A 72,089-nucleotide genomic window follows, 5' to 3' on the forward strand; every position below is an offset into this window, starting at 1 on the left:
GAGGGAGGGGGAGGAAGAGAGAGAAAATGAGAGAGGGAGAGGGAGAGGGAATGAGAGAGGGAGAGGGAGAGGGGGGAGAGACGAAAACATAATAGGGAAATGAGAGAGGGAGAGGGAGGGAGAAGAAATGAGAGAAGGAGAGGAAGAGAGCAAAAGGAAATGAGAGAGGGAGAGGAGAGAGAAAAAAAAGAGAGAATGAGAGGAGAGAGAAAAAGAGATAAGATGTTAAACATAATAGGCAAATAGAGCAAGAGAGGCTATGGGTGAGGGTGAGGGCGAGGGAGGGAGAGAAAATGAGAGAGGGAGAGGAAGAGAAAAAAATGAGAGAGGGAGAGGAGAGAGAAAAAGAGAAAAAATTATTAAAAATAATAGAGAAAGAGAAAAAGAGAGGGTCAGGGTGAAGAAGGGACAAGAAATGAGGGAGGGAGAGAAAGAGAGAAAGATAAATAAGAGAGGGAGAGGAGAGAGAAAAAAATGAGAGAGAGAGAGAGAGGAGAGAGAAAAAAAGAGAAAAATCATTAAACCTAATAGGGAAATAGAGATAGAAAGAGAGGGTGAGGGCGAGAGAGGGAGAGGAAATGAGAGAGGGAGAGGAAGAGACACTACAACAAAAAGGGTTCATAGACGCACTTGTAGACGCAATATTTGAATTGTGAAAAAAAATGTCGCGCGCGTCTACAAAATCGCGTCTAACAGCGCGCTTATGATCAGCATTACACGCACACTTAGATGCGCCTTTAGATGCGCGTATAAACACACTACGTAAATATATAATCATATTTTTAAAAAAGTGGACATATTCATATTGTGCGTCTATACACGCATGTATCTACCCGTCTAAAACCATGTTTACTCTGAAAGTTTTTGACGAAAATAGGCACGCATTTATCTTGCAATTTAGACGCGCAAAACAGAGGTATGAAAAAAAAACCAGGGAGCATGTGCCTTGCAAAGCCACATGCTCTCTGGTTTTTTTTCCCCCATCAACAACAAATTGTATGCTTAGGGATAACAAAGAAAGATTATTTCAAAGATTGGATACTGAAAACAAAACAATGTATGTAGCACACGAAATTTCATATATATAGATGAAACGTTTTTACATTATGAGTTCTAGTGCTTGTGACGTCATGTCCGCAAGCACTAGCTGAAAGTAATACATATCAAAAATGAAAATTACAAGCCAAGGGGAGGCATGCATGCATGGGGCTCCTCTATATCTCCTCAAAAGAGGCATCATCATCGCTACCACCACTCCTACCTGTGCCGTTGCTGTTGCCGCCACCGCTACTGCTAGTCCCCCCCTTCGCTATCCTCAACTGCATCAGGGTTCACCTACACAAAGGATTAAGGTATATAAATACCATTACAAACAATAAATTAGAGTTATCTATACTTTTCATGTAAAAAATAAAACATACATCTTCTGGTGGTGGAATCCTCATGGCGCAATTATATTGCTCCTCCGTGATGAGTCCCTCCTCGTAGAAATGCTGCCAAGTGGACGCCCGGTTATGACCTCCATGGTAGCCTACCTCTCTAGGAGTAGGCATCCTACCAACGATATGATACTACAAAACAATTTGAACATACAACGTATTAAAACACACTACATAATGAAGTGAAACAAATTACAAAATTTAATTTTTCTTTTAAAAAATCAAATAATACTTACAAACTCAGCCTCCCATGACTCCCTGCCACCCAATCCATAATGCGACGATCCCATGGTTGCCATCTGGACACAATGCGCCTCTGCATGCTGGCGATTTTCTCCGCTGCTCTCTTCTTGGCCTCTTTCCACTCCTTGCGGTGGCAATTGGGTGGTTGGCCATATCCAGGGTGCCCCTGCTCTTGTCACCGCAATGACTTCTTAGCGCGTGTCATAAGGTGAGACCTCTTGTTATGAAGCGCGTCCCTCACCTTTGACCATCCCCAATCATCTAAGAGTCGTGAATTCTCGGGATTAGGGTACCTTTTATGTACTTCTCGCAGCACCTCTTGCCACAAACCATTTTTCTGGTGCTTGAAGGGAATCATGCAATCTTTGTATGTGGCATGCACGACACTCCTCAAGTAGGCTATCACTTCCCTCCCCTCAAAGTCATGCAAGATACCACCAACATCAGTGATAGAGTAGTACATTTGTGGAGGCTCACCTCTCTCATTTTTCGGTGAGGGTGATCGAGAGCCACCACCTAGGCAACCCCCACAAAGCCCTCGACCTCCTCGTCCTCCCGCACCACTCTCCCTCCTCCCTCGACGTGCACTACCCTCTACCTCACTCGATACACGTGCTTCTGCAGATGCACGTGCTTTGGCCGATCCATGTACCTCAGTTGATCCCTGTGTGGGCAAAGATGTGATAGGTGTCCCAGACATCACACTGAAAACCTCATCTGCAGAGTGGAAGGGCGACCAAGATAATTGGTCATCTCCCCCATGAATTGCTCCTTGTTGAATGGGGTGTTGGAGGATCCAGGATTCCACATCTACACAAGAAAAATCATATTACCATGTGTAGATAAAACATATTACATACAACGTCTATACCTGCGTCTCTGTCAGCATCTGTCAGCGCGTCTCTGTGGGCATCTGTTAGTACATCTATTTTCGTGTCTATAGCCACGTCTACACTGTCATCTGGACGCGCTGACAGACGCGCACAGTCGCACCATTTCTTCTTAAACTTGCTTAAAAAACAAAGCTAAAAAACCTCCATAGATGACAAGATCCAGCATGTGAAGAGAGAGAAAAACAAACAGAGAAACCAAACAAGATTGAGAGAGAGAAGAAGAACTCACCTTCTTTACTTGTTCCAACGGGTGGCGGCGGCTAGGTTGCAAGCTCCTTGTCCTCCTTCTCCCTTCCCTTGGTAAGTTGCTTCAATCTTGTTCTCTTCCTTGCTGTTTGGCTCTTCTTCTTTACTCTTTGGCTCTTCTTTCCTCCTGTCCTCTTTTTACTCTTATTTCCTTGCCTCATTGTCTTCATGAAGTGATAGATAGACGCGAGTAGTGATGTCGAGCTCGAACTGCAGAAAACGCACAAAAAACACATGAAAGCACAGGTTTGAAAAGAAAGCCACAACTTTTTTTTAATTTTTCTATGCTGGCGCGTCTATCAGCGCGTGTAATAACGCGTGTATATGCGCAGATAATTCCTGTTACACGCGCATACAGACGCGCAACAACAATTTAAGAAATCAATGCATGCATTAAGGGAATCAATTGACCTATGTGGTGACATATATAACAAAGCTTGAGGACAAGAGATAACACATTGGCAAGTCAATTGGCACATATATATGTAGTGACTTACTAGACCATCCCACTTACAATTGCATATTATCCCACTTACATATCAATAGGTGGATAAAGCACGAATGGTTTTTAGCAAGAGAAAGATAATGCAATGAAGGTGTACACGAAAGAGATAGAGAAAGGCATATTATCCATCAATCAATCAAAGATATGTGAGCTATAAGTGCACCTTGACATGATTGGAATAGCTTGCATATGCACAAGCCAACTGATTTACATCAATCTACTCATGCTATAAATTGGCATGCATGGCTAGGTTAAGTGCACAACATTAAATGAGACATGTGAGTGTATTGATCAGTTCTCTCTCTCTCTCTCTCTCTCTCTCTATATATATATATATATATATATATATATATATATATTGCAAATACACAAGTCAACCTTTGATCTATATATACATCTAATATCCCGTCGTGGATGCAGCTTTACAACTCCTTTTTGAAATTCCACCGTGTCTCCCTTTTGCAATAACTTGCACCGTCCGTCGAAAGCAGCTTTAGAAGGCTTCCTCCTTGAAGTAGGAATTTCGAAAGGGGGTGTTTCAAAATCTTTCGCGAATAAGACCCATTAAAGCCATGGGAAAGGCTTAATGGCCTTATAGAGACTCGCACGAACGGGGAATAAAAGGTGTAGAATCCCTTACGAGGGCTTTTGAGTGGGAAAGGAAGGTGTCAAAAGACCCTCAACACTCTCCTTTCTTTTACGTGTGGGGGAAAAAAACAAGGTATGGGAGAGCTAGATGGGTTATTTTTGCATGGCCTAAGTGCCCTATCCAATCACATTTGTATAGGGGATGATTGGATGTATATAGGGCATGAAATCACATATATGTAATTAGCTTTGAATGATTGGATGTATAATTATAATACTTAGAAAGAAGTAAAGTTGGTAATGTATATCATGTCCTATGCATGTATATTCCCTATACTTGTATATCATGCCGTATATACATGTATATCATGTCCTAGCGTATGATCTAGGTGTAATTATGTTGTATATACATCCAATCATGCCCTATTCAAAAAAATACTAGCTATTAAGAGATTTGGTCATGTTCAGGTAACCTCTTGCTTGCATGATATGTTTTAAACTACTCAGAATCTTGGAAAATTTAAAGAAAAGATAGGATTCTTTGCCACTCAAGCCTACCCTGCTTACTCTATTGTTGCCTGAGAGATTGTTGCAGGGGCTTCCCCCAATTATGAGGTCAATCTTTCCCACTGCATCCACAATCTCAGCCAACTTATCATCAATAAGATCTCTAACATCATCCTCCATTTGAAATCGGCCTATTTGGAAGGTTTTGTTCCACTAGCTGGCTATTATGTTTTTACATTTATCATTGATCTCCACAATAACAACAGCCTTCAAAATTATACCCAATTTGTGCACTGCCACTTCTTTCCCATCAAGGCTCGAGAATAAGGACAGAACTGTTAAACCTTGCGGATATAATTCTTTCAGTGGTGAAAGATTGTACGCAATAGTATTGACCTGAAATGAGTTGCCCAATGCATCATACCGATCTGAAAGGGTAGAGCAACCTCAAGTGTGGTCACGATCATATCCAAGCACCAGCTCAATCTCATGGGGTTCATGTGGGGCAGCTTGGCTTGGGCTGACCCAAACCAAGTTCCATATTTTGCATGCCAGGACAATCTCATGTTGAAGATAAGAAGGTATCTTGCTTTCTTATGGGAAGAAAATATTTTTCTGATCAATCCACATATAGTGCTAGGGGCACCCCGTGTGTTTATGCAATTCAGCTTCTCTCTCGGATCCCATGGGGGCCAATACTTCTTTGTTTTCAGAAGCACCTCAAAGATTGTCATGGGAGCAGGGGGAAGGATCAACCTTCTTCCATCTACTGGAAGGTTATAAACATAACCACCTCAGCCTAAAGCATGCTGAAAAATATCTAGAGTCTGTGAACTCTGGATCTATGCCATTAAAATGCCGTTTGATGGTCTCCCACTCTGAATTGGAAACGTTCTCAACATTTTCAAAATAGAAAAAGGGAGGGCCTTCCATCAAACTATTCAATGGTTTTGGCTTGCCTTTAAAAAAGCCAGGAATTCCAAACCCCATGCCCTTTTTGAACTTGAAGGGTGGGATAGAACCTAGATGTGGACGTGATGTTTTTCCATTCATAGATTGAGCCTTGAGCCATAAAACACTCGAGTCTTCACTGGCACTTTTATCCAAGTCTAGAGTAGGAGTAATGTTGATCTTTGTTTTAAGGCCCAAGTAAGTGTACCATAGCTTAAGGGCTCTTTCATCTACCTAGTATATTTTGCTACAGACACCTCGTGAGGGTCCAGCATGTCTAGTTATTTGAACACCTCGTGAGGGTCCAGCATGTCTAGTTTGATCTTTTATCTTTTACGACGAGTGCACATTATTCAATGCACTTTGGTGTGAGGGTAAACATCTTCGAACTCAATGTAAAGATGAAAAGATAAATACCCAAGATTGTGGTGTCCTTGCTCACTTCGAGGATGCCAATGGTACTTCAAGTAATTATTAACTCTATTTTTTTAATTCAATGATTCAATGTGTATATTTCTTAATTCTATGGTTTTTATCATGCGCACACGTGCATGCTCAAGAATCAATTTCAGGTGGTTAAATAATTATTAAATTTGGTTTTTTAATTATGTGAATTGCAATTTTAGGTGGTTAAATAATTGTGTGTTTGCTGGTGCATCTATATTAGCGTCTATTTGCGCGGATATATAGACGCATAATTCGCGTCTATTTACACGCACGTTTACACGCAGTTATAGATGCTATGATAGACGCGCCTGACTTTGCACGTCTAACATGCGCATCTATGTCTTGTTTCTGTTGTAGTGAGAGAAAATGAAATTAGAGAGGGAGAGGAAGAGAGTAAACGAAATGAGAGAGGGAGAGGAGAGAGAAAAAAATGAGAGAGAGACTGAGAGGAGAGAGAAAAAGAGAGAAAAACCATTAAACCTAATAGGGAAAGAGAGAAAGAGAGGGCGAGGGCGAGGGAGGGAGAGGAAATGAGAGGGAGAGGAGAGAGAAAAAGGAAATGAGAGGAGAGAGAAAAGAACATGAGAGAGAGAGGAGAGAGAAAAAGAGAAATATCATTAAACCTAATAGGGAAAGAGAGAAAGAGAGCATGAGGGCGAGGGAGGGAGAGGAAATGAGAGAGGGAGAGGAGAGAGAAAAAGGAAATGAAAGAGAGAGAGAGAGGAGAGATAAAAAGAGAAATATCATTAAACCTAATAGGGAAAGAGAGAAAGAGAGGGTGAGGGCAAGGGAGGGAGAGGAAATGAGAGAGGGAGAGGAACAGAGAAAACGACATATTATGTGCGAGGTACTGAGTACTAGGTACTAAATACTAGTGTTCTACAATACTATATGCTAGGTCATAGAAAAAGAGAGAGATGGAAGGAGAGGATAACAATCTAAGAAAAGAAAAGAATGATAACAAAAATAAATTGTTTGTTGTAACATAGACAAAATGGAAAACGAAGAAGGTCCTATTGTTCAAGATCGCGAGGCGTATCTTAAACAGCGTGTCCCATGTTCTTGCTCTCAATGCAAGTTAGCAATTAGACAAAAACGTCGATTGTCTATAGAACATGTACAACGATTTGGCGAGTTTCAATCTGAGATCATTGATTAGGCGATTGTGGATTTTTAGCAAATGGTAATTTAAAGTTAATATCAATCATGCATTGTACTCGCAAGCTAATTGAATACCATATACAATAAGATTGGGTCTTGCTGGCAAATTTTCTATCCAGGGAGGTGATGTCTCATCACAAGGGTGAGTGCACCCTTTGTAGCCAATTAGAAGAGTACGTGGGCGTGCGATGGATAGAGTGTAGGAGCCAATCCACCACTCGCAAGGCCAATCTATACCGTCAATGCCAGAGGAGACAGGCAACCTTCCAGACCTCCCTTTAATCTTGGAGCCTAAGATGGAGGCAATGATCAATGCATTGATTTCCATGGATGTCGAGACTTCTGATCCGCTTAGAGAGGAAGCATCCATACCTGATGGGTGCCGAGTATCTCGACTGAAGACACTGCTTGTACTCTTAAGTGTGCAAGCAAAATACAGGTGGAGCGATACGAGTGTGACTGAGTTGTTCATGTATCTTGTACATACACTTCATTGATTTTTTTTTCAGCACTATTATTACAAACTTTTGTGCTTTTTCAAGGTGTTTTATGATTCTTTTCAAATTATTTTAATATCATATACTACCATCTGCAAATACCATGCCTGAGTCTCATGATGATGCACGACATGTTTTACGGAAGCTTGGCATGGACTACAATAACATCCATGCATGTATCAACGATTGCATATTGTTTCGAGGAGAATACGAGACTATGGAAACATGTCCAAAGTGTGGTGCTCACAGGTATCGACAGGACTTGCAAGGGAAAACCATCCCTCAAAAATTTCTCAGACACTTTTTGCTCATCCCCTACATAAACCACATGTTTCGTACGTCTGGAATGGCGAGCTTGAAAATGTGGCATGCACAGAATAGGTCCATGGATGGAGTTCAACGAATATCAGAGGATTCGCATACATGGAGCCACATTGACTCAACCTTCCCAGGCTTTGCCCGAGAGCCAAGGAATCTTCGGCTCGGTCTTGCAATGGATGGCGTGAACCCATTCGGTCTGCGCTCAACTTCTTACAGTGTGTGGCCTATAGTCCTTGTCAACTACAATATCCCTCCATGGCTTTCTACGAAGAAAGGACATCTCATCCTTAGCTTGCTCGTCCCAGGCCGCTACAAAGTAAAAAATATGGACGTGTATCTTCGTCCATTAGTTGATGAGCTTAAGATTTTGTGGGAGGAGGGGGTCACCGTGCAAGATATGAGCAGGCGCGATGGTCGGTGGTCAGTCAATATTCGAGCCATTCTCATGTGGATGATCCATGACTTTCCGGGATTGGGAGAGTGCTCAGGTGAGCAGGCCTCCGTTCTCGTCGCTGGTAATATCTATATTTTATCTCGTTCAACCAAGCATACACTAGGTCATGGTGTTGGAACAGGTCTGGTTACCTCAGGTTATCATTCTTGTCCATTGTGCGGGCCACAGTTAGACTCCCGAAGGTCACGAACCATGAAGAAGATGGTATATCAAGGACACGCTACTTTCTTACCGGAGGATCATGATCTCATGGAAGGTTTCCTTGGACGAACTCCAACACGTATGAACGCCGCAAGCTGGTATGAGATGAAAATGGTCCACTTGGAATCACATCCAAATGGAATGCGACGGTTCTCAGTTTTCTACGAGTTGCCATATTGGACCCACTTACAGGTCAACCACTTGTTGGATCCCATGCATATTTTCAAGAATGTGGGCAGCTTGTTATGGGACCACATCATAGGAAAGAGAGACACTATAGGGGCACGAATGGATTTGAAGGAGGTAGGTAAGATGGAGGCGCTTTGGCTGCAGTCGAGTGCTGATGGTCGCGTGCAGCTTCCTCACGCTCCTTGGGTTTTGTCCACTAAAGAAGAGCGCATTGTGAAGCAAGTAATCAAGTCTATCTGCACTCCAACGGGTATGATGCGTTCTCTCAGGTCTGTATTTTCTAAAGACGACCAATTATTAGGGCTTAAATCCCATGACTGGCATAAGATATGTTAGGTTTGTACTAGGAATGGATTGTAATTAGTGTGGGAATTTTGCTATTTGGAATGTAGCCATTATTCATAATGCTTTCTCATTTGTGGCAGTTTGTACTACCGATCGCGATCGCAGGATGTCTTACTCCAGAAATACGCAGGACCATTTACAGGTTGTCGTCTTTGGTGCAATGGATCTCACAAAAGGAGATTAAGATGTCCTCTATTGAATCTGCGAGGCGGGGAGCAGTGGAGACGGTCTGTCTCTTTGAGAAATACTTGTCGACCAGCATGCTCACGATACAAATCCACCTTCTTGTGCATCTTGTGGATGAAGTGGAGATTGTTGGACCTGTCCATACAAGATGGATGTTCTTCTTTGAGCGCTTCATGAAAATCCTGAAAGGCTTTGTGCCACAACGAGCTCGGCTAGAAGGTAGCATGGCCGAAGGGTGGTTGGTGTCTGAGGTGCTAGTGCATATTTCACAATGGCTACCAACGGTGAAACCAAACAATGAAATGCTATGGTCGCTGAAGGACGATGATAGACTGACTGGAGATGTGGTGGTTGAAAATGGGGTAGGAAAAAGAATGGATGTCTCAATGGAAGAGAAGGTGAATCACTTTTGTATGTTGCACCATGCCTCTATGGAGACGTGGCTCGCCAAGTACCAGATCGCTAGGCAAGATCGAGGGGAAGCGCGAGCTGAATTCCGACGTAGTACGCGTCATCAACCAATTCAATATCCCGAAGGCATGGAGGAGATGCCGGGGTTTATGTCAACGCGATGGTTGCATGGAGCCTTGACCGCAGCATCTCGCAAAGGGATAGAGATCTCAATGGAGGAATGGGAATTCTTGAGGCGATGTAGTCCAAAGGTGATGAGGGGTTTAGAATCTCTCGTATCTAAATTTTATATGCAACATCTAATTTGAGTGTTTCAATGTATAATACAAAATATATAGTGTAGTGTGGTCATGCGGATGGCATTTTCGCGTGGAGCGTATTGACAAAATGCGCTCCACAATGGACTGTGGTATCATGGCAAGGTTCGAACAAGAGAGCCGACAACGAGCAACAGATCCAAACACGGTTGTGGATGAGATGGAGTATTTTGGGAATTTGCAAAGTATTGTTACAGTGGATTATCGTACTTCTCCATGATACTATTCGATGTGCAATGGTTCAAAGTGGTACTTGGAGGAGCTGGAGCAACAGTTCGACGAGGTCCATCTGGATTTCTCGAAATAGATTTCGAAAAAAATGAACAGATTTGCATGACACCTTTGTGTTGCCGGCCCATTGTAAACAGGTGCATGGACTCATTTGCTTGCTAATTGTATTACGAAATGGTTTATGTCACAATGGTTTGAACTCTCTTGTACATGTTTGTGAACAGGTAATCTTCTAACCAAACCCCCGACAACCTCAATGGTGGTATGTTATACCTTCAACTCCCCGAAGTGCAAGAGTATATGATCAAAGCGATGTTCCGAGCATAGATGAAGATAATATGCAAATAGAGGGGTCGATATTGCAAGGGGTGGAGGATGTCGAAAGCTTGGAGCCAGCATCGGCTAACAATGATGGAAATACAAGAGTCCAAGAATTCTTTGAGAATGAGGCGGACTCATTCTTTTGTGGTGACATGTCTATCGACCTTCCAGTGTACGCAGAGTTGTGTTAGGAGATTAACATGGGACCATAGGATACTTCATACTTGGAGCATCCACTTACTCAATTCATTGACCAATCGCTTATAAGGGTATATAAGACATGCATTTTAAGTGAGTTTTTTTTTTAATGATTAATATTACTGTGCTTTGTATGATTTAAATTGATTATTCTAACATCATTTTTTATCTGTGCAGATGACATTTTCAGGTTGAGTCAAGGGATGAGCGATGAGGAGTTACAGGACATCTTCGCATGCATGTCTCTAGACCAGATCGCCAAATTCAGAGAGATGGCAGACCACGAGCTGTCTTAGTCTTCGTCAGGGCGCTCTGCTAGATTTGATTCAACGCGATCAGATGCTTCGGCTTCAAGCAGACGAGCTCGATGCTCACGACTTGGGCCAAAGGAAGGGAGTCCATCGGGATTAGGGGGATGCTACAGAGATAGAGAGGTAATGAGCCCGTGGTTGACACGGGATACAGGTGTGACTCCTCGCTCTCGTGGCCCTTCCAGGGAGTGTATCTCAGGCTCAGGTGGATGCTCTGGAGACACGGAAGCGGTGTCTCCGTCTCGTCATTTAGTTGGAGCTACGTCACCTTTAGGATTTGTCACATCTGTGGGGACGTCTACTCCAGTTACTCCAGCTTTTGCACAGTCGTCAACACAGGTGGCACCCTTGTGGGTGCCACTCCGAGAGATATTACCCTCGTCGGTACACCGGATGCACAGGGGTCGCGTGGATATGCCCAGGAGTGTGGACGAGATGGGAGAGGACCCATCTTAGGCAGACTCCAGGGGGTTATGGATATCTAGTCGATAGTAGGTCAGGAGCCATCACCATGAATGATGAGGGGAGGAGGGTGATGGCTCGCATGAGAGAGTTGTGCCAACAAGTTTTTCGGCACAACTTCTTGGATCATTGGAAGAACATACCGGAGGGGAGCAAGGACTACATAGTAGCATCCTTGCACGAGGAGTTTTCGGTGCCAGCCGCAGTAGATAAATTCTTTACGGGCTAGATGATGGATTGCATACGTGCATACATGTCACATAGACGATCCGACGCATGCAAGGCAATCAAGAGTGGGGCTACAAAGCCCGAGTGGTTAGATGTAGACGACTGGCACCGATTGAGGGAGGAGGCTACAGATTCTCCAGGTCGTTGGAGTCAGCAGCGTGAGGCGGCGAGGGCACAACTTGAGGATGGAGTGGTCTATCATCTTGGGAGTGGCGGCCACAGGACATATTTGGAGGACTTTGTAAGTTTTTCTTTTGTTTTGCTTGTTTATTTTTTTGAAATATTCTTTGTACTGACAATCATGTTTCTAACTGTTAGCATTTTGTTTTCTTTGCAGCACTCCATTATAAATCGCGATCCGACTGGCCTTGAGACTCGATATGCAGAGAGGCACAGTCTCACAGCATTGATCGACCGATTGTATAGAGATGGCGGCCCTTTAATTCACTCATCTTTCTTGTCCATGGTTACCATGAGATATTTGAATGCATTATTGTATGGTGGACTGATGTGTTGTTTCTTTTTCTGCAGAGTCCGTTCAATGCTCCTTGTGGCGGGACGAGCTTTCTGGGGATGAGGATTTGTAGCTCGCTCTTGGATCCCTGGAGCTCACACACCTTTATTTTTGAGTCGCCTGATCTATGTAGACATTTTCTATGTATTAGTGATATCCTGTCATGATTGTACCAATCACTTTTTATGCGATCATGTATCAGTTTAATGATTTCAGTATACATTATTTTTGTTTGCAAGTGCATTGTACACAGTAGTGTAGAAACTATTTTGTATGGCTCTCATAAAGCACACAGTGCTATATGTGGTAGGGCAACAAGTCGCTATTAGCGTCGCAAATTTTATTGCTCGCATCGTTATTGGCGTCATTATGTACGTCCCAAACCGTCGCTATCAGCGTTGCATATACCGACGCCAATACCAACAAATGTGATGCTGATACCGACGCTGATAGCGACGGTAATACCGACTATTCTATGGCGTCGCCAATAACGACGCTTTTTGCGATGACGGGGGTAATTTTTGTTATTTGCATTTTCGTCGCTTTAAATGTTGGTATAAGGCCTATATCTTGTAGTGTTTGTAACGGCTGGTTCATTTTTATTAACAATTAAGGTGCCTCTTAAGCGCACGTAGCACGTGCAAAGTGAACGGCTAGTTGATTTTTAAATTAAAAATTGTGTGTTTAGCGCGAATGCACGTGGAAAAGGTGGGTGAATATAGTCCATTTTAGCAATTAATTGAAGTTAAGGGGTAATGAAAATAAATAACAATCACAAAATAAATACCTGGTAGGAATGTGTCTGCAATGGATTGAAGGCACATGAAGTAGTCCCCCAAATGCAAGGAATCCAGTCAAACAAAAACAAACACCATTGACTGAAAAAAATACAACACCTTAGTATTTTTGTTGATTGTTATTTTATTTTATTATTATTATTTTGGTTTTTTAATTTGTATTTTAGGTGTGTTTGTTTTGTGTATATTGTTTGGTTTGGTTTATTTGTTTTTTTTTTATTTTTTTAAATTAATAAATCATGATATATGACACATGAATATGTTATGAAGTATAAGAGTGAATTTTCAGCCATCTAGCAAGTGTTAACAATGTATGTTAATTCATCCATGATTTTCAGCTGATTTGTACATTTTAAAATCAATTTCTATAAAGTGAACTATTAAAATTAGGGATTTTTTACTTCAAATAATATTTTTTCATTTTATGGAAATATTTTTTATTGAGAATTTATTGACAAAAGGGGCGAGGGGATTTGTGGAATTTTCTAGATTTTTTTTGAATCTATTTTTGTATTTTTACTAATTTTTAATGAGTTTTACTCATTTTACATGTAATTTTTGAAGTAATTTTCAGATTTTAAATTTTCTGTAATTTATTTTTCTTAAATTACACCTTAAAAGTATTCCAAATAATTTCAATAATATTGGTTTAAAAATTTTAAAATACAATTTTTTGAATTTTAAATGATTTTTTTGGAATTTTTAATGTGTTTTCTGTTTATTTTTATGTATTTGCAGGTTGGAAAATAAAAGGCGGTACCCGGGCTGCGTGTGAACATCGAAGGATGAGTGCGTGTGAACGGCTGACTGCAATACGCCATCGCACGGACAAGTCAGAAGCGTGTCCTCACGCGTGAACGCCCGCTAGCACACCCGTACACAACAGGAAAATAATGAAAGAGAAAGGGCAAGAACGAGGGCTAACTGAGTAGGTTAAGTGAACTAGGTTAGCTTAGTCTGAGAAAGTTGATTAAGTTAGTTTAGTGAGGTAAATCAATTAGGTTAGTTAGGTTAGTCTAGTTAGTCAGGTTAAGTCTGGTAAATTATGTTAAGTTGAGTAAATTAGGTTAGTCTAGTTAGTCATGTTAACTAGGGTTAGTCTAGTTGGATAGGCTAAGTCTAGTAAGTCTGGTTAGTTAGGTTAAGTCCAGTTAAGTTTAGTAAGTCTAACTAGGGTTAGGGGCTAACTAAAGGTAAGTTAATCTAACTAGGGTTAGGGAGGCTAACTGTGATTAGGTCAGACTAACTAGTGTGAAGTTAAGCTAACTAGGGGTTAGGTTAATTAACTGTGGGTTAGTCAATGTAGTGAATTTAACCAAGGGTGAGTCAGCTAACTAGGGTTAATGTGGACTAACTAAGGGTGAGTTAGACTAATTAGGGTTAGGGGTCAATTAACTAGGGTTAGTGGGGGACTAACTAGGGTTAGTTGAGCTTGGGTTAGGGGTAACTAACTAGGGTTAATTGAGCTTGGGTTAGGGGTAACTAACTAGGGTTAGTTTAACTAACTAATGGTTAGTTTAACTTAACTTAACTTAGGTTAGTTATGACTAAGGTGAGGTTAGATTGTTACTATGGTTAGGGTAGATGGTTACCAGTGGGTGCGAGGAGGACGGGAGGTGGAGAGGGAGAATGGCGGGTGCGGCGTCGAGGAGCAGCTGACGACATCGAGGAGCAGTAGACGACGGGCGTCAAGGAGTAGCAGATGACGGGCGGCCTCAACAGAGGCGACCGAAGGGCGAGGAGGGCAGGAGGTGGTGAGGGAGAAGAAGGTGGGGGAGGAGGAGGGAGAAGGAGGAAGATGAGGAGGAAGAAGGGAGGGGAAGGGGGAGGAAGAAGGGGAAGGAGAAGGGAAGGAGGAAGAAGAAGGGAGTAGGGGAGGAGGAGGAAAAAGGGAGGGCCGATGGCCACGACAAGTAAGGAGGTAGTTTTGTTTTGTTTTTTTTTTAATAATGTTATTTGTGTTTTAAAGTAAATTAATTATGATATATATGGTTTTTAATAATTAAAATACTGTGATGTGTGTGTTTTTTTTTCTTTTTTCTGTTTTCTCTTTGGTTGTCTCTTCTTCTTTTTTTCTTTTGTGTTTTGCTTTTTTTTTCCTTTTTTCGATTAATTATTATTAGGATTAGTTTTGGATTTTTTTTTCTTTTGTGGGTCCTTGTTTGTTTTTTTTAATTTTTTTGGGGTGGTTTTTTTTTTGTGTTGTGTTTGTTTTTTAATGGAAAAAGAAAAATGAAATAAATAAAAAAATGGAAAATAGAGGGGCTAGAAACACACCCCCGTCCTGTGCACATACGCAGGCAGGGGTAAAAAATTTTGCCGTGACGGGGTCAAACGGGGCAGGGACGATGATGCGTGAGCCACAGACGCCATGAGGGCATCCCGAGGCACGTAAAACCAAAAACAGGCGCATTCACGCGCGACACGAGAAATATGATCACACGGGAAAAAGGAAAAAAATTTAATAAAATCCAAACCATTCATCGAATCGAAAAACCATAAAAAGGAAAAATATGCGGGGAGACGAGAGGAAATTGGTAAAAACATGCAACACCGGGTCCAAGGCAAAATCAGGGTGTTCACATGGGAAAAACACAAAAAAAACAAGAAAACACATTCGTGTTTTAATATGAAAAAATCCGTGCATCGGAACGAAGTGTGGAAAGAAGGAAAATTGTGCAGAACAAGGTTTCCAACAACCCTATCATGGCAAAACACATGTCCGATTGAGATAGGACACGTTCACATGGAAAAAACCCCAAAAAGGGGCCTGAAAATGGACTTGGAAATTAATACAGGAAAAACTATGCACCGGAAGAGAGAACAATAAAAAGAAAAAATGTTCGAAAAGAAAGGGATTCACAGGACTAGCGTATCAAAACTTAGTTGGAAAGGAATTAGGAGGGGTTCACGTGGAAAAAACACGAAAAACACATCCGAAAACACTTGGAAAAATAAATAACTAAAAATCCGGCAATCAGAAGAGGGGGGGAGAAAAAAGAAAAAAGGGGGGGAAAGGCTGGCAGGCAGGACACAACTGTCAAATCAAACTGGAATTCCGGTGAAAATAGGGCAGGTTCACATGAAAAAATGTGTAAAATAAGCACAAGAAGGCCTGAAAACCCGTAAAAATTCATAACGGATCAACTGTGCATAGAAAGGACACGGACCAAGAAGGAAAAAGGTTAGGGGGAAGGGGTAGGACAAGGCTGGCATATTAGACGAGGGTTCTGAAGCAATAAAGACACATTCACATGGAAAACCGTCCAATTTACGGGAATTGCTTCAAAAATTAATAACTTGAGAACCGTCTATCGGAACAGGGGTCGGTAAAAGGAAAAATAAGCAGTTCGAAGGGATGAACAAGAGTGTAAGGTTGGATTGGGATTTCAGTGGATGTAGGGTGCGTTTGTATGAAAAAGTCACTAAACAAAGGATGAAGGAAAACAGTCAAGAAACAACACCGGCGACAGGGTAAAATAGAACAGAAGAGTGGGAAAGGGACCCCATCAGGGCAAAACGAAGTCACGGCATGGATGCATGATTAGAACAGGGTATATGCATGGGGGTATATAACATAGATGCACATGGAAGCATCCCCACACTAAGAACCTTAGCAGGAAGGGTAAATTGAACATCAAGAACCTGGTACTACAGGTACCACACATCAGACCAACCACGACGTCCCCACACTTAAGACATAACCATCACTGAGAAGCAGAAGGTGTAGGTTTAGAAAACTTGGCCCATATTGCCGAGGAGGAATGTCGTCACTGAAAAACTTGGCCCATATTGCCGAGGAGGAATGTCGATTGTCGAGGTTACGTCTAGTGTCACTGTCGGCTTCATGAGGTACCCATGTGTTGTCACAGTACACGTCCAACGTCCTTTGTGGCAGGGACCACGCGGCAGCACCCAGGGAGGTAGCTGGTTAAAGGAATCACAGGAAATTTGTCGATGACAAGGGATATTGCACTCAACTCACGATCACTCAAATGGATTGAAAGAGCAGTCACTCACCCCATTACTAACTTCACTCAAAGAAAATAATGATGAAAACCCATAGCTCACACCTGGTTTAGGAATTGACAAGGGGATGGTGTGAAGAGAGTATGCCAGGGTGCACAATTGATGGTGCATTAGTGCATCCTACCCATCTGGCATAGGTGCAAGGAGGAAGGCCAGGGAGCCTTGTAGTGCAGTGTACAGAACAGAGTGACGTGTCTTGTGCTGATGGCAGAAATCCAGCCCGTGGGTGCATAGGGAAACGAGAACGTACCCGACTCCAATGGTCGCAACGTCCCTCAATCCTCACCTCTCGATAATTGATTGAAGAAATATCAGTCACACTCAACCCACCCTCTGTCTCATGCTCTGTTGATAGATATAGAGGGCAACCCATTTCTAAAACCCATTGATGTAATCCTTACCGTCACTTGTGCAAAGGTTGTATGCCTTGTGCACTTTTGATGGTGCAACTGTACATCCCACCCTGTGCTGGCATACAGTGCAAGAAGGAAGGCCAAGGAGCCTTATGGTACAATGCACAGAAACAAATCGTGCTTTGTGCATTGAGAGGCCCATCCCGTGCATGCAAAACTCTGTTCACACATCTCACCTCTCATTTGATTTGAAGGGAAAGACTGGTCACTCACCCCACTCTCTATCTCACTCTCTGATAGATACAGAGGGCAGCTCATACTCACATCCCTATCCTATTAGGATGAAAGCTCACATTACTCAAGGGGTTGATGATGAAGATCTTGTTAGCTATTGTTGTCATCAAGATCTTGAGTAGGAGGCATACGCAGGGAAGCAGCCAGCAAGTCTCGTACTTCAATGATTTGTAAGAAAGGTCGTCTGTTAAGAAAGGTAGACGAACTGATATTGCAGAGACAGTGCACCAAGGGAGGTGGCTTCAAATTACTTTTGCTGGAAAGGTTTTGCTAGTGATGAGTCAGCTATCCTGAAGTGCGGGGTATCAACACCTTTTCGACAGTCAGCTTCCCACCCAAGCGTGTTTCCACCTTTTCTTGGAACGAGGCTTGTTATGACAGGGAATTTCTTTCTTTTCTCCCATAACAGTTTGTTTGTTTTGTTTTTGTTTTGGTTTTCTTTTTCTTTAAGAAAGAGAATGGTAGAAATACCATGTGTCAGGACCAACCTCACCACCTTTGTTGGATCAGACGAGAAGATAATAAGGTCAGATTGAGATGTTTTTGAGAGGGGTTAGCCGAACGAGACCATCTCATGAGGAGAATTATAAGGGCTGCGACGCCCAAAAGGAAAAGGATAGGTCGACTGTGATTATCAAGATCCCCAGGGAGGAAAGTACATCTTCGAAAGTGATAGCCATTGATGAGGAAAAGATCATGGGAGGCATCAATGGCCTGCACCTGAACAGAGCCGTTAGGATTGACAGCAAGTACCTTGTATGGACCCATCCACCGTTATTGAAGCTTGCTAGGAAACTTGCCAAATCTCGAATCATAAGCTAGGACAAGATCACCTTCTTTGAACTCCTTGTGCCGGATGAAACTGTCATGATAGGCCTTCCATCACACTTGAATGGTTTCCATGCACTGTAGGGCCATCCAGCGTACCTCATCCAAGCATTCCAAGTGCTAGAGACGGCATTGTAGTGACTCATTATCTCCCAAGCATTCTTTGATTGCCACTCGCAAAGAGGACGATTCCAGCTCAAGAGGGAAGACGGATTCTGTACCATACACTAGCTAGAAAGGGATTTGTCTTGTAACTGCCTTATGGGAGGTTCTGTATGCCCAGAGGGCCTCTGTAATTTGATCATCCTAGTTGTGACGATATGCGGCAATCATTCTTGTCAGAATCGAGCAAAGGATGCGATTGGTGACTTCAACTTGGCCATTGGCTCTAGGGTAATAAGGAGTGGACTTGCGATGGCGGATCTTATACAGCTCAGTCAACTCCTCCATGATTTTGTTAAGGAAATGAGTGCCTCTGTCACTTATCAACTCAAGGGGACTACCAAAATGGGTGATAATATTCTCGTACACGAACAAGGCTACGCTGTTACCATCGTCCTGCTTCAAGGCTTTAGCTTCACACCACTTTGTGATATAATCCGTACATACTAAGATCTATATGTTTTGCTTTCGTCTGGTAGGTGGATCAATGGGACCCATGAAATCAATCCCCCACTTCTCAAATGGATTTAGGGGAAGAATGGGTTGCAATGTCATGGCACTTGTTTTTGTGGGTTTCCCCATTCGCTGACAGGTATCACATCTCTTACAGTAATCATATGCATCCTTGTGGAGGGTCGGCCAACCACCAGTATCCTACTATCAGAGCCTTCCTGGTTGTCGTTTCTCCTGCGAAGTGTCTACCACATGGTTCGTCATGGCATGCTGTCAATACTATGCCAATTTCATCCCCTGCAACACATCTTTGTAGCACTTCATCTTTGCCTCTTTTGTATAGTACACCACCTAATAAGGTGTAGGGGGATGATTCTAACTGAAGCTTCTTCTTCTCACACCTTGAGATGCCAGGAAGATACTGTTGAGTTGCTAGGAGGTTGGCTATGTCTGCATACCAGGGAGCAACTGTTTCAACTAGAAACAAGGAAGCATCAGGAAGGTATGGATCATCATGTTCCTCTTCTTCTGTTTGAGGAATTCGTGATAGATGATCGGCTAGGACATGGGAACGGCCAGGCTTAGTGACTACTTTGAAGTCAAACTCCTAGAATAGTAACAACCATCTCATCAGCCGTCCTTTAACATCTGCTTTGTTCATCAGGAAGGACACGACTTCATGATCCACGTAGAAATGCGTTGACAATAAATAGTATCGAAACTTCTCTAGTGCAAACACCATTGCCAAGCATTCAAGCTCTGTCACTATGTAGTTCTGTTCCCTATCAGTGACCTTTTGGCTTGCATAATATATCGGTTGATCTAATTTAGAGGGGGCCTTTTGACATAGGACATCACCTAGCCCTTTAACTGATGCATCTGTGTGCACATGGAACTCCTTCATCCAATCAGGAGGCTGTAAGATAGGTGCTTGGATAAGGCATTTTTTAAGGGTATTAAAGGCTTCTTCACAGTCTTCAGTTCAAAGGAAATCCACATCTTTCCTTAGGAGCTTGTACAGAGGGGCTTCCTTGATTGCAAAATGTGCAATAAATCTTCTGTAGTAGCCCATATGGCCACGAAATCCTCTCAATTTCTTGAGGTTTGTTGGTGCTATCAAGGTGGCAATCTTTTCAATATTCACCAGGTCTGTTGCAATCCATTGTGCAGAAACAATATGGCCTAGAAGAACTCCTGATGAGACACCAAAGACACATTTGTCGGGGTTGAGAGAAATCCCATACTCGCAGCATCTGTCAAAACATTGCTATAGGTGTCCCCAGTGCTCATGGATCAAACTATAGACACAAAAGTCATCAAGATACACCTCAATGAAATCATGCAGATGATTTTGGAAGGTAGTCATCATTACTTGTTGAAAGGTGCAGGAGCATTATAGAGCCCAAATGGCATCACTCTATAGGCATAGGTCCCCCATTCTGTGGTGAATATTGTTTTGGATTGGTCCTCTTCTGCAATTTGGACTTGGTTATATCCGTTGAATCCATCCAAGAGGGAGTACAACTCATGGCCTGCTACTATGTCCAACAGTTGGTCTATAAAAGGGATAGGGAAATAATCATTCTTCGTCTTCAAATTGAGCTTCCGAAAGTCCACACATATTTGAAGTTTCCCGTTCTTTTTGGGTACTACCACAATGGGCGAAACCCATTCACTGTTAGCCACATGATAAATGAACTCTGCTTCAAGAAGTTTCAATAATTCAGCCTTCACCAGAGCAGAATAATTAGGGTTCATACATCTTTGTCTTTGCCTTACAGGTTTGGCATTAGGCTCTAGGTCAATGTGATGTTGGCATACTATGGGGTCAATCCCCTTTAGATCTTTATATGACCAAGCAAACACATCTAAGTTCTCCTTGAGTAGGTCTCGCAGGACCACTAATTCTTCTTCTGGAAGATTGAGACCCACTTTCAGGTGACGTTCGGTACCGTCAGTATCCAAGAATGTTACTTGTCTTTCACCTTCCACTTCGCGGATGAATTTCCCATGGATTGCATCTGGATAGAGGTCTGACTCTTTCAAGAGAGTAGTATCCTCATCTGATGTTCCATTAGAGCCGGTGTCCTCCTTCTGAACAGATGACTCATTCGTCTGTTGAGGATGCTAGAAGAGTATCAGAGCTTTGTTTGCTTTTGTGTGAGTGGTAATTTCTTCTGGACTTAGGGATTCATCTTTCGAAGATGTGTCTAGTAATGTCACATAGCACGGACCTTCTAGAGGCCCGGGCTCTGAGGGCTTTGACTTCTGTTGACAAGGGGCATCATCATCATCTTTTCTCTGGATTGAACAGTTAGGGTGACATGAGCCACTAGTGAACTTAATTTTTATGCTTTTAATCCATTTCTTATACAGATTCTGCATACTTTGTGGTCCATTTGCCAACCCAAATGGAACTATGGTCATTCCATACAGCACCCTGAGATCTTTAGTCTCTGAGGTCTCTGTAGGGACAACAACAAGATCATTTGCTATCAGAGGAAATTCTTCATCTGCACTTTCATAACCTGCTTCATTTTCTTCCTTATCATTTTCATCCTCTTCCTCTGGAGGCTCTGTCTCTGCTTCTGTAGAGGCTCTGTAAGAGAAGAACAAATCTTCTACCTCTACATCTGCTTCTACTTCTATCACAGCTTCTGACTCTGCTTCAATCTCTGGCTCTGGCTCTGGCTCTATGTCTGTTACTATCTTTGTGATTGTCTTTGTATCCACTCTATCTCTGTTCTGTATCTTCTCTATATCTGTACTATATCCGCTGTCTTTATTCTACCTCTGTATTGTCTCTGGTCTATCTCTACTCTGTGAGTGTTTGGCCTCTATACTATCTCTGCGATTGTCATGTAACAGGGAGAATAGTACATCCATGCTTCTATTTCACTGTCAGATGTGATTTCAGAAGTTAATTCTAGTTGAGGCAGGAGGTATTCACCCATGGACAAGGATTTTGCTTCCCGTGGCAGTTGGCTTATAATGCCCACTGTTAGGGACTGTGCCTCTGTTTTCTTAGGAAAGATTTTCTTAACAGCCTCTTCATCTCCTGATGTACCATCTATTACCTCGTTGGAGGAGTCAGTTATGACTTTGATGGATGTGGATCCATTGCCTTTTTGCAATCCATACAGCTTTAACACCGCTTTGTTGGGTCCTCTGCCTAGGGTTAGGGTTCCTTTGAACCAGTCCGTCCTGGCTCTTGCTTCAAAAAGCCAAGGTCTTCCCAACAGCAGAGGGTATGAGGTCCCATAAGAATTTTGTTTGACCACTAGATATGTCAGCCAATAATCTCTTCCTGCAAGGGTTTTTTTTTACGTATGGGAAGATGCCCAATGGTTTGATTCTGCTTTGGTCCACCAATCTGATAAGTCACTATGTAGGTTGAATTCCTTACAATCCTTAAGTCCTTCATTGTCACATTTGTCATTATGTTTACTGATGAGCCTCCATCAATCAATGCATCTGAAATAAAGCATCCTTCTATCGACACACTAATCTCTGGGGTTCCAGGATCTAGGAAAGCATTAGCCACATCTACTTTCTTTACAGGCTCCGGGGACTTATTAGTCTTGGTCATTGTTGAAGGAGCAATCCTTAGTCCACATCTTCTTGTCAAGATGCTTTTGAATTTCTTTCGGCAGCTGGGAGACAACATCAGACTGTCGAAATGTTAAGTTTGGTTTAAAAGTGTCTAAGTCTTTGACCAAGTCATACTCTTTGATAGGATCCACAGGCTTCTCCAGCCTACTGGGGAATGGGGCTACACCCATTTTCATCTTTCCTTTTTCTTCTAATAGTTGCAGCATCAGCACTTCTTCTATTTTTGGAGGTGCTTCTGTATCATCTATCTCCTGGGCCTCTGGTCCTGTCTTTGGGACTATCTTTGTAACTTTCTGTAGCACTACAATGCTCTGTATTTCACTGTTCTGTTCTGTACTGCTCTGTCCCTCTGTGGGTAGGTTAAACTTCACAGTCTTGGCAGGAGAGTTATTTTCATTCTGAACAACTGGTTCCTTCTTCTTAGTGTGCGTAACAGCAGAAACTTCCAACTCTACCAAATTGGAGGCAGGCTCTTGTACCTTGTGTTGGCTATCAATGCCATTGGCCTTTACAGCGGCTAGACTTGGACAGAGTCCTTTGCAATGTGGCCTTATCCTTTGCATCGGCTACATAAGGGCTTGTAATTCATAGATCATCTAGGGTTTGGACAATTCGGGGAGATATGTCCATTTTCCCCACACATGTAACATTCCACTTCTGATCTCTGACCACCGCCAGACTATCGTCCTCTGTAACTTTGAGAGGGAACCTCCTTGGACTGAAATTAGGACCAAACTCCCTAGGCTTTGGTCCAATATCTTGTGTTGTCATTTTGGATTCTAGCAAGTTGAATCTTGCATTTTCATCCTTCTATCTTTGTTCCTGCATCTCTTTCAGAGAGCAAATATCCTCTGTATGGTTCTTCCAAAAACAGTAGGAACAGAAGGCTCCAGGAATGGTTGGTTTTCAGGTGCATTCAGTGGCTAGATGTCCTCCTTGATGACACTTTCCATACCATGTATTACAGTGCATCACATCTCTTCCAGCTCCACAGGAGTAGATATATTGGTGGTATTCACCTTCAGTGTCTGTAGCTACTCTGTAATCACATCCAGAAGCTCTTTCTTAATATTTGCAACTGAGTTGGATAAGTAGTCCTTCAGATTGTCACCTCCTGAAGTGCTTGTAATGAGATTTTGGGAAGCTTCTGTTATTACTGCATAAACTGGTTGGGTCAATCCAGAAGGTCCTCTGTTCTGGCTCCGATTCAGAGCTCCTATTGAGACTTGGGGTTGTTAATTCCAGTTAGTAGGATTCCACTGTTGTTGAGTCGCCATTGGAGGAACTGTTTGAGGCCACTGTTGCTGTGGTTGAACCATCATTTGAGATACTGTCGTCTGTGGTGACCACACTAGATTAGGTGCATTATACTGCGACACTGTTTGCATCTAGGGATAGGGGTAGGGAACTGTCCCTAGGACTGCATTTGGTGGGTATATCATTCCAGGCATGGGAGGAGGTAAGACTCCTCTTCCTGGAGTCATTGACAGCCTTGCTTCAACTTCGTCATACAATCTTGCACCTTCCACTGCAGCTTGCAGATTGACTGATCTTCTCAATTCCACAAACTTGCAAACTTCCTGGTTGTAGGCCCTTGAGAAACACTCCTCTCTGGATGCCTTCATTTAGATGATGGTTAGTCCATCTCTTCAGGATGGATTCCATTCGCGAGACATAAGCTTCTACTCTTTCTCCAGAGGACTGACTTAGGTTCATGAACTCCTCTCCTATCCGCTCTTCAAAACCTTCACGCTTGAATTTAGTGAGGAATGCCAACTTCAGGTCGTCCCATGTACCAAAAGTTTCTGCTGCTTGTCTCTCATACTACTGAAACGCCGCGCCCTTGAAAGTAGCGAGGAATATTGCTAACCAATGCTCAGGGGTTCTGGCACTGTTAGCCACACATGCTACCATAAATTCTGCTACATGAAGATCAGGGTCTTCATTATACTCTCCCTTAAAAATTGGGAATGGGACTACATTTGCTAGCCTACCATTAATATTTCTAGGATGAATCTAACTAGGAAGGGTACCTTGAGTCGCCATTGGGACTTCTGTAAAGAGTGCTTTTAGGGCTTCAAAGGAGGCTTCTTCTCTGCAAGCTCGTTCTCAGCTTTGATTTTTGCATTCTCTCTTCTCATGTACCTCTGGACTTGTTCCAACGCTTGCCTCTTTATTATGTCATTCATCAGGGAGTTGGCTCCAACCAGTGGGTCTGTACTCAACAGGATAGTATCAGAGGGGGCTTCAGTCTCTGGAGGATTCTCTGGCCAATATCTCTTCTATTTTCTTCTTTTCAACATCTTTGAATTCAGCTTTCAAACCACTACAGAGGGGGAGATGTTCCATTCTGAAAGTATCAAAACTCATTCTTCTTAGGATCGTTGTTGTGTCATTATAATAATGCCAACTTCTGAGGGTTTCAATAGTGTATGTTGTGAAAAAAAATCTGTCTACCAAATTCCAGTGGGTTGCTAATTTGATAAACAGAAGGTTGTCAGTGCACCAAGCATCCCACGTATCTTGCTATTGAGCATCCACGAACAAATTCCAACTCTTTTCCTTCTTGTTTTCTTGACCCTCGACAGACCACGACTCCTGAAGCTTCTTCACAATCTCCCACTTGATGATGTCTGGAAACTTCTCAATGAATGTCAAATCTTCCATGGATGGTCATTCTCTCTGTTTCTGCTCTTCAGTTTGTTCCCAAACAGTTTGCCACCAAGATGCAAGTTTCTGCTGCTTTAACAGGAAAATGAAACAATCCACCACATAGAGCATGCATCACGATATGTTTCCGCCATTGTGGGATGAAATTATTGTGAAAAGTGGCTTTGATGATAAGAATCTCCAACTCTTCAGTGGAAGAAGGAACTTTGCAAACATCCATTGAATTCTCCTCTTCTTGGCAATGCCATTTCCTTCATTTTCAGCCTCTTCTGGTGCTTGTTGATCGCAAGTTTCCCTGGCTGTGCACCAAAAACATGGAGCCCCAAGAGGAACACCGAGGAAAAGGGAATTCTCTTGAAAGAAAAACTATCTTGTAACACCAATAAGCTTTTATCTCATTCTTTTGATCATCAAAACAAAGAAAATAGCAAATCTTCACACAGCATCATAGTAGATTTCTCCCACGGATTTGATAGTATTAACCATAATCTTTAACATCTTCATAGAATTATTCAATGGAAAAAAGAACATAAAGGAATACACCATCTTTGAGTGTAAATCAATCACATATTATTCATCTTCAATGTCTTCATAGTTCTCTCTCTCAATCTCTCATATACAGTTACATTATTTTGATAGAATTGACTATCTCTGGCTCTCTCTCTCTATCTATCAATAGTACATCATCTCCTCACTACAATACTCTCATAATAACTCTCAATAATCCTTATTAGTTAGTGGATGCACCTCCCAAGAGGTATGTCTAATATAAAGAGTCACCAAAGCCACTACAATGTCTTTTCACACAGAGCTCACTACTGTCACTGTCACTTAGTCTTCTCTTCAGTCTTCAACAACTGCTTCTTCCATTTGTTTTATCTCTTTTGAACTTAGATTCATCATTTTCAAAAGTTAGAAAACTTTCCCAAAGTCACATATACATTCTATAGAACACTTATAGAAGATCTATAGAACAGTACAATACAGTACTAGAGCAGCTACAATACAGTTACAATACGGAGACAGAGCAGAGACAGAGGCTCTACAGAAGGTCTACAGAGGGTCACAGAAGGTCATCAGAACCTCATAACTCATAATCAAACCATTACAAACTATCAAAAACTATTCAATAAGCTTTCAAAAGATCTCAATATTCATCAATCATCAATCCATGCTTCATACAGAAGACAATCAGAACAAAATAGAAGCTATACAGAAGGTATACAGAACCAATCAGAACCTTAACAGAACATCATACAGCTTCATATCTCCACTGAGAATCATCATGAGATGCAAAGGTCATGCTAAAAATCGAGAGTTCCATGACGCTCCCTAACAAGAAAAACGTGACAGACACAGAGACAAAAACATAAGCTCCAAAGACGGCCGAGAAGGGGAGTGCAACGATTGGGGGCCAACCTAAAGAAGCTCCAACTTGAGGCCATTGAAAAGGTCAAGGAGTGGATAAAAGAAGTCTAGGAGAACTTGAAGGATAATGAACCCATATTGGAGGATGAGATCGATGATCTCTCAAGTGTAAGAGCACCATCCTAGCCTCCATGACCAAAGTCAAGGGATGTAGTTGTACCAGGGCCATTGGCTAAGAAACATAGAATTAGAAGAGAGGCAAGTAGCCAAGGACCTCCTCACCACGCTAGTGACCACCCCAGTGACTCTAAGCCTAGGAGATCTACTTAGGCAGCATTCAACGATGTGGAAAGAACTAAAGTAGTGGGTTGAAGGACCAATGGAGTAAGGGACAACTGATCTACATGATCATGACACAATAATTCAGATATCCAATCTGATGCTGCACTCGATGCCCAAGTCCTTGCATGTCAATGCTTTTTGGGAAGGCACTGAAAGGCATGCAATCATACCGGTCCTAGCTTTGAGAGACACCACGAGAAAGGGAATCATAGATACATGAGCAGGAGTTAGTGTGCTAAGCCATGTAGTACTCAAGGACTAGGGTAACCCTCTTGTTGACAATGTTAGGTTCAATGTCACTCTGGCCAATGGAATGAATGTGCAGCCACTTAGAGTGTTAAAGAATTGGCCCTTGAAGATTATAGGGTTCCAAATCTCTATTGGCTTTATAGTCATGAAGGGAGTGGACTATGAAATCCTATTAGACTAGCCCTAAATGTGCAATAATGCATGGGTCATAGAAGAATGGGGCAACATGTTGATCTTTTTAGGAAATCAAACAGAGATAATTAGAGTAGAGATGGATACATGGAAGACCACACAAGTCAGCCTAGATGCCATCTCCACCATGATGAAGGGTGATGCGCAGATTAGGAAATCTTATAGGCCACTTACTAGGTATATCCCTTGTCCGAAGGATGAGCGAGATTGGATGCATGTGTTAGCTACGATTGATCTGCCATTCTTGGATGATGAGGAGTACGAGCAAGCCACTAAGGCACAAGCCCAATGACATGCCCTCAGTATCAATCTGCATGATGGCTAGGAGCTTGCATAAACAACCTAACCCTATCAATGTGCAAGTGGCCACTATAATGAAAATTGAAGATAAATATGAGGAAGTCGTAGCTCTTGCTTACCTACGCATGACTGTCATTGCCAAGCAAACACATGCCATTGATGCATTGCTTGATGAGGGTAATATATTGAATCATGATCATTGGACTCAAAAGACCACAGTTAAATCCCACTAACCCCAAACTCAGCCCATTTAGGGGTCGATCATATCCACTTCTGGGAAAGTGCAAAGTGCAATCTCTATCAAGTCTCAAAGCATGCCAATGGTCTTTTATGTGTTGCCGAATGCAAAGGATGAAAGTACGGAATCGTTGTTAAGATGTACATTTAAAAAGCAAACACTTTGCAATGTCAAATATGACTCATAGTGTATTCACCTTACTATTTGCAATGTACCAATAGTCACAGCTTTCAACAAGGGTAGCACGGCTCCATCAAATCTTGTAAAGCAACTAGTAGAACAACCCACCACCAAGCCGAAGGAGGGGGTTTGTAACTCATCACAACCTACCAAACATCAAATTTAGCAAACCACTAAAATCAAAGCCAAGGCCCATGCACCATAGTTCAAATGGATGCCAAAACATCAAGGACCACCACCCAAAAGTAGACAATCAGGACCTCGCAACGCTAGGAGCTCATATTTGAAACTGAGGCAGAGAAGGACTTATTAATAGGCATTGACGAACAATCATGCAACAATGGATCCCTATGAACTTATTGTGAGTGCAAGATTATTATGAGGGTAACGCTTGGATTTGGGTACCTAAAGCCAAGATGGCCAAGGGAAATAATCCAATGCTGCTCGTGGCAACCTTGATCACACAAAGCCACATGACAAAAAACACCCCAATGCCACAAATGACTCAGGCTGCGAAGCCCATATAACCTCAAATGTATAAGCCAACAGAGACTCAACAAGTCTATTGACCAAATCTGCCACTTGCACACTGCCTCAACACTGTCCTACTAGTGCCCCTAAGACCTCACTAGCGTCTAGTAGCGTAGGACCCCCGACTCTAATCAAGACCATCACATAAGGAGCCCAACCACACTTGAGAATATAATTTAAAGCCCATTAAAGTGTGGAAAAGAAGCGGAAAAGTGCAGATTCAAGGTGGGAATTGAACCTCATTGGAAGCAGCAAAGATGGATTTGGCAATTTTTACAAGCCATGAAAGATGGGGTTTGAAAGCGGTTTTGAAGAGTAGTTGCAAATTTTGCATAATTTTTCCAGATGCTGCCTTGAGCTAGAGCAAGTGATTGGCAGTTGGGATCTCAAGATAAAGTGGTGGAAATTTTTGGCACTCCAAACAGAGGCCGGACGGGCAAGATTTGCGAGGTGAGCATTACAAAGGTCAAATTAGGCCAAAGGTCAAAATATTTTGGGCATGGGCTTTCGGGGGGCCTTAGGTCCCCTTTTAAAAAAATTTGAATTGTGGGGGTGGGGGGGGGGGCGCGAGGGGGCATTTCCCAAAGGGCATGATGCTAGGTTTCCACCCCCAAAATCCATGACGATTTGGTGGAGAAGGCCATGTTGGGCCTGTGATGAGCAACCCCTCGAAGTGATCTCACACCAATGAACTCCCGCAATTTTTCACCTCTATTCACCAATCTTCGCTCATGCAATGGCTATCAGGTTGAAGAGAACATAATTTAGTATTTCTCTCTCCTCTAAGGGGCTGATCACACGTAAAAAATCAAGAAGAAGAGAGGATGAAGGATGCTTATCCAACAGTGTGGACTGGATGGCTCCAAGATTGAAAGGAGGATGAGAGGCAATGTCTATCGCTATTTGGGAACTGCTGATGGGTCCATTGGTTGCCCAAAACCATTTCATAAAAACACGCAAATAAATGGTATGCTCAATTTTTACAAAGAAAATCTAATTGTTTTGATGTTTTGATGGCTTTAATGATGTGTATGTTCAAAGAAAATTTGTATAAATCATGTGGGAAGTATGTTTGAGGGCTACACATGATTAAATGCAAAACCCGTAGTCATACATAGTCGTAATCAATAAGTTAAAACCCGAAATGTGTCTTAAATGAGGAGAAATGAGGGTTTCTTTCGTTTCGCGTTGGGGAATGAGGCTCATATGGGATAAAAAATTGATAAAAAATAGTGTTCAATCAATATTATTAGTCAAGATACATAAATAAGAAAATACCACATTTTTATGAACAAATAAATGAAAAAAATAGGGAAATTTTTAGTTTTTGCACCTAAAAATTATGAAAGCATGAGGGTTAAGCCTCATTTAGCCTTGTCTCTATATTAGAGTATGTTTTTATCATTTTGTACATGAAAAATTACCCAAAAATGAATGCTATACCTATCCAATGAATGCAAAACCTAAATAGTAGGAGGGAAGAGGCGTTGTGAAACTGATGGTCCTTGAAAATATTTTAAATTCTGATTTATTTGGTAATACATAGCATACAGTACGATCATCGTTTAAATTAGAGACTAGTAGCATGAGGAAACTCGGTGCTAGTCTCTAGCAACGCCACAATTACGAGTAGTTTGAAAATCATTAAAGGATTGTTTTTGCACCTCACATGGCTGGTTTTTTATCATAAAATGTTTGAGTAGGAGGTGTATCATCCACAAGTGTATTATGCATATCACATGGTAAGTCCTAGATGTATAGCAATTGATTCCTAAACACGTGATCTACATTGAGTTGTGAGGAAACCCAAGCTATAGGCTAGACGCTTGAATCTTTGGAAAATTGTCAAGTGAGGACATTTCTATCCTGAAACGTTTGAAATATATAAGATCGGAGTGTGTTTATACGTGCTTTATGTTAAAGCAACGGATCTTGGGGCCAATCTCCAAGGTGTAGGAGACTTGCAGTGTGTGACCACATCATTTAGCTAGAGGGGTACCTCCTTTATGTTTGTATTATGTTGATCTACTACACCAAGATGTGTGGGATCTCCCTCTCTGAGGAGTAAGGAAGGGCAACCATTCGACTATGTTCCACTACAAACATGATATCTATAGTAGCAATTAGGGTAGTGTGTCCCTTGGAATATGAAGATTTTAATAACCTAGTATTGATCCCGAAGGAGAAGACTAAATACTCTCCTCCTTATAGGGATCTCCCAGTGTTTCATGGGCTGGTAAAGGAGGATCCAATGTTGCACCTAAAAGAATATGGCCTAGCTTACCTTGCAAGTGGGTTAAGTGATATACATTGGATACTTCTATTCTCAAGCACGCTGAAGGGACAAGCAAGGAAATGGTATTGGAACCTCCCAAGAGGGTCGATTCAATCCTTCAATGAGCTATGTGATAAATTCTTAGTGAATATGAAAAGAAGGTGCCCATGACTTAGGTCTTAGGGAAGCTTATGGAGATTAGACAAGACTTGTCTACTTCTACTAAAGAATGCGTTAGAGCCTTTGATGATATTCTTAGGCTTTGGCCAAGAAGAGCCACTATGTTGCCAGTGATGTGCTATATGAGATCTTTTTTATGAGTGGTCTAGTGCTTGATACACAAATCTAAGTGAGAATGCGATATCCTAATTCATTAAATGAGGCGAAGATGCACGCAATTTGTTACAAGATGTAAATCTAGAGCATGAAAAAAGCTATGGCCGATGGAATATGAGGACCAAACTCATGATGACATAGACAAGTAGAGACAATCTCTTACACAAGTGAATTAGGTTCTAAGCTAGCAACTTGGACTTATAAACACAATCTTGTGTAGGATTAACAAAGTCAAGACACTTAATTGAAAGTACAAAGCATCATGACAGTGTATTCATTCCATTTGAAAGTGATAATCAAGTACAATGCTTTATAGAATTTGGGTTGTTCCACTCTCCTCGTTCTGCATATGGGATTCAAGACAGCTCTTCCTCGAGCAAATATCATTTTTTTATTTCTCAACGCCCCTCCTCAAATGATGAGTTTCTACCTTTGCTCACTTTTTCCCCCCTGCATGTGTACATGGACTAGGAGACTAGCTCTTTTGCAGTCTAGTCAAGTTAAGGCTTGAAACTTTACATCTTGGTAGGGTTTTTACATCCAATATGGGAAACACATTCCCTAGAACAATCTGTCAAAGTTGTTGATGGTTGTAGAAGTATCTTTTTCTTCTTCTCCATTCATGAATTGACCTTGGTGGTGGTCATTCTGCATATGCTATGCTCTTTTCTTATGAAAACAATCACTAGCAATATGGCCAGTCTTACCACAATAATGACATTGCATCCGGTTTCTATTGTTGATGTTGAATCCTTGACCTCTTCTTTGGGTCCGGTAGCTTCTTTGGTGTATAGGAGATTTTCCCTTGAGCTGGTCTCTTTTATATATTTTCTTTTAAATTTGCTTTCTACATCAAGCACTGAGTACTCAATATCTTTGAGTGAGAGACTGGAAACATTACTTACAGTGGACACAACGTTCTCGTATGGATCCTTGTTTACACTTGCAAGTAGTATCCCTATTACTTCATTGACAGATGATTTTTTATGCTGAGAAGTGCTTAAAAATAGCCAAAAATTACAAGTTTTAGGGAAAAAATAGACTTCGTCAAAGGCGGCTGGCAATCAGTACAATTTTAAGTGGCAAGTCCCTGAAGCACTAGTGCTTATTTTCATGGAAATCAAACGGTGGTGGCGGATGGCCGAGCTGGAGTCTTCCTAGATGCAAAATGACGTCAGGAATCCAATGAAAGTCTCAAATCTCCATTCCAAGGTTGTTTAATCCCCCATTTAATCCTTCCAAGGTTCGTGGTTGTGAAGCAACTACTGGATCTAGAAGCCGGGAAGAGCGTGGCAGGGCCCAACTTGTAGATTTCGATGCCACAAAACCACCCGTCCAGACGGATCTCGAATCTGATGTCGTTTTCCCCCTCAAAATTAAAAAATCCACTTCCGCGCAGTGTGAAACCCAAGTCATGAACCGGTTTTTTTGAGCTTTAAAGCTTAAAGCTCTAATTAAGAGCTTAAAAAACTCACGATATGAAACGTTGAGGGAGGGGCATCAAATTTTTGTGCCCCATTTTCCCCCCTTCATCATCTTTTTCTGATCAGGAGAATGGAGAGGAGCCCTCTTGGCTGTGGAATGAGGATTCTCTGTGCCTCCAATCGCTCCAGACCATGTGAGGAATGATGCACTGAGTAAAGAGATCAAAAACCAGTCTTTCTCTCTCCTCCCTTTGTCTCCTGCACAGAGGCAATTCCTGTGTAAGAAATCAAGAAGAAGAGGGGCTGAAGAATGCTTGTCTGACTATGATTGGATTACTTCAAGATGAAGAGGAGGCTTAGCACTGAAGAATGGGTCCATGGGCTGCCTAGAATAATTATTAAAAAACCCGCAACACGCAAGGCACGCGGTATGCTTCAATTTTACAAAGAAATTTGATTGTTTTTGTTGTTTCATGCTCCAAATGTTGTTCATATGTGATGATTTTTTATTTAAACTTGTTTGCATCATGGTTGAGGGCTATAACTATAGAAATACAGAACCCGTAATGATTGAGTCGTTTTTAATTCTTTAAAACCCATAAAATGTCATTGTCAATGGAAATTAGTGATTTTTTTCGATTTTGAGTTGGGAGAAATGAGTGAAAATGAGATAAACTCAGAGAAAATGTTAAGTTTCAGTCAAAATGATAAGCCAATACAAATAAATCGAAAAACATATTTTTTATGAATAATAAATTGAAAAAAAATAGTGAAAATTAGAGGAAACTAGGATTTTCGTGCTCAAAAAATATGGAAAAATAAGTTTTATGTGCGTGAATGCTTGGCAAGGATAAAGCATGAGGTTAAGCCTTAGTTTGGCCTCGTCCTTTATGTTATAGTACGTGTTTATTATTTTTTTACATACAAAAATGATACAAAACAACCATTTATACCTATGCACCGTAGCAACACCTAAACGGTGAGGGGGGGAGAAAGTTTGTGCGATGATCTAATTGCTGAAAAGATACAAATTCTGATTTCCCTCTTTGTGCATAGCACTTAGGGATTTTTCCATAATTAAATATAGGCGACTATTAGTACGGAAGTTTCGGTGCTAGTCCCTAACGCAGCGCAGCACGTAACGCTTAGTTAAAATTCATGAAATGATTATTTTCCGCACCTCACATGGCTCGTTTTTTTTAAAATCATAAAATGGTTGTGCACAATCGTCATACACCTTGCATCAAGCATGACACGTGGTATCTCTTGGAATGCATTGCAATTGATTGATAAACTTTGACCAACACTGAGAGGACAGGAAACCTAAGCTGTAAGTTTAGACGGGCGCTTCCGTTGGGGAAAGTTTTGTGAGGCAAATCAAAATCTCCTGGAATGCTGAATTATGAAAGAGTGGAGTTTGTGCGAATGTCATATGTGTTAGTGACGCATCTTGGGGCCAATCCGCGAGGTGTAGGAGAGTCGCAGTGGAGCCACGGCAATCAACCGAGAGGTGCTTCTCTATGTTTATATTACGAGGCATTATGCATATATGTTATGGGATCTCCCTCTAAGGAGAAGGGAAGGTGAACGTTGGACTACATATTGGATACAAATGCAAAATTGTCATAAGCATTTAGTGCAAAGTGAGTTTTAGACACTCCTGGCGCACGAGGCCGTGTGGTGGGGTTGTCTGTCATATGCATGAGGTCCAGCTAGTGCTATAGCTAGTGCCAGCCCATTTTAGGCCCCACTAGTGGTGCGTTTGCCGGGAGCCACCAACAAGTGGTGATTCTCAAATATAGGGTTTTTAGGGACCGAATAGTTGGTTTATGTCCTCTGACAAGGACCGTCAAGCCAAAATAAAAAAAGCAGAACATGCTAAGAGGGCTGGATGGCGGTTGGAGATTGTAAGACACTATTCTCCTCAAGGGAGTAACCTATTACGCATAAATGGCAGTGGTTCTAGTAACCTAGGTGTTACAAGTAGGTCTTCGAGTGCAAGTGGAAGTCTTGGTACTTCCCTATTTCCAGTTAATCAACCCACAAGTGGGGGTGTAGTGTTGCCTACATAAACTCATGTTGACAATTCGGTTGTAGCCATGGCACAACCTATCGCAATTCTAGTAGGTACACCAGATTTACCCGCATTAGAAGCACCGTTGCCCATTTTCCATGGGTTAGCAGAAGAAGATGGAGAGCTCCACATTAAGGAGTTTCAAACGCTCATGTTCAACTATCGAATCCAAGACAAAGGACACCTAATGATGTTCTTCAACATGACGTTAAAAGGAAGAGCGGTAGTGTGGTATCATGGTCTAGAAGCCGGAACCATAACTAGCAGTGCCCAATTCTTTATGGCTTTCTGTAGAGAGTTTGCTCCTGAGAAGGGTGGGAAATATTGGTTGCGTGTTCTGAATGTAACACGCCAAGAGCCAAATGAGAATGTCCATGCATATGCCAAGAAACTAAAGGAAGTTCTTCGCAAACTTAACGCTTATATTCCCATTCTAGCGGTTGCACAGTTGCAATATTTCCTACATGGATTGGATTTTAATATCCAGCTACATCTGAGTAGTGTTGCTTTGGCCGATATTGACACTGCCATTACCCAAGCAGAAGGAGTAGAGTCGCACTTGCAAGCGGCGTATGCAGCAAGGATAAATTGGAATGGTAATAATTTGTCCTTGACCAATGGGAGTCAAGGGGACCCCATGTTAAATACGAGTGGAAGAGGGAGTATTATGTCGAATTTGCTTATGTTACCAGCTCCTCCTAGCATGACTGTGCCTATGGCTAGTCAGGCAGCCTCACGAAATAGTGGTGGAAACCAAACAATGTGGCAGAGGAAGTATTATGTCGAATTTGTCTATGTTACCAGCTCCTCCTAGCATGACTGTGCCTATGGCTAGTTAAGTGGCCTCACCAAATAGTGGTGGAAACCAAACAATGTGGTAGAGGAAGTATTATGTCAAATTTGCCTATGTTACCAGCTCCTCCTAGCATGACTGTGCCTATGGCTAGTTAGGCGGCCTCACCAAATAGTGGTGGAAACCAAACAATGAATCCTAATCTTGTCCCAGTTGGTTAGCGGGGTTAATTCCTAATCAAGTGGTTAGGCCCATGGGGCGATAGAGTGATGATCGTGGCTATGAGTCAAGTGCTTCTAATGTCCTTGGTGAAGTTAAGGATATGATGAAGCACTACACTGATGATCTCTGAACAGTATCGACAAATAGCTATGAAACAACAGAATTTGATAGGGAGCCAACTCCCTGAAGAGGGTGGCCCCTCAAGATTCACTTGTAAGTGGTGCGGGGGCCAACATTTCCCTAGGAATTGCCCGAATGTCAAATGTGATATTGCACAAGGGAATAATCTCCAGCAAGACGATGGACCAAGGCAAATACTACAAAGAGGAAAGGCTATTGTAGAGGAGTTATCTCATGCCAGTGGAGTCAGCCTTATTGAGGCTATATGTGTCAATGATGCTGAAACTTCTAATCTACGAGCTGTTAACAAGAGGTTAAAAAATTAAAGAGGGTGACAAAGGAATTGTAAAACCTGTCGAGGGAAGCCCTAAGCAAGATGCTGGGAAAAAGTGAGTTGTGAATCCTGATAAGGAAGGTGGATCGTTAAGACCTATTGGCAGTAAAGTGGATCCCGAGGAGGATAAAGGATTGCCAAGAAAGAAAGTAAAGGCTAAAAAATAGGTACCAAAGCCAATGGAAAGACAAAAGGAGAGAATGGTTTGGCGCGAGAAGAGAACTTTGGCTAATTACCACAACTTTGATCTAGCAAGTTCCCTTTGCAAAGTCAAACCAGACGTGAATCTCTTGCAATTAAACTTTCTCCGGGAGTATACAAGGAATTCAAGAAAATCTTGTGTATAGGGTATATAGTAGAACCTTTGGGCATAGCTAGAGTGGGGGAAGATTGGTTTGATCATGCTGAAAATCATTGCCCTAGGGTTCCAGCACATGTGGATGGAATATTAGTGGAGCACGCTATCGTGGACACTGGATCCTCTGTCAATACCGTAAGTTCAGACTTGATGGAGAGGTTAGGTCTATAGATCCAAAAAGACGGCTCCATACTTCTTAGGATGGCTGATGATAGTCTAAGACAACTAGAAGGTTGCATTACTAAGGTCCACATTACAATTGCAAGCGTGGAATGCTATCTGGACTTTAGGGTGATAAGGTTTGCACGACATCCTAGCTATCAAGTTTTGCTAGGCAAGCCATGGATTCTATGAACAGACTGTCAAGTCGATATACCCGTTGGTCGAGTGATTCTAGGTCGAGGTGCCCATCGTGTAATAGTTGACGCTTACCCTGAGTCTCCTCAAAGTGAGAGAGCTCCAGTATCCTCCACTGAACTAGAAATAGTAGATGCTCCATCTGGTAGTGAGACATCATCGAGTGATGGATCTAAGGAAGGGTCCATTATAGAGGATATTTATCAGATAACCTTGAATGAGCCGATAGAGCCTCATGATTGAATAAGAGACGCGGACGTTATTGAGCTGGATCTTGGTACGCTAAATGATTCACGGCCAAATTAATTAGGGTCTATGCTCAGTTCGGAAGAAAGAGAGGATTATGTGTCCTTAATTCGAGAGTTTCGTGACATTTTTGCGAACTTCGAGGTATTCCTCCCAGTCTAGTTGTGCATACTATTCCTATAAAGGAAGGTACCCACCCTGTACGTCAGAAAGTAAGGCGTATGCCTTTTGAATTAAGGTACGGGTTGTACGAGGAACTACAGAAGTTGCAGAAAGTGGGTTTGATCTTCCTTGTTTAGTATACTGAATGGTGCTCACAAGTTGTGATTAGGAAGAATAATAATAATCGAATTGGTATTTGTGTAGAATTTAGAGAGCTAAATAAGTAGATTGTTAAAGATTACTACCCGTTGCCGTTTATTGACCAAATTTTGGATCAACTAGCAAGTAGGGAAATCTATTCATTTATGGACTGCTTTGCAGGGTATAACCAAATGGCGATTGTTGAGCAAGACAAGCTAAAAATGACGTTTATTACAGTCTTCAATACCTTTGCATACCATGTGATGGCATTTGGATTGTGTAATGCACCTAGTTTGTGGCAAAGAATAGTCAACAAGACCTTTGGTGACATCTCCCTAGAGGAGTTGAAAGTATTTATTGACGATTTGGGGGCAGCCACCGTAAGGGATAGACAGTTGATCATTTTGTAGAAGTGTTTTGAACATTGCAGGAAATTTTGCATAGCTCTTAACTTATGGAAGTGCGTCTTTGGAGTCCCTTATGGGCTCTTATTAGGCCATGTGGTTAGTTCTATAGGGATTGCGATTGATCTTGAAAAGATCAAGGTCATAGTCGCCATGAGTCCGCCACGTACTCCAAAGGAAGTGCATAGCTTTCGGTCATCAATAGGGTAGTATCAAAGGTTTATCAATGCCTTAGTAGAAAGAGAGTTCTTGCTAACAAACCTATTGTCCTTTAACTATCAGTTTACATGGAGTGATGCTTGCAAATTGTCTTTTGATGATGTGAAGCAGGAGTTGGCCAAAGCACCTGTTTTAAGAGTACCAAAAAGGGGCGAAATGTTCTATATATTTTCAGCAACAACCATGTATAGTATCAGCTGTTGTTTAGCCCAAATCGGGAAGGAAAAGTGGTATTATTTGATAGCTTTTTCCAGTCGAAAGTTGGGCATATCGAAAATTAACTACACCTATATGGAGAAGTTGTGCCTTTTGCGATGGTATTTGTGACCAAAAAGTTCAGGCACTACATTCTTTATGAGAAGGTGGTTTTTTATACGAAGGCAGAAGGGCTTCGATTGTTGTTGAATAAGTTACAGTCGCCTAACCGTTTAGCAAAATGGTTAATCACTTTGCAGGAATTAGATTATGGGATTAAGAGCAAGCCGTCAAAGCTTCAGGGTATTGTAGAGTGTCTTGTGGATTTCAGAGAGCCAAAAGAGGTCGTGGCTGAAGGAAGTGACATGGAAACTTTGTTCAAGATTGATACGATATCTATTCCCTCCTGGTATGCTGCTATAACGCACTATCTTTCTACGAGAAAGACTGGAGCTACTTTATCAAAATCGGAGAAGAGGAAGATAAACAATAGGTGTTGAAATTTTCCTTGATCGCAAACACATTATATCAGCAGGGTGTTGATGATATCTATCGCCAATGTGTGATTCTTGACAAAGTTCCCTTTATTTTGGAAGAGTGCCATGACTCCCCGTGTGCAGGGTACTTTACTGGGCGGTTAACGCCACAGAAGGCTTTAAGAGATGGATATTGGTGGCCATCTATCTTCCAAGATTCCTTTGAGTACGTTAAGAGATGTGATACCTGTCAAAGGCATGAGAGTCGAGAGTATAGGAAGCGTCCACTTACGCCTATCATGGCTATTCTTACATTTGAGAAGTGGGGCATTGACTTTGTGGGTCCTATCACCCCATCGTCTAGTACTCAAAAGAGGTACATTATAGTAGCAACTAATTATTTTACAAAATGGTCAGAAGCAAGGGCGACGCGACAGGACAATGCAAAAGAGACTGCCAGTTTCCTACTTGAGTAAATTATTTGCCGTTTTGGCCCGCCAAAGGAAATAGTATCGGACCATGGAACTCACTTTTTAAATAAAGTGATTAAAAGTCTGACTGAAGCTTCGAAAATCAAGCATAACAAGATGACCCCCTATAATCTGCAAGAAAATGGACAAGTCGAAAGTACCAATAAGCACCTTGTGGGTATTCTATCCAAGATAGTCTTCGAAAAGAAGCAGGACTGGGATACAAAATTATACGTGGCAGTTTGGGTGTATAATATGACGTTTAAACGAGCCACTGGCCACACCCCATTCAAATTAGTTTATGGGGAGGAGTGTGTATTGCCCTTAGAAATTGATTTGCTAACCATTAGATTCGTAATCAATCATTCTGTGGGTGATGAAGATGCCCTATTTGAGTGGTTTACAACTATAGCCCACTTGGATGAGCTCGAATTACAGAGTTTGTTACACTAGGAGGTCGTTAAACGTCAGATGAAACGGTTGCATGATTTGAAAGCGAAGAAATATACTTTTAAAAAGGGACAATTAGTTCTGTATTATGATGCAAGTAAAGAGTTATTTCTAGGAAAGTTGGAACCTCGATGGGATGGCCCTTAAAAGATAGTTCGGATAGCTAAAAATAAGTCCACAGTTCTATTAGTTGATCTACAAGGGGTGAAATTCAAGAATAAGGTTAATCTTAATAAGATTAAACCTTATTATTTCTAAGTATGTTAATGCGGAAAAATGCATTGCAGGTCCATGCTAGGGCTGATTGGAGACCTGCAGGAGCGCTTAAATTGGTTGATGGGACGGTTAATTCCTTATTTGGAGCACCCATATCTTGAGGAAAGATATCATCAGGGGAGGCTTATCTGGTGGAGCAAGGGATATAAAGTGATTTAGAGCAAGAAGACGGTACCTTTGTGTGGGAAATTAAAGTTTTCTGCCATCACTGTTTACAAATCTTGACAAGCATCCTTGTTGAGTTTAATGAAGAATGTGCGATGGAGCCATCAGTTCATCCTTTAAATATGTTGAACTTTGACTATCACAATTACGAATAGGTGAGTTTTTTATGGCTAGCTGTGTAAACCCATTATGGACGTATACATTATACTTTGATGGAGCATCCAGGGGCCCTAATAGAAAAGGAAGTGTTGGAGTGCTTATCTGAGATCCCCGACGTAGAGTTACAATGAAATTAACTGCTTACCTCGGGGTAGGATTTACTAACAACATGGCCAAGTATAAAGCCTTGATTATGGGATTGAATATTGCCAAGAAAGGTGGCATTAGGTGATTGTTAATAAAAGGGGATTCCCAGCTGATCTTAAATCAACTCAATGGGACATATACAGTCCAGAATCCTCTCCTTCGTATGTATCATCGAATTGCTATAACCCTACTTGATGAATATGAGAGCATATCTCTTCAGCTGATTCCACGTTATTGGAATCAGTTTGCGGATTCCTTAACTAAATTTTCTTATGAAGAGGACCTCTTTTTCAATTGTGGTCCTAGACCGGATGTTGCTATTAATAATGAGATAGGACATGGTCGCTTGTGGGGAATGTTATTAGACCACATGTTATATGGCAGGCGATGGTTGATATGGGTAATGCAAAGAGTATCCGAGACCCATTTACCACTATTATCTTGGACCCATAGGTTGATCCGACAACATGTTATGTGTATGCCTCTTGTTGTATATGCAAGAGGTATGGGCCATAATTTGATGCATTTAGCTTAGGGCTGAGAGCCCTATTTTTCCCCTTGGAATGGAGCGTATTTGCGTATATCTACCTTCTTCCAAGGAGTGATCTCTATGAGCTAGTTATTTGTTTCTTTAGGCCAAGAGGGCCAGTTGCTTTAAGTAGTTAATGTCTGATTTCTTTAGGCCAAGAGGGCCAGTTTGTTTTCAGGTTTTAATAATCTATCTCTTTAGGCCAAGAGGGTCAGTTAGTTTTTAGTGAAATGTGCTACTTCTTTATGCCAAGAGGGCCCTATCTCTATTTGGTGCAAGTACGTTTAATGCTTTGTTGTTTTAGTGATTGCACCATACAGGTTGACGAAGTCGTTGGAGGGAGCCTTTGCTGCGGCGAAGCTTCTTGTGGCCATTCCAGGTGGTTTCGTCCCCTTTTCTAGTTTTTCCCCTTAAGCAATTAATGATATATGTGCGAGTGAGGGTTTTCTTTCTTGTTGGGGACTGGCAATCAAGGCATGAAGTTCCTAGTTTAGGCTCTATATGTCTGGGGGAGGTCTGAGCAGTCCTTGCCTCCTACAAGGCATTGTCAAGCATTGAAGGACCTATTTTAGATGGGAGTTCTAGTGACCTTGTTCTGCTGGAGAAGCCTATTAAAATAATGATGGAAAGAGACAAAACCCTAAAGATCTAAAAGACAATATATGAATATACAAAGGTGTGTAAAAAGAGGTTTGACCCCTATAAAAATAGAAAAGGAAACAAAGAAAAATCCTTGAGCTGTTGTTTATCCCTTTGCGAAGGCCTGGTAGGTTCTTAGGGATGAGACAAGATCCGCAGCTGATGCCTTGTCTTCCTTGGGGTAACATCTTGCCATAAAATAAAGAAAATAAAAGAAGGTTGGAGCGAAAATAAAAGTGAGCGTTAAAAAAGGATTAAGTGTCGCCTTGCGAGGGCTTGGTAGGTTCTTGGGTACCGATATAAGACATGAGGCCGATGCCCTGTTCTCCTTGGGTCACTACGCTCAGCTCTCTCCTTTTTACACGCCGGAGTATGGAAAAATAAAAGCCTAAAAGAAGAAAAACTGTGCTACAAGAAAATATTTCTTGCTTAGGCTATAGGAGTCCTCACCTAGTAGAAGCTCCTGGTTGAGTTGTCCTTTAGTTAGGTAGGTAGTTCAGACCACCACTTAGGGCGACCTCTTTGATAGTTCTTTTTAGCATGGCTATGTTGCAGCAGTTGGTTAGTGACTAGCTTCGGGCCTTCTATCAGATTATGCTAGGCCTACTCCTCGTGGATTTTATGCCTTGGTTTTGTCAGGGAGGTAGGGTATGAGCTGTGATGTGTTATGTTGTGTATTTTTTGTATCGGCCTGATGCTCCTTTTGTTGTTTATGTGCAGATCTATTTGTGGGATTCGACAGGTTGAGTCACCCTATCTCGTGGTCGCCAATGTGACAGATGATTTTTTATGCCGAGAAGTGCTTAAAAATAGCAAAAAATTACGAATTTGAGGGTAAAAATAGACTTCATCGAAGGCGACGATGGCAATCAGTATAATTTTAAGTGGCAAGTTCCTAAAGCGCTAGTGCTTATTTTCATGGAAATCAAATAGTGGCGGATGGCCGAGCTGGAGTTTTCCTAGATGCAAAATGGCGTCATGAATCCAACGCAAGTCTCCGATCTCCATTCCAAGGTCGTTTAATCCCCCATTTAATCCCCGCAAGGTTCGGGGTTGTGAAGTAGCTACTAGATCTAAAAGCTGGGAAGATTGTGACAGGGGCCAGCTTTGTAGATTTCGATGCCATAGAACCACCCTTCCAAATGGATCTCGAATCCGATGTCGTTTGCCCTCTCAAAACTGAAAAATCCACTTCTGCGCAGTGTGAAACCCAAGTCATAAACCGTTTTTTTTGAGCTTTAAAGCTTAAAGCTCTAATTAAGAGCTTAAAAAACTCACGATATGAAACGTTGGGGGGGCGTCAGTTTTTTGCACCCTATTTCCCCCCCCCCCCCCCTTCATCATCATTTTCTAATCAGGATAATGGAGAGGAGCCCTCGTGGCTATGGAATGAAGATTCTCTACTCCTCCGATCGCTCTAGACCACGCCAGGAATGATGCACTGAGTAAAGAGATAAAAAACCAGTATTTCTCTCTCCTCACTCTCTCTCCTGCATAGAGGCAATTCCTGTGCAAGAAATCAAGAAGAAGAGAGACTGAAGAATGCTTGTCCGACAGTGATCCGATTGCTTCAAGATGAAGAGGAGGCTAAGGAAAGAGGTTTAGCACTGAAGAATGATTGCTAGTCGGTCTGTGGGCTGCCCTGAATAATTATTAAAAAACCTGCAACATGCAAGACACGCGGTATGCTTCAATTTTATAAAGAAATTTGATTGTTTTTGTTGTTTCATTCTCCAAATGTTGTTCATATGCCATGAATTTTTGTTTAAACCTTGTTTGCATCATTGAGGGCTAGTTGTAACTACAGAAATACACAACCCGTAATGATTTAGAGTCGTTTTTAATTCTTTAAAACCCGTAAAATGTCATTGTCAATGGAAATTAGTAGTTTTTTTCGATTTTCAGTTGGGAGAAAGGAGTGGAAATGGGATAAACTCAGAGAAAATGTTAAGTTTTAGTCAAAATGATAAGCAAATACAAATAAATCAGAAAATGCCTATTTTCCATGAATAATAAATAGAAAAAAATAGTGAAAAATAGAGGAAATTGGGATTTTTGCACTTAAAAAATATGGAAAAATAAGATTTATGTGCGTCCTTTGTATTATAGTACGTGTTTATTGTTTTTTTACATACAAAAATGATACAAAACAACCATTTACACCTATGCACCGCAGCAACACCTAAATGGTGAGGGGGGGAGAAAGTTTGTGCGACGATCTAATTGCTGAAAAGATACAAATTCTGATTTTCCTCTTTGTGCATAGCACTTAGGGATCATTCCATAATTAAATATAGGCAACTAATAGCACGGAAGTTTTGGTGCTAGTCCTTAATGCAACGCAGCACGTAACGCTTAGTTAAAATTCATAAAAGGACTATTTTTGGCACCTCGTATGGCTGGTTTTTTTAACATCATAAAATGGTTGTGCACAACCGTCATACACCTTGCATCAAGCATGACACGTGGTATCTCCTGGAATGCATTGCAATTGATTGATAAACTTTGACCAATGTTGAGAGGACAGGAAACCTAAGCTATAAGTTTAAACAGGTGCTTCCGTTGGGGAAAGTTTTGTGAGGCAAATTAAAATCTCCTGGAATGCCGAATTATGAAAGAGTGGACTTTGTGCGAATGTCATATGTGTTAGCGACGCATCTTGGGGCCAATCCTCGAGGTGTAGGAGAGTCGCACTGGAGCCGCGGCAATCACCTGAGAGGTGCTTCCCTATGTGTGTATTACGAGGCATTATGCGTAAATGTTATGGGATCTCCGTCTAAGGAGAAGGGAAGGTGAACGTTGGACTACATATTGGATATAAACACAAAATTTTCATAAGCATTTAGTGCAAAGTGAGTTTTAGATGCTCCTCGACCACGAGGGCGTGTGGTGGGGTTATCTGTCATATGCATGAGGTCCGGCTAGTGCTATAGCCAGTGATGGCCCATTTTAGGTCCCATCATTCATCTTCATCCATATTCTTCTTAAGAGTTGCAAGCTAGGTTTTTAGGCTCTTGAACTTGTTAATGTATGTGTTCATAGAAGCATTGTCTTTGATATCTAGTTTATAAAAATGCATGAGTAATTTCACCTTTGAGTTCTTTGCTTGGGTACCAAACATCCTGTCAAGTTCCTCCCAAGCAATTCTAGCATTTCTAATGGCAAAGATATGATGTAGCACATCACTTAGTCCCCAGGAAATGACACCTAGTGCCTTGTTATTCATCTTCTTCCATTCTTGGCTTTTGAGCTAGCCTTCTTCAACGAACCCATTTTCATCATATTCCTTCTTGCTATCTGCATCATCTTCAAACAGGTCCCACAAGTCCTTTCGCATCAGGTGATACATGGTCTTCTCTTTCCAAGCATGAAAACCTTCACCATTGGATTTACCTATTTGCTCAAGCTCTAATATGTTGATAAGCTTCAATTAATTAGCAAAAATATTTTATTTTAATGTGTCAAGAGACACAAGAGAATCAGTGTCAAATTGATACTAGTTGAGTATTAATGGGTACTAGTCAGTACTTGATCTACTTTCTCTCACAAACTTTTTGGATGACTTCTGAGATTCCTTAGGCACTTTTAGAACTATAATGAACTTTAGAGAGTGAAAAATGTCAAATTTTGAAGCTTTGGCTATGGTTTCTTGGATTAGGGTTTTGAACCAGGTCTGGTTTTTCACTAATTTCAGGAGCTACAATGTATCATTTTCAAAAGGTTTTTTATGGAAACGAATCTCTCTTCTCATGACCTACAAAAGCCCTATGACCATTGTTTGCATTTTTGCAAAATTGTCATGCACAAAGCACGTAAATGCAGGCAAGTGCATTTTTAGGTGGGATGATGAATTTGTGTAATGCTATGTTGAATGATCAGTAATGTCAAGCTTTGATTCTTCAGGAGGGAGCGCCCTGATGTTAGGAAGATATTCTAAGAAGGAGTCTTGTGAAGATATTGCCTCTAGAGAGAGATCCAAGTTCTCCATGAAGGCTAGGTCTTGCGGGCCATAGGCTGAGTTTATGACAACAACTGACATAAGTGACAATGCTAAGCTTTAGATAGGGGAATGTTGAACTCAAGTGAAATAGAGAAGCTTCAGTAATAATGGGGGAACACTTCTTCAGAAGGAAGCTTGGTAAGACTTGCTCGGTAGAGAGAGATATGAGAGTTTCAAGCAAGCAAGGTACTACTGGCTATGGCTGCCACAAGGTTAAGTGGAGAAGGAGTGGGAGGTGAGGTCCTAGACTTGTCCTCAGCTCACAACACAAGGTTAAGTGGAGAAGGAGTGGGAGGTGAGGTCCTAGACTGAGCTCAAGCTAAGCTAGATAAGAGCAAAATGGAGCCATTAGGGCCAAAAACGTTTCAAAAATGGCACTTGTAAGAAAATGATTAAGTTACTAATTAGTTGAGGTTTTAAAATAATGAAAATTTATTATTCATTTAAGAGGTTAGTCATTAAATGCTTAAGGACGTTAACTCATGTCAGAGGTCACTTTTCGGCCATTATTCTTTCATTTTGAATATTTTACTATCACGTTTCCCACCAAAATCACGCTTCTTTTTTCGCCTGCATTCATTTGAATCATCGTTCTCTCCTCTTCACTTTGTTTCTTAGTTCTTAAAATAGATTTTACTCTGTCGTAAAATTTCTCACCAAAATCACGTCCGGTTCTTACCAGCAGCGTGCATTGGTCTCCCTTCATCTCCCTTCGTCTCCTTTCACAAAATCTTGAGAAGGTGATCAACAATCAAAAGAGTCTCTACACAGAGGATCAATACCACTTACTTGGCGATTGAGCTATAGAGATATGGTCCTCCATGGACCTGAGACGAGATCATCTTGTTAGTTTTCAGCAAACCCAACTAGGTTGGGACATCCAAGCCGCATCTTTACTTCAACCCCTAAGATATCCATTCTGTAAGATTTTGTTTCAACGAAATCCAAGCTTTTTCTTCAATCTCTTCAATTTGATTCATAAGAAAATGGGTAAAAGAGTCCCATGGTGTTGATGCAAATTGGTAGGGATAGATATACTAAGGATAATACTTAAGCTAATAGAATAGAAAGTGAAAATTTTCACTTTGATATTGACACTTGAAAATAGAATATCTTCATTATACAGTGTTGTAATATCAACTTTTTAGCAAGGACTAATTGATAAGACAAGGATAATATATTATAATTAGAAGAAAGGAAGTACTTTGATTTCTGGGAGATAAAAATATTTACCTAGTAATAGATTAAAAATATTTATTATTCAATTTTGTCTCTTAAAATATAAAAAAATTAAACAAGTAATAGATAGAAGTATTAGTGATATTGTGTATCATATCAACTTTAGGACTAAGATGATTTTATGTGTGCAGGATGCTTCGAAGAATATGAAGGATACAACTTCTTACTTAATATTAGCTCTTGGGAGTATTTTTCTCATCATACCCTCAACTATGATTAGCACTATGGGGTTTCAAGTTTCAATATCTTCAATTGTGATTCTTATTAGCACTATCAGATTTCAATACCTAAATGGTGGCTTGATGTCATGGGATGATACTACTCATGATATCATATCCTAGCAAATCTCTTAAGATCTATTCCCTTGATTTGTAAGAAGAAATAGAAAGGACTTGAATCTATTTCTTTCTCTCAGAACTCTGATTCTAAAGCAGATTGATTTTATAATTGAAAGCATCACTACATTATTGATGCTTTATCCTTGTATATCTTTTTTCAAATGTAATATATCTCAATTTCACAAAAAAAAGACCATCAAAATAATTAGTCTCCATTTCACAAAAAAAAATTACATAAGTTTATTAGGCTTTGAAAAATTTTTAGAAAATTTTAAAGCTTTTTTTGAGCTCGTTTGTTATTTTAAAAATATTTTAAAGTAAAAAAACGGCCTAAAAGAGACCCAAAAAATCACAAAAAAACCACCCAAAAATAGCATGGCCGATACAACGCGAATATGGGTAACCGAGTGTCTCCGTTACCCATATTCGCGTTGTATCGGCCATGCTATTTTTGGGTGGTTTTTTTGTGATTTTTGGGTCTTTTTTAGGCTATTTTTTACTTAAAAATATTTTTAAAAATAGCAAAAGAGCTCAAAAAATTCAAAAAAATTTCCATGAGTTCAATAGGCTTTGAATTTTTTTTAAAAAAAAATTTAAGATTTTTTTGAGTTCATTTGCTATTTTTAAAAATATTTTTAAGCGAAAAATAGCCTTAAAAAGACCCAAAAAATCACCAAAAAAACCCAAAAATAGCATGGCCGATACAACACGAATATGGGTAACCGAGCGTCTCGGCGAATATGGGTAACCGAGCGTCTCGGTCACCCATATTCGCGTTGTATCGGCCATGCTATTTTTGGGTGGTTTTTTTTGTGATTTTTTGGGTCTTTTTAAGGCTATTTTTCGCTTAAAAATATTTTAAAAAATAGCAAATGAGCTCAAAAAAATCTTTATTTTTTTTATTTTTTTTAAAAGCCTAATTAACTGATGGAATTTTTTTAAATTTTTTTTTATATGTTTAAGATCTCACAAAAAATAAGTCATTACAAGGGGGGTGTACTTTGCACGCGCATGTTTACTCCTTCACGATACTGAGGGAGGAGGACCCCTACGGAGATTTTGTTGTGCCACTCTTGCACCATATCAAGTCATCCATGATATGCAGCGAAAAGTATAGTACTAAACATTATGCTTTTTGCCACGCTCGCACCGTATGAACTGCTCCACGATACGGTGCGAATATGACCCTGCGAAAATTTAGCTTTGCTGCTCTCGCGTCATATCAACTTATCCTCACATGGTTGACTTTATGAATTTATGAATTATCCTTACATTGTTGCTGCTCATGCTCATAAGATCACCCTAATGAATAAAGATTTTAATATGATTAGCAGAATAAGGTACCGAGGATGATGTTTGCAAGAGAAAAATCGATGTACTTGGACTTGTTAATTATAAGAGAATGGGTGAGGTGTATGGGCAAATGGTTATTAATGTTTCTTGCACTTCTGAGGAAGAGGACTATCTTAGCATATCTCATGAGGACAAGTCCATGCTAGTTGTAAAAAGGATATTTAATTGTTAGATTCTGTAGTTTATTATTGCATAAGGTAAGGCATTTTGACTCTAAAAAATTTTAGTATATAGAATAATTGTGCTATTGATTGCAAATAACACTCCTTTATTTTTGCTATTAGCTTTAGGACATTGATTGCATCTCTTAGCCAATAAATCTCTAAAATTATGTGTATTGTTGATCCACTGTTATCAATGGATTTTTTTTTTAGATTTGGTTCAAATATAACAATGTCTTTCAAAGCTTTTGATTCCATCACAACTACCATAAATTTTTTTATTACATCGGATACACTCACCAGAGAAATTATCCTCATGAACTCTCTAAGTGGTATCCATGGCCAAGGAAGAATGTGGGTTGAATGGAATACTGCTTGCTTTTTGGTTAATTATTTATTTTATTTGATTATCTATTTTAGTTACATGTTTCCATTTGCAGTGCTGGCAGGCTCCTGACTACCTTCTTGGACACCACATATGAGGATATTGTTGATCCTAGAAAACCATATAACTCTCTCTAACAAGAAGTACCATTGCAAAGTCACAAAGTCATACATATACTTATGGAAAAAGAGTGCTTTTCAAATGTCTGCAGGACAATAGATTCAAAGATACTCAAGATAGATGGAGTGAATGTAAGTCTCTTTCATATTGTTGGTTTTTTTAGGGACCCCTTTTTACCAACTTGTTACATTTTTTCTTGCAGTGCTGGTAGGCTCCGCTTCTGAAAAGTTTCTACTTAGCCAGGATACCTTCGTTCTTTGTAAATTTGTTGTTTTGAAGCAAGCCACGAAGATATGGAGGGGTACAAACCATGATAAACGTATTCTTCTTGAGATCCTTCCAGTTGTCATGGACTTTTTAATATCCTGAGATATTTTGAATTTGAAACTCTGCACCGTTACCTTGTCAGGAATCTCCTAGTTTAGAGATGAAAGACTTGGCAATGGCAAATCTTCGATATTCCCATACCTATCCGCTTTAAAGGGAACCACATACTGTGCATAATATATAAAAACCTTGCATTCACTAAAAAAAGACACAGTTTGATCGGCATAAATAATGTCTGCCAATACCTTATGAATGGCATGGAAAGTCCCACTTAGGCTTTCCACAGGTTGCCATTCAATACTTGTTGACGGAAAGATATCTACAATAACGAACCGTTTGTTAGAACTTGCATAAATGGAAAAGAATTATATACGTTATACAACTATTAACTTACAATGTGTTTATTGGGGAACACATTCGTTTGGAGGCAAGTGCATATCCTTGGCCATGTAAACATGTTGCACCTTGACAAACCAGCCTTCAGGCATAATTTTGAAGGCAATGATACGCCCCTTCCAATGATGTTTTATATCATCTCGTTTTCTTCTTTTCACCTTATGAGAGCCCTTGCAAGATGGCAGCATGGTAACCCAATCGTTTACAGCAAAGGTTTTGGGCTCAAAATTTCCATCTGCTCCCTGGCTATAGACTGTGCAAGGGTGTATTAAACGAGAAGGGCGCCTGGAGGAAGCCATGAAAAGAATGAAAGCGTAGAGAAAGAAGCTCAAAGAGGGGTGAATGAACTAAAAAGTAGCGCCAAGAATACAAACGAGTATGTATTGGGCGCCAAAAACAATATTGAAAGATCTCCCGACTTTCAAAAAACTCATTATTAATTTCATCACATCTCTGTCACGTATTTTGTCAGATTTGTAAGTAAATAACGTCTTTGGGACTCCAAAACATGTCAGACTTTAGGGGTTTTGGCTAAAAAAGAAGAGAGAATCACGAAATGGACTCCACTATCTCTAAAAAAGAGGAGACAAGAATACCATATTCTTGCACACGTGGCAAACTCTCTTTGGCCCTTTCCTTAATCCCGTGATTAACAAAAGTGCATTTTTTGAAGCATTTTTGGCCCTAATGGCTGTGACATACTTACTTGCGCACTGATTCCATGTTACAAGATGTAGATCTAGAGCATGACAGAAGCTATGGTGAGTGGAAGATGATGATCAAACTCATGATGACATAGATAAGTAGAGACAATCTGTTACACAAGTGAATTAGGTTCCAAGATGGCAGCTTGAACTCATAAACACAATCTTGTGTTGAAAATTGACAAAGTCAAGACACTTAACGAAAAGTACAAAGCATCATGACATTGTATTCATTTCATTTGAAAGTGATAGTCAAGTACAATGCTTTATAGAATTCGGGTTGTTCCACTCTCATCACTGTGCATATGGGATTCAGGACAGCTCTTCCTCGAGCATACATCATTTGTTTATTTCTCAAGACAATTGACTATGAGTAGTATATTCAAAGATGTTGGGAAAAATTTTGGAGTTTATCCCATTCAGTGCAAGTGCATCCAAATATCCAGCCAATCTTGCAAGGAGAAAATTCATTTGCTAATACCAATACAATCTTAGCAGGAGATCTTGGTAGCCACAATCTCCAAGTAGGAAGTGGCAATCCTACGAGCAAGGATAAGATGCCTCTTGGTGGTAAAAAGATTTTAATCCGAGCAAGTTCCATTAGGGCTTGCAACACTTCCACAAGAGGTAGATGTGGAAGTACTAGTGATAGAAGAAGTGGGCCCACAAGTATGGATGAGCATCCTATGAGTGGTTTTTATCTTGCTCCTAGTCATGCTCATAAGAGACTTGTGTTGCCTATTAGTAAATCATGCTTTCGAGCATATGCTATTCCTTTTAATAAAATCATGGTGCCTATGGCTAAGTGGTTTTTGCAGAGTGGACAAAGGCAAGTAAAGACATCTCATATAAAGAAGATTCAAAATACTGAAGGTCCACCTGTGCTCAATAGAAGTCATAAGGATGTGAGGCCAGTTGGCTATAGCAATAGGTTTGCATTGAGTCCATTAGACAAATGTGGCAATATAAGAATATAAAAAGTAATATATGATAGGTTTGGAGACCCAAAATTTTTAAATGTGTGGTTGATGTGCCAGATGAAAGGCCAAGCATTCCATGTGGATATGCTTTGATGAATTTCCATGGATGTGACTAGAGGTCATAATGATTCATCTGACAATATGCACCAGCCTAAGATGCATCTAGGTGATGGGCCTAGGCTTGAAGCTCTGCCTATTTTGGGTCATGTCATTGACATAAGTACTGATCCAATTAGGGAAGGGTTGGTTGAATTATCATAAATGTATGATTCTCCCTATAGGAGGAGTTTCTAGAAAGTTGGGACGACCGAGATCCATTTGAACAATAACCAAGGAGATGACATATATAAGCCCAAGGAGATCACTCATTCAACTCATAGTACCCAAGAAGGGATGGGCCTTATTGCTAAGATATCAGTAGAAAGGCTTGGGCTAGTGGATCTACAAAAGCCCAAGATCAAGCCTTGAGCTACATGGCATAAGAGATGGGGCTAGCCCTTACATCTCATGACATCTTTGGTTCACTTGGACTAGCCAGATAAGATGCAATGTATATGCCAAGAAAACCATGTATTTGGTTGATTAAAGAGTTCTATTTCCTTAGGCCAAGAGGGCCATGTGTCTATCTAGTGCAATTGTGGTTTATAGTTTTCTGTTTTAGTCTTGTGCTAGACAAATTTACCGGAACCTGGGGGGAGGCTTTGCTGTGCCAAAGCTTCTTGTGGCCCAATCCAGGTGCTCTCTTTCCTTTTATGAGTACCTTGTTTTTATGTGTCCATGTACTTGTGGAGAATTTTTTCTTATTGGGGACTGATAATCAAGGCATGAAATCCTAGTGTTTGGTTAGGTATATATTGGGGAGATTTGAGTAGTCATCTACCTCCTATTAGGACATTGTCAAGCATTAAAGACTTGTGATAGAGGATAGCCCTTGTGACCCTGTCCTTTGTGCTTGTTAGGCACCTGTCCTAGGAGTACCTATTAGTGTGAGGCAGTTAGAGAAGCCTGTAAAAATATCAAAAGAAGATCAAGTTCTGAGTATATCTAAAGAAATAAAATTATAGAGGTGCGTAAAAAGGGGTTCTAATCCCTTAATAAGAAAGAAAATTCCTATAACTAGTTTGTTTGAACCTAAAATGGGTCTAACACTGGCTATAGGCACTAGTCGGGCCTCTATAATACTCACAAGACAATCCCACACAGCCTCGCAGCCAAGAGCGTCTAAGGGACACATTGCCCTAATTGCTAATGTAGATATTGTGTTTGTAGTGAAACGTAGTCCAATGATTTCCCTTCGCTACTCCCTAGAGGGAAATCCCATATATCTTGGTATAATATACCATGTAACATAAACATAAAGGAGGCACCCCTCCAGCTGCATGTCGTGGCCCCACTACAGCTCTTCTAAACCTTGGGGATTGGCCCCAAGATGCACTACTCTAACATAAAGCACATATGAACACACTCTGCTCTTATATATTTTGAATGATCCAGGAGATTTGATATTTCCTTACCAAGCTTGCCCCCAGAAATTGTTCATCTACCCTACAGCTCAGGTTTTCTTACAACTCCACGTAGGTCAATGCTTTGAAAGTAATTGCAATGCATCCAAGTTTGATACCATATTATACTCAATGCAAGTGTGGATGACCATTGTGCTCAAACATTTTATCATTAGAAACAAGCTAGGTGAAGTGCAAAAACAACCCTCCAATGATTTTCCAACTAATCGTATGTGTGGCGTTGATAGAGACTAGCACCGAATCTCTTCGTGCTACAGCTAGTCTCCTTAATTCAAATGACAGTCCGTCCTATATGTTGTGCATAGACAAATAAATTAGAATTTGAATCATTTCAGCAACTAATAACTTTTGCAAACCCTCTTCCCTCCTACCATTTAGGTTTTGCATTTGTTGGGTAGGTGCAGAAGGGTTCATTTTCATGTAAATTTTTATATAAAAAATGATAAAAACATACTATAACATACAAAAGGCTTAATTGAGGCTTAACCCTCATGCTCTAGCCTTGTTATACGTTGATAAATATAAAATATTTTTTTTCTAATTTTTAAAGGTTCAAAACCTAAAATTCCACTTTTTTTTCTCACATTTATTTGTCCAGAGAAATTATGATATTTTAGAGTTATTGGTTTTTTCTAATCACGTATACTCAACATCATTTCCATATTCATTTTCATTTCATATGAACCTAAAAAACCCAAGAAAAACCCCAAATTCCATTATTTCCATGAAAATCGCAACTTGTCGGTTTTGTGTGTTTAAGGGAAAATTATTATACTATTGAATTTTTTTTATTTTTCCTTAGCATTTTTAAGAAAACATAGCATGGAAAACAAATATCAATCATCCTAAAGCAATTTCTTCAACCATTTATCATAAAACAAAAGAAAATATCACTTACACATGGAAATTGTAATTTAGAGGCTCGTATCTCATAAACGAGAGGCCATTGACGCTCGTTCTTTGCCATTGACGCACTCTCTCAGCCCGACTTATGTCCTCCATTGCTCCAATGTCATCATTTGATATGCATTCTTCAATACACCCCTCCCCCTTCTCTCTTGAATTGATGCATACGAACAACATCAAAGACGAGAGAGGAGTGAGGAGAGAGAATGACTAAATAAATAGATTTCTTATTCGTTCATGAAATCCGGAAATCTTATAGTCATCTTCTTTCTCTCTTTGTGTGGATGAGTAATCTCTCTCTCTCTCTCTCTCTCTCTCTCTCTCTCTCTCTCTCTCTCTCTCTCTCTCTCTCTCTCTCTTTGTGGCTCTCTTAGGATGTGGATTGAAGCATCGATTCGATTTGGAGAGAGTGCAAAAAAATTTGCGCCCCCTTGTCTCATCAAATCTTTTAAGTTTTTAGCCCTCTTTTAATAAGCCTAAGGTTAAATTATTAAAATAACCGGCTTATGTCCTTTGTGTTCACACTTCTCGACAAGTGGATATTTTGATTTTGAGTGGACAAATGAACTCGGATTCAAGATCCGTCTGGTCAGGCGACTTTGAAGCATCGAAATCCATCATCTTGGCCTCTGTTCCACATTTTTCGGCTCCCGAATCTAGTAGTTACTTTATAATGTCAAACATTGCAGGGATTAAATGGGGGGTCAAACGACCTCTGATCGACGAACTGAGTCTTCTATTGGATTCCTAACGTCAAAATGCATCTAGAAAACCTCCAGCTCAACCATCCGCCACCGTTTTATTTTTCATGAAAATTTGGTCTTTGACGCTTCTGGGCACTTTCTGCTCTAGAAACGGCATCAACTACTTCAAGCACAGTTGAAAATCCACTTCTAAAATCCAGCTCTCATTGGCGACCATGGGATAGGGTGACTCAACCCGTCGAATCCCACAAATAAATTTTCACATGCATAACCATAAAGAGCAAAGTTGATACATAAAATCCACAACAAAACATTTCACAGCTCTCACCCTACCCCCTAACAAAATCAAGGCATGAAAAATCCACAAGGGATAGGTCGAGAATAATCTAACACAAATCCAGAGCAAGTCTCTAACCAAGTGCTTGAACATGGATTGGCTAAAAATCCTATCAAAGAGGTTGTCCTAGTGGTGGTCTGAACTACCTACCTAACTTAGGACAACTAGACTAGGACCTCCTACTAGGCGAGGACTCCTATAGTCTGGTCATCATATTCTTCTTGTAACATAGTTTCTTGTTTAAGGGTTTCCATACTTGGGCGTGTAAGAATGAGGGAGTTGAGCATAGAGAGTGACCGACGGAGAACAGGGCATCGGTCTTAGGTTCTAACTCGGTACCCAAGAACATGCCAAGCTCTCGTGAGGCAACCCATAATCTTTTTTTAACGCTCACTTTTATTTTTTCTCCAACCTTCCTTGTCTTTTCTTTTCTTTTGGCTAGCTACTACCCTTAGGAAGACAAGGTATCGGCCCTGGGTCGGAAACCTACCAAGCCTCCACAAGGCAATAAGCAACTACTTGTGGGAATTTTATTCATTTTTCTTCTTCTTCTTTTCCTTTCCTTATTGAGGGGTTAGAACCCCTTTTTACACACCTCTGTCATTTTTATTTTTAGAAAGATTTAGAAATTTCTCTTCTCTTCATATTTTGGCAGGCTTCTCTAACTGCCTCACACTAACATGGACTCCTAAGACAACTACCTAGCAAGTAGGAAGGACAGGCTCACAAGGACTACCCTCTCACACAGGTCTTTATCGCTTGAAAATGTTCAAACAGGAGGTAGATAGCTACTCAAATCTCCCCTAGATATACCTAACCAACCCTAGGACTTCATGCCTCGATTGTCAGTCCCCAACAATCAAAAATAAATTAACCCCTACATATACATATAACATTATCTACTTAAGGAAAAACTAAAAAAGGGGAGATACCACCTAGAAGGGCCATAAGAAGCTCCTCCATAAAGCAAAGGCTCCCTCTAGTAACTTCGTCAACCTATGTGAGGAAATCACTAAAACAAAAAATCATTAAACATACCTGCACCACACAAACATATGGCCCTCTTGGCCTAAAGAAATATCACAGTTCACCCCTAACAAAAGTGGTCCTCATGGACGAAAGAAATAAAGCATTTAAACTATAAAAAAATCTACCCTCTTGGCCTAAGTAAATCAAATATTAAAGCCCTAAAAAGAATCGACCCTCTTGGCCTAGTGGAATAAAACAAAATAGCTCTTATATATCCCCCCTTCTAAAATCTTATTAATATACAATAAGATGCTCCATCCCAAGGGAGAAATAGGGCTCTTGCCCTATGTTGAAAGACACTGATCTAGAGCATGGCAAGAGCTATGGAGATTGGAAGATAGAGACCAAACTCATGGTGACATAGACAAAGAAGAGACAATTTTTACACAAGTGAATTAGGTTCCAAGATTGAGACTTGGACTCATAAAGACATTATTTTGTATTAGATAGACAATGTCAATGACACTAACTAAAAGAGGAAAGCATCATGATATTGTATTCATTCCATATATCAAAAAGTGGTAGTCAAGTACAATGCTTTATAGTTGTTGGATGGGTAGCAGTTTCCCTTTCTATGCATATGGGATTCAGTCTGTCTGCATGTCCGAAGCCTAGAATTGCCTCATACAAGAGGCCATAGTGGGTGTGATTGCAAATATCTCAACACCCCTCCTCAATCACAACTAGAAAGTACAAATTGTGTAGAGGCTTTAGTGAGAGCAACACTTGTAAATTGTGGGCACATCATAAGCATGGCAAAACACGAGAGACTGTCGCAAAAAAGTCTAAGTGTGGGCACCACAAACATGGTGGACATCCAGAGGCTGTAAAAGGGGCCTCACAAAGTGTACAGAGACTGTAGTACAAGGCTACATGAGGAGTTTACAAGCTTATGACAGAAGCATTTTGGGCTAAGAAATACAAGGATAAAAAAGTCAGGACCATGAGGTCATTGCAGTTTTTAGCATTTCTTTTTAGATAGATCTTCAATTCATTGCAGGTCTTCTTGTCGGTGTATTCCAGCTTGCTCTTTTTGATCTTGTACTTGTTCGTCACTTTGCTTGCAGCTTTAGTCTTTATGTCGATGTCCACCTCAAGCAAAGACATGCCATTTTTTGGCATGTTGAGTAGAGTTTCTAGAGCATCTTCAAGGTCTTCAGATAAGTTCATTGATTGATCTTTGGTGTAGGCAGCTCCAACATTACCTGCAAGTGATGCAAACAAGACTTCTATGTACTGCAAGTGAGCAACAAGAGTAATGTTACTTTGCATCTGCATTAAGATATTCTTGTTTGTCATTTTCATAACCAATGATCAGTAGCAAATCAACTCCATAATTCTTAGATTTATCAATGGAATAGCAGATTACAGTGTGTCAAGAGACACAAGTAATGACAGTGTGAAAACACACTATGTAAAGACTATGTTTGAGTTGATGTCGAGCTTGAATCTTCTTACTTTGGGATCATGATCTTTCCAAGTCCTTTCCCTCCTTGATTGATGCTGGGATAGCAGATTAGAGTGGAAATGGGTTGCTCCAGGTGGCAGGAGAGAGAAAATGATGACATTTTGAGCTTAGGTGAAAATGTCTATGGAGTTAGGGTTAGGGTTTCTAACAATTGCCTCATTTTTTTAACATTTTATGAGCTATACTTGATGATTTTTGAAATTTTTTTATGAAAATGAAGCTGACTTGATGCTCTATCAAAGCCCTATGCTCACAACATACATTATGTAGCGCAGGAGACAATTTGTCAATACAAATAGCATGGAGGCGCAAACAGGGAAGTGACAGACAATCCGCACAATGGTGGAGTTAGGGAGGCTCAATGTCATACTCTAATGTACAAGGGAGGAGCACCCTAAAGTGATGAAGAGATCCTCAGAAGAAATTGTGAGCTAAAATGGCCTCTGCTGTGAGATCCAAGGACTTCAAGCAGGGTATGTCCTGCAAGTCACAGTTGCAAGCTATGGTAGTGACTGAGAATTTTGACAATCGTGAGCCCATGGTTGCATGATGTCAATGATTGAGGTGACAAGAGGAAGCTCTGGAAGCAAAAAAATACTTTTCTAGAAGGAAGCTCCAGGATATTGGACTTGTGGAGTGAGATATAAGAGCTTCAAGCTAATAGGGTGTAGCTGGCTATGGCTGCCATGGAAGCTCAAGTGAAGGTAGAGTTATAGAGGTAGCAAGAGCTATAGAGGTTGGAAGACACGGATCTAGAGCATAGCAAGAGCTATAGAGGTTGGAAGATAGAGACCAAAATCATGGTGACATAGACAAAGAAGAGACAATTGTTACACAAGTGAATTAGGTTCCAAGATTGAGACTTGGACTCATAAAGACATTCTTTTGTATTAGACAAACAATTCCAATGACACTAACTAAAAGAGGAAAGCATCATGATATTGTATTCATTCCATATATCAAAAAGTGGTAGTCAAGTACAATGCTTTATAACTGTTGGATGGGTAGCCATTTCCCTTTCTGTGCATATGGGATTCAATCTGTTTGCATGTCCTAAGCATACTAACTTTCACCATCTTAGGACTTGTGGCAGATCCCAAATTTAACTCCTGCAAATCATTCTCCTTGACCCTTGAAACTTTCTCCATTAACCTGTCATACAAAAATTCTGCCCTTGTAACAGCTTCTTTTGGTGGAACTGCATCATCAAAATAATCCGTGTCTTTCACCATTTTGGATTCAAAACTGCTTTTCGCTTCCTTATCAGTCTCCTGATTTTTTGCTATAGTCCCTAACTTAAAAGATGACTTCTCATCAGAATTATCCAGATTCTCCCGAAAAACATACTTTTCCAGAATTTGCTCTACATCCACCTCAAAAATAGGAACAACTATTAGATCTACTTCCATAAACCATGCCTCCTCATCATCCTCAACTTCCTCAGCCAAATTTATGGTCTGAGCCATCATAGGTTTGACAAATGTTGGCAACTTTTTCTTTGCAGTCATAGGAATTTTGACAGAATGTTTGCCCTTCTTCACAATGACTTCATTCCAATCCCAATCTTGTTTAAGCTTTGCAACTTTAAACCATCGCCTTCCCAGAAGCATAGAATACGCATTCCCTGCATCCTGCATTTTTAAAACCACAAAATTTTCTTGAAAAGATAACCCATGCACCTTAAGTATTTGACCTCTTAGCATTCCGATTGGTTGGACTCTTCATTGATCCGACATTCGCACTTGAAATGGTGCATGCTCTAGTTTAGCATCTGTCATCTTCAAAAATTTTGCCTCTGATAAAATATTTACACTAGATCCACCATCAAGCAGAACATCCGAAAACACTCGACCATCAAACTCCAGGTTTACCATAGGAATAGTGAAATCCACATCATCAGGACTGATCTGATAAGCCCCAAGATTTTCTTGTATTGCTTTCGTAAAATCCACAATAGGTGACTTCTTTGTGATTGAATATAGCTTGTCCTTGAAAATGGAAACCAAAGAAAGTAGTTGATCCAATGTAAATTGCATAGGAGTATTTAACAGTTCCCCAAATAAGACTTTTGATGCTAATTCTAAGTTTCCACCAATTTTAAGCTGTTTTTGCTTTTGCCCAAATGTCACCATTTCTTTTCCAAATTGCTCCACTTCCTCAGCAACCTCATCACGTACCTCCTTCTGTTCCTCCCAATCAAGTGGTGGTTTAAGCTTAGCTTTTGAACGCGTAACTGCCAATGCTTCAGGCTCTATTGTCTTACACTGAAAGCAATCACATTCTGGAGAACACTCGGCTGTCACTTGATTTGTCACCTGATCCTCCACTAGAGGACTTTCCTTCTCAACTTCTGTCACTTCTACTTCAATAAGATTACTTTGAGGAACCTTAGCTGCCTCTCCTTGCTGTGCAGGTGGTGCAAGTAACTGTGGTATTTGTGTATTCTGTACTTGTTGATGCCATCCTTGCTTATTCCAGTTTTGTTGATTCCAATTTTTATGTTGTTGCCATCCCTGCTACTGCTGCTGCTGCCAATTTCCTCCCCATGGCCTATAATTTTGATAACCACCATATCTTGGTCTAAAGCTAGAATTGAAATTACCTCTATATGGCCGATTCTGATTATAAGGTGGCCTCCACTGTTGATTTTGAGATCCTCTCCATCCCACATTATTAAATGTCCTTTGTTGTCCTGCAGCATCAGGAAAAACCCCACCTGCTTGTGTTATACCTTGCTGCATTCTTTGTTGAAGCCTTTCTGGTATTGGGCCTCTGTAATTCGGATTATACCAACAATTTTGTGTTTTATGACCATCCATGCCACATATATCACAATGATGTTTCTTACTTGATTCAGCCTCCTGCTTGACCCCCATTTCTTTCAGCTTCTTCTCCACCATTTTTTCCATCAAATTGTCTTTTGGCTTGTCCTTACCCCGCTTCTTATGCTTCCTCTTCTTATCCTCCTTTTCTGAATCCAAATCGGAATTTGTATTAGAATCAGATCCACTACTTGTTCTTGACCTGGAACTTGAATCTATATCTGACTCTGAATCATCATCACTGCTATCATCCGAAGATCTCCTTTTTCTCCCTTTCTTTTTTCTTGAACTACGCTTTGTGGATTTTGAATCAATCACTCCAAACCTCTTCTCTGCTCTAGTTGCTATCTGTATTAAATCATTCAATCCTGCTTCAACATTCACTCCTGCAATTGCATTCTGCAGCTCCTTTCTCAAGCCATTCATGTAATATCTGGCTAACATCTCATCAGTCGGCCTTTCTGCTGCTATAAGTCGTCTCAAATAATGATTGAATTTTTGACTATAGTCCTCCACAAACATCTTCTTCTGCTTAATTGCTTTTAGCTTAGCAAGAACATCATTAGGAGTTTTCTCCTTCCGAAATCTATTAAAAAATGTTGCCTTTAAATCCAAGTAATCTACAAAATGAGCTGGGTTGTAATTGCTCAGCCCACTGCATGGCTCTTCCCTCCAAAGTTTCTTTGAATTGTCACATTTTATGCTGAGCATCATATACTCTGTCAAATCCTTTGGCCAGCCATCTTGTCTCAAATTGAGCTATGTGGCAATTAGGGTCTTCTTTTGACTTCCCTGAAAAGCTCTCAAACTTGATGTGAAAATCCGCCGTAGCTGTTGCCATCCTTCGCCGCGTATTTGGGGATAGATTACCTGCAGAAGATGCTGACGTCACTGGTGATGGAGGCAGTGCTGATAAGCCCCCTCCTAATCCCAACGGATCAAATTGTAACATCCTTCTTGCAAAAAATACTTGCTGCAAAACTACTCCTATCTCAACTGGTGTCCATTGCTGTTGCTATTTCTCTTCTTGAAAAATTCCCCCATAATGCTCAACATCCTCCAAATATTCTACACTCCTCTCAGACTCATACCATGTACTGTCCCTTTGCATTCCAAGGGTTTCTTCCACATTAAGGTCATCCTCCTGCTGATGCAGCCTTCGCTGTCTTTCTGCCCACTTGGTAAAATATGAATGAAGAACTTAATTTGACTCTTCCAGCCTGACTACCTCCTAGCATTTGACTCTCCAAGAAACGTAGGTTCGACCACATATATGACTTCCTATTCTGCTCTACATCCTCTCAGCACTCAACCTTCTACAGAAGAAAAGTGGACTCGACCATGAATACCTTCCACAAGCACCGTGAATGCCAGTGTTTATTGTTGCTTTGGCAGAGCCTTAAAAAAATGCATTCCTATACTCAATCCACCCTAATACATTCAGTGCACAACTCTCATCACTCTGACAACACTCTTACTTCACCTCAAACATACACACCATTCCGCATGACTATTACTCTCTCTCTGACAAAATCCACACTGAAAAATCGAATGGGAAATAGACAAGTAAAGAGACTAGAAACTGCCAAGAAGACTGTCATAATTGTATTCCGCCTCCATTCTATCTTGGTATGCTACTATAACACATTATCTATTAACAGGAGAGGCTGGAGCCACTTTATCAAAGTCTGAGAAGCAAAAAATTAGACATCATACTTTGAAATTTTCTTTGATCGCAAGAACACTATATCGATAGGGGGTTGATGATATCTATCGCCGATGTGTGATGCCTAATGATGTTCCATTTATTTTGGAAGAGTGCCATGACTTTGCTTGTGGAGGGCATTTTGCTAGACAGCTAATTGCACAAAAATCTAAGAGCGGGCTATTGGTGGCTGTTAAGGCCAGACCTTGGGCGGATTTAATTCTGAATATTTAAAGTGTCTTTTGTAAGTTTGAAAGTTAGTTGGTTTTCAGATCTTGGAAGTTGGATGGTCATAGGTATACCTATATATATGATGCCGTTTGAGTTTTGTGTACGCCTATCAATTTCTTGGTGGATTTTTTGATGTAGCTATCAATTTTAAACATTTCCTCAATATCACTTCCTGAAACTAAAGTCTCTTTTATTTCCCAAAAATCCACAAGGCATTCCACAATACCCTGCAGCTTCGATGGCTTACTTTTAATCTCATAATCGAACTCTTGCAAAGTGATTAACCACTTTGCTAAATGATCAGGCGGCTATACCTTGTTCATTAGCAATCTAAGCTCCTCTGTCTTTGTATAGAAAACTATCTTCTCATAGAGAATGTAGTGCCTAAACTTCTTAGTCACAAATACCATTGCAAGGCACAACTTCTCCATGTAGGTGTAACTTTCGACTAGCAAAAGTAATCAGATGATACCATTTTTTCTCCCACATTTGGGATAAACAACAGCTGATACTATGCATGGTGGCTGCGGAAAATATGTAGAATACTTTGCCCCTTTTAGATGCTTTTAAAACTAGTGTTTTTACTAGCTCCTATTTCACATCATCAAAAGCTACCTTACAAGGGTCACTCCATATAAATAGAGAGCTAAAGGATAACAGATTCGTTAGTGGCAAGATTCTTTCTGCCAGGGCATTTATGAATCTTCGATAATACCTTACTGATGATGACAAAAAGCTATGTACTTCCTTTGGAGTACATGGTGGACTCATGGAAACTATGACCTTGATCTTTTCAGGTTCAATCAATGATCCCTACTGAACTAACCACATGGCCTAGCAATAGCCCATAAGGCACCCCAAAGATGCACTTTCATGGGTTAAGAGCTATGCAAAATTGTCTACAATGCTCAAAACACTTTCTTAAAATAATTAATTGTCTTCCTCTAATGGTAGTTTCCCCCAGGTCATCAATAAATACTTTCAGCTCCTTTGGGGACATGTCACTAAAGGTCTTGTCTGCTAATCACTTCCATGAACCAAGTGCATTGCATAAACCAAAGGCCATCACATGGTAAGAAAACGTATTGAAGACAGTAATGAGCGTTGTTTTTATCTTATCTTTTTTTGCAATTGCCATCTAGTTGTATCCTACAAAGCAATCCATAAACAATGTCTTAAAATAATTAAATGTCTTCCTCGTATGGTGGTTGCCCCCAGGTCATCGATAAATACTTTCAGCTCCTTTAGGGACATGTCACCAAAGGTCTTGTCTGCTAATCATTGCCATGAACCAAGTGCATTGCATAAACCAAAGGCCATCACATGGTAAGAAAACGTATTGAAGACAGTAATGAGTGTTGTTTTTATCTTATCTTTTTATGCAATTGCCATCTAGTTGTATTCTACAAAGCAATCCATAGACAAATATATCTCCCTACCCGCTGACTGGTTCTAAATATGATCAATAAAGGGTAATGGATAGTAGTCCTTAACTGTCTACTTAATAAGCTCTCTAAAGTCTACACAAAGCCAAATTTGATTATTTTTCTTCTTCCTGATAACATCAGGTGAACACCATTCAGTGTGCTAAAACAGGGAAGATCAAACTAGCTTGTTACAATTTCTGTATTTTTTCGAACAGACTGTCCCTCAATTCAAAAGGCATACACCTTACTTTTTGATGCACAGGATGGCTACCTTCCTTTAGAGGAATGGTATGAAGAGCTAGATTGGGAGAAATACCTCTCAGCTCATCCTAACTCCAGGTAAAAATGTCATGGAACTCTTGGATAAGGGACACATATTCTTTCCTTTCTACCACACTGAGCATGGACCCTAATTTAATTGGCCACGAATCATTTGGCATACCAAGATCTAGCTCAATCACATCTGCATCTCTTATCCTATTTGTAGCTTCTATTGGCTCATTTAGAGTTATTTGATAGATGTCCTCTGTAGTGGACCCTTCTTTTGATTCATCGCTTGAAGAAGTCTCACTAGAAGATACATCTTCTAATGTCTCTAATTCGGTAGAGGATAGAGGAGCTCTCTCACTTTGAGGAGACTCACCGTAACCATCTACTACCACATGATTGGCACCTCTGCCAAATATCAATTGACCAGTATGTATATCCACTTCACATTTGGATCACAAAATCCATGGCCTTCCTAACAATACTTGATAGCTTGGTTTTCTTGAAAATCTAATAACCCTAAAGTCCACAATGCATTCCACACTAGCAAATAGTCACAAGAACTTTCGTAATACAACCTTCAAGTTGTCTTAAACTATCAACAGCCATTCGCGGAATTTTGGAGGCGTCTTTTTGGATTGCTAGACCCAGCCTCTCCATCAATTCTGAACCCATGATATTAACACATGATCTTGTATCTATGATAGCATGATCGACTAGTATTCCATCAACGTAGGCTGCAACCCTTGGGTAATGTTTTTCAGCATGCTCCCACCAATCATCTCCTACTCACGCTATGCCCAAAGATTCCATGATATACCCAGTACACATAATCTTTTTAAATTCCTTGCACACTCTTGTATCTATGATAGCATGATCGACTAGTATTCCATCAACGTAGGCTGCAACCCTTGGGTAATGTTTTTCAGTATGCTCCCACCAATCATCTCCTACTCATGCTATGCCCAAAGGTTCCACGATATACCTAGTACGCATAATCTCTTTAAATTCCTTGCACACTCCTGTAGACAGCTTAATCAATTGTAAGAGATTCATGTTTGTTTTAACTTCATAAAGAGAGCTTGCCAAATCAAATTTGTGATAATTTTCTAGAGCTCTCTTCTCTTGCCAAACCATTCTCTCTTTTGGTCTTTGAACTCGTGTTGGTGCTTCCTTCTTAGCAGGCTTTAAAGGTTCCCTTCCATATTCTGGCTAAGGACTTTCATCCCTTTGTCATCTTGCTTAGGGTTTCCACATCGACAAGTTTTATATTACCTTTGTCGCCTTCTCTACCCTTTTGACCTCTCGTAATGGCCCGCAGATTAGAAGCTTTAGTGCCATTAACCTATACAGCCTCAATGAGGCTAACTCCATTGCCACTAGGCAACTCCTCTATAGTAACCTTACTTCTTTGAAGCATTTGTTTCAATCCATCATCTTGCTGAAGATTATTCCCTTGCACACGATGGCTAACAGGACCTGGCTATCTACTACCTTGTTGTGGGAAGAGCTAATCTTACTCCAATAGGTGGTAGCCAAATGGCCACGGGCCTTCCACAAATATCACATTTAAAATTTGGACAAATTCGAGGGTACTGCTGGCCGCCGCACCACTTACAACCAAATCTTGAGGGTGCATCCTCTTCAGGGGTGTCTACTTCCTATCAGATTCTATTGGTTTTTAAGGAAATTAACATCAACGGCTGTTTTTCTATATTTCTCGCTAATTATATCAGTATAGTGCTTCATCATATCCTTACTTCTCTAAGGAAATTCGATGCACTTGACTCATAGCCATGATCATCTATTGGTCATTCCATTGGCCTAACACTTTGATTGGGCATTGGTTGTTGACTCATAGGAACAACGTTAGGGTTTGATGCTTGGTCTCCAACATTTTGTGGAGCCATAGACATAGTCACACTAGGAGGAGCTAGCAATGAAGGAATATTTTATACCATGCTTCCTCTCACATTCGAGTTAGTCATAGCTATCCCTTGACTTCCATTGCCATTGGTCACTGCCAAATTATTCCCCAAAACTAGATCTATATTAAGATTGGTTTGAGCAGCATAAGTTGTCAAGATTCTACTTGTGCTCGTCTAATAGCAATGTCTATATTTGGTAAAGTGACACTACTCGATTGCACTTGAATGTTGAAATCCAGACCATGCAAAGAATATTGCAGCTAGGCAGCTGCTGGGATAGGTATAGAGGCTTGCAATTTGTGAAAGACCTCTTTTAACTTCTTGGCATATGCTTGGATATCCTCATGTGGCTCTTGATGTGTCACATTTAGTACACGTAGCCAATATTTACCACCCCTTTCAGGGGAAAACTCCCTTCGAAAGGCTTCGAAAAATAAATCAATAATGGTTATGGTTTTGTCCTCTAGGCTATGATACCATATGGCAGCTCTTCCTTTGAGAGTCATATTAAAGAATATCATTAAATTTCCATAATCCTAGATGTGACAATTGAGCATCAACTTTTGAAACTTCGTAATGTGGAGCTCCGCATCTTCCTCCCCTAACCCATTAAAGATGGGTAGGGAAAACCTAAGGCTGGTAAATTTGCCATTCCAGTAGGTATAGCAATAGGTTGTGCCACCAAGGTAACAACTGGATTCGCTACAGGGGTTCAAACAATCAGGACTATAGGTCCACTCGAAGTGGGAGGACTGATTGGAAGGGGGAAAGTAATAGAGCTTCCTCCCCCTAACGGACTATTCCTTAAACTAGGGATACTAAGACCCTGCACTTGTAAGGATATCGGGCCACTCCTTTTCGAGAATATCTTTTTTTAATCTCGGGTCCTTCCATCTAGCTTTTTTAGCCATTTCTTACTTTTGGAGCTCCGCTAGATGGTCTTGTGAGTCTAGCTCACTAAATTATGGCATACACTAAAGAATAGATCCCAATCGACCAAGTTACAAAAACTGCCACTTGTAGGCAACTCCCAGCAAATGCACCACCTATCAGGACCTAAAATGGGCTTGACACTGGCTATAGGCACTAGTCGGGCCTCTATAACACTCACAAGACAACGCCATACGGCCTCGTGGCCAGGAGCATTTAAGGGACACAATGCCCTAATTGCTAATGTAGATATTGCATTTGTAGTGAAACGTAGTCCAACGACTGCCCCTCCCTACTCCTCAGAGGGAAATCCCATACACCTTGATATAATATACCATGTAACATAAACATAAAGAAGGCACCCTTCCGGCTGAATGCCATGGCCCCACTACAACTCTCCTACACCTTGGGGATTGGCCCCAAGATGCATTGCTCCAACATAAAGCACATGCAAACACACAGTGCTCTTTTATATTTTGAATGATCCAGGAGATTTGATATTTCCTTACCAAGCTTGGCCCAAGAAATCGTTCATCCACCCTATAGCTCACGTTTTCTTACAATTCCATGTATTTTCAGCTATTACGAAGCCGTGTGAATTCTTAGGCAAAAGACAATGCCGGCATTGGGTCACGGATGGTGTGAATTTAAAACACGATGTATCATTGGTAAAACCGAAACTATGGTTAATGAAACAACCGCATATTTCCATGTGAACCTCTTCTTGGGAGGAGGTCAAGAGGAAATGAGAAGATTTATGGTGAAATCTTTCTTTCAAATCTTTTTATCCTCCCCAGCCGAAGGCTGTGCTGGAGGTGGGAAAGTAAACCACGGGCACGTAGGCCTTGCGAAGGAGGTCATGGATGAGCAAAGGGGTCGAATGAGCATCCCTACTGGATGCCAGAGGGGGGGCGAAACCCCATGCCAATGGCCGCGTGGAGGGAGGGAGGTACCTCTCCCTCACGGCTATATAAACCCATGGCGTCGTGGGGGATAGAGGAGGTACAAGACCGTCACGCTATTGTTGAGGAGGGGAGGGGAGTCGTGAGAGGAGAGTGGGAGCCGTCACACAGCTTCGACAGAGAGGAGGAGGTGATAGTCTTCGTGGCACACGCCACCATTGAGAGTGGAGGGAAGAAGACGTTGAAGATCTGCTGCTGCTCGCCGCCCCAACGTTGTCCACTGCTACCGCCAGCATTTATCTCCTTCTCTCTCACCACGTGGGCCTCCACGGCAACTCCTTGAAGCCTCAGAATCTTCTTAGGAAGCTTCTAAAGCCTCCTAAGAAGCCCCCCTTCATGTGGCCTCTTTAAAGCCTTCCTTTAGAAGGTCTTTCACACCCTTTGCTTTTCCCCTTTTTTCCCGTGGGGTCCCAGCCGATCTTCTAAAAGGCCATTAAGCCCCCTTCCCGTGGCTTTATAAAATCTTACTCTCGAAAAGTTCCTATAACCACTTTTCCCCTCCCCGGGATTTAAAACCCTCCACGTGGGTTCTCCCCACCCCCAGAATTCAAAGGCCCCTTAATCCTTTCTTGTGGGCCTCCTTCAAAGCCCTTTTCCGTGTTGTCCCATCCAAGCTTTTATAAGCCCATTGAGTTTCTTTTTCCCCCCCCTCGCGTTCTTACACAAGGGTTCATCTTAACCTTGGGGTCCCTTAGAACCCCCTTGCTATTGGCCTTCACAAACACCCTTTTTTCCCTTAGGTTCCCCACAAGTTCCCCTTTAGCCAAATTTAAGGAGGAAAACCCTATAAAGCCTTCTAAAGCTGACTCTGAAAGATGGTGAAATCAGTTCACAAAGGGAGTTTCACATGCAAAGGAGATGGCCAACATCATAAATGTGCATCCAAGATGGAAAGGCCCCATTCGCAATGGCTCCTAAAGAAAGCACAAGCCGCAACCGCAGGAGGATCGTCTCCTAACATCCATGTGGACATTTCACCAAAAGTCCAGGTTTTTCTTCCTAATTTTGATTTACGTCATTATAATTCAATCGTGCATGGATCATTTTTGGAGATAGGATGCATCTTTCGATTTAAATACTTTGACTAATTTAAAGGAAATAGCTCAGGATGGAAGAATTTAGTCATTAGTATTTTTCAATAAAACGAACAAAATAAAGTGAGCATAAGATTTCTATGCATTTCTAGCAAGTCTTTTTTATGCATTACAAAGTAATGAAATTAGATTAATTAATGTCCATTTTTACAAAATAGAATTATGATAGTGCACTTCGATTAAGCATGGAAGGAATAAACCGCATATCGTATTATTGAACATATTTTTTGAAATGATTCTTAAATAAAGTTACTAGCAACCGTAGGAAATTACTAGGGCTGCATGAAGAAGATTTAACTCTAGGCAAGTGGCCTAAAAACTCAAATCAATGAAAGGTTATGTAAGTTCAGCATACGACAAATTCATTCGGAAATGAAAGTAGAAAAAGGCTACTTGTTTAAACATAAAATCCTAAAGCTTAGTAGCATGAATCTTGTTGCATGTTATAGGATGATAAATTGGAATTATGCTATAACTTAATATATGCTTTGATCTTAACCCGAAAAGTTAGGGTTGTAAATCAACTCATACATAGGTAATGAATCATGTGGTTGTGGAAATGATAGCGTAATTATCTTCAAGAATAGACAAAGTTAAATTGATTTAAACCTAAATACCTAAAACCGAGAGGTACTCGTCTAGAAAGGGTTAATTCAATGCTACATATCCCAAAGAGCTAACTAGGGTTAGCACGTTGAGGACATTACCTAGTCGCTCGTATTACCAAAGCTGAAACTCCTATACCCTAAAGACTTGCCCACATTCATGGAATGTAGGGACATTGGAACATACTTGTGAGAAGTGATCTAGGGTTTTTTCCTAAGAATCTCTCGCTAAAAAAGATGAAACTCGGAACCCTAGGACCGACAGTATTGGCCTAATGCAATCAGGAAACGGATTGTTATATCTAATCATGATACCGTGATTAGAAGACACCGTTGATTGGTAGAATAGTCCCATAGTTTGATGGGACACTTGTGCAACAAGTTGCAGAGTCGCATGATCTTGTGATTTGATCACAAGGGAATGGCCAATTCCTTGGAATGAGATTGACAGATTCTTACGCAAGTTTATCTTGCAAGAGGATGAATAATTGTCCTAATATAGTACCTTTCTTGGGTAAAGTGACCAAGATACGGGGATTAGATATTTGCTTGGAAGCAAAAGACCAATCAATAAATTGGAATAATATATGAACTTAAGGTATTGACTAAGTCGGGTTAATAGGGTACGGCCCTAACCCAAGATATAGGGTTAACAAATAAACCCTTGGGGATCTTGCCAAGTCGCAATTGATCCCGGATCAAGTGCTGGATGCATTCGAAAAGAAGGATTCGCTCCTTAGCAGTTGGCCAAAAATAACGACCAATGGTAATGATTATGCTTGTAACAGTTTTAAGAGCACTGTTTGCTTTGTTTGCTCAAAGAATTAAAGAATAAATGGATATCTAATGCTTCAGGTTGAAGGCCTGAAGGGAGAGGCAGCTTCAGTTACCCCCGACTGCCTGCCTAACCCTAACCAAGGGGGTTGTTAACTACGCCGGGAAGGTGGACGGAACCTGCCGCGAGAGGTCTCTCCGTTGAGCGCTACTTGGAGCATGAGGACGCTTGGGTGCCAAAGGGGGCTTTGGCCGTAAATCCCTCGCCTTCCGGGCCCTGCACAAGAGGCCAACGTGACTCGGGATTGGATCTCGAGGCCCGCATACTAGTCTACGGGTGGAATCTTGGATTAGTAATCCCTGTGGATTGCTAGATAGCCTTCGGGCAAATTATGGATAAAGCCTACGGGCTGTACTTTATGTATTTCAAAGATATAAATATGATAACCTGTTGAAAAGGAACTTGTTTGACATTGCTTTTCTATGTCAAGTGCTATGATTACGTGAAGGAACCAGTGCCTAACGAGCTAATTAAGGAAGTTGATTGATTTATGTCCAACTAAATGCGTTAGGTAATTAAATAACTAAAACAACCTGAGGAAAGTGCAGAGGATGTGGCCATAGGTCCATCCTATGGATGGGTGGTCCCGGTTGGCCGGGAACTTTTCTCAATCATGATGGACAGCGAGAAGATCGTTTCAAAGGATACAAACAGAAAAACGATGCTGACCTAGAGTCTAAGTTATAAATGATCCCGATTTACGCTATTTTAGGGAAACGGAATGGGACTATGCCTTATGGCAGAGAGGTTGAGCTTCGCATCTCTCTTGTTTTCCATTCTCCTTGAACCAAGTGCAGCGTGAATCTACTTCGAACCTGGCTTTTCTACGTAAAGTAGTTCGCTCGGGTTCGATGCTAGTTGCCGTTAGGAAATGACCAATAGGGAAAAACCCTAAATCAGGTCGGTCCTAAGTGGGAACAGTCGGAATACTTTCGCTACGTGGTGGCAGACGCGGAAAGTCCTAGATTACAAACCCCGTAACATTCCATCGGAGTGCCGGGCGAAGCTTTCTAGACATCCTTTCCGAATGGACTGCTCAGACGTGTCCTGAAGACAACAGGTCGGTACATTACAATGTAGGTCAATCCTTGGAAAGCAATTGCAATGCGTCCAGGTTTGATACCATATTATGCTCGATGCAAGTGTGGATGACCATTATGCTCAAGAATTTTATCATTAGAAACAAGCTATGTGAGATGCCAAAACAACCCTTTAATGATTTTCCAACTAATCATACATCCGGCATTGATAGAGACTAGCACCAAATTTCTTTGTGCTACTAGTCTCCCTAATTCAAATGACGGTCCATCCTATATGTTATGCATAGACAAATAAATCAGAATTTGAATCATTTTCACTAACTAACCACTTTCATAAACCCTCTTTCCTCCTACCATTTAGGTTTTGCATTCGTTGGGTAAATATAGGGTTCATTCTCTTCTAATTTTTCATATAAAAACCGATAAAAATATACTATAACATAGAAAAAAGGATTTACTAAGGCTTAATCCTCATTTTCCAGACTTGTTATGCGTTCATCAATATAAAATATATTTTTCTCTAATTTATTTAGATGCA

Source organism: Lygodium microphyllum, chromosome 20 (assembly GCF_053477565.2).
Source record: "Lygodium microphyllum isolate KBCC chromosome 20, Lygodium_microphyllum_v1.1.10, whole genome shotgun sequence".
Lineage (NCBI taxonomy): Eukaryota > Viridiplantae > Streptophyta > Polypodiopsida > Schizaeales > Lygodiaceae > Lygodium > Lygodium microphyllum.